The sequence below is a fragment of the Arachis stenosperma genome, chromosome 8 (assembly GCF_014773155.1).
Source record: "Arachis stenosperma cultivar V10309 chromosome 8, arast.V10309.gnm1.PFL2, whole genome shotgun sequence".
In the NCBI taxonomy this organism is placed as follows: domain Eukaryota; kingdom Viridiplantae; phylum Streptophyta; class Magnoliopsida; order Fabales; family Fabaceae; genus Arachis; species Arachis stenosperma.
The window spans coordinates 49,295,197-49,352,127 of record NC_080384.1 but is presented as its reverse complement, the minus strand read 5'-3'; the positions used below and the strand labels follow the sequence as shown (position 1 = coordinate 49,352,127).

Here is a 56,931-nt window from a genome sequence, read left to right as displayed (position 1 = left end):
ATTATTTTAAAGAAATTAAAATGCACCTTATTATTAGCTAATTCAATAAATATCATGGCTATATGGGTATGAATAAGGTAAGAGGGATATATATAAATGCAATGCATTATGTTATTTTATATATTCATATCCATTATATATATTAATTAATAAAATAAGAGTGTCAATATCCATTATTCTATAAAAATTATACTCTAACAACTATTTAAAAAAAATACATGTCAAATTCAATATATATAATAAAATAATAATAAGGATTTATATAACCAAAAAAAGTACACTATGTATATGATGAGTCATCTAAAACAACCAAAAGAGTACACATTAAACCATTATTATTTCTTTGAGAAACAAACAAAAAAGATCAAACTGGAAATTGATGAACGTTATCACACCCTTTCACTCTCTCTTCCACCCAATCAGATTTCCAACAAGAACCTCACAATTTGTCTTTAAAAATGGTCCAATGCAAACCCATCTATCTCACTCAACAATTTCTTATTCAAAACAAAAAACAATAACATTATTATTATTATTATTATTATTATTGCTATGGCTTCAAACAAAGTCATTGCCACCATTTTGGTGCTCTCTCTCTTAGCCTACTCAACACTCACTCATGCCAATTGCCCACCAAAAAAAGCAACTCCACCACCTTCGCCGCCGGTGACGCCGCCACCGTCACCAAAACCAACACCACCAACTCCGACTCCGTCACCAAAACCAACACCACCAACTCCGACTCCGTCGCCGAAACCAACACCACCAACTCCGTTGGAAGCAGCACTTTGCCTTTGCACTGCAATTAAGGCCAATGTGCTTGGAATCAACTTGAATGTGCCTATCACACTTGAATTGATCCTTAGTGCATGCCAAAAAACTGTCCCTCCTGGCTTCCAATGTCCTTAAATCATTAGTAGGTTTCGATTTTTTAGAAAAGGCAAAAATTTACGTACAGTTATCTTTACGTAAAGTTAATAGCTAAGAATTTTTAGTTGAAAAATTGCATCTAACGATTCTTAATTATCAATTTTAGGTGAAAATAACTGTACGTGAGTTTCTATCTTTAAAAATACTTGCATGTTTCTAGAAAACATTTAATTCAAATTTTAGAAACTTTCACAATCATGTCTTTTTTAAATATAATTTTTAGGTCATTTTCAAACATTACACTCACTCATCTTAAAATGTATGTGTTTTTGGATGTATTGAAAAATGGAGATATCTTGACATAATATACATATATTGTGTTTTTGATATATTAATTTTTTAGTATATCCAAAGAAATAAAAATGAAACTTATTTTAAGATGAGTGAAATAAATAAAAATAGATGATTGTGAATGTTTCTGAAGTATATCTTAAACGTGCTCTAGAAACATACAAAAATTTCTTCGGATATATATATTGTATGAGAAATTTTTTGTTAGATGCTAAATCTTATTTATGATGAAGTATCTAGCTAAGAATTTCTTCTGGAGTGTGGTTTAATTTGGTCTACTATTATGATTGATAATATTGTTGTTGCATTGCATGTGTTGTTCTTGTCATCATGTAATTGTTTTAAGTCGTTGTTTTGTATGTTGGAAAGTGTTGGTCAGTTGCCTTTGTTATTATTGGCGAGTCTCATCTGAACACTACTACTGTGTACCATAAATATATGTTGAGTGTATATTTTAATTTCCATCCTCATCAATCATTGTTTGATGCTATAGTACATAGAATTGCAATAGAATAAAATATCATGACAAATAATAATTATCAATTTAATTTTACAATTTTATTGATTATCAATATTTTGATAATGAATTACATTAATAAAAATTAATCATGCTACGTATATATAAAAAAATCAAATATTTATATAAAATATATGTTAAAATATAAAATATATATTAAAAATAAAATAAATAATATATAAATTTATATACAAATATATAATAATAGATTTAGTGATGATTTAATTTTAGCCTGTACATAGTATCTTTTAATAAAAGCATTATCAAAGGAAATGATGATAATTGAACACCAAATCATTAGATCTTACTTAAATAAAAGGAATAAGAATAATTTTGATCCCTAACGTAGTGACTGAAAATCGATTTTGTCTCTAATCTTTTTTTTTGTTTGAAAATAGTCTTCAATGTTTCAATTTGTTTTAAAATCGTTCTTCGGATGAAAATACCCTTCTCCCTTTATCCCAAAATCAACCAAACTTAACCACTACCACCACCATCACCAAAACAGAAGCCCACGTCCAACCAAAACCCACCACCACTACTACCAGTATCATCATGGTCATCATCATCATCAGAACTTTTTCTAAAATCAATCAAAATCAACTAAAAGTCCAAACTGAACAAGAATCCACCACCATTATCATCATCATCATCATCATCATCATCAGAACAACAAAACTCAAAACAGAACCCACCACCACCCCATCATCATCATCAACACCAGAACCCACCACTACCCCGACCTTAGAAAATCAGAACTAAAAAAATCAGAACAATCAAAACTCAGAACCATCAACAAAATTCAAAACTAAAATTCTTCCTCTTTTATTTTTGCTCTGCTTCTTCATCTTCTTCTAAAGAAATTCAAACAACATGCACTTTGAACAATAATCAATAAATTCAGCAACAAAATATTCTAAATTCAAGCCAAATCACAAAAAATTAAATTATAGATATTTCACAACAAATTTCACAAAAAAATTTAAAAATTCTACAAAAAATCCAGTTTACAGAAGCGGCGGGTGGTGAGGGCAAGGAGGAGGAGCAGTGGCAGATCACAGACGACAAGGCGGCGGTGCAATGGTGCGGCGTTATGGCGGTGCGGCTCCCTTCCCTCCCCCACCTCCTTTATTGCGCCCCCCGTTTTTCTCTCCTCCGATTCTCTGTATCTCTTTCTTTCCTTTCTTTTTTATTTATTTTATATTTATTTTATTTTATAATTTTTTTAAGGAGGAGTAGTTTGGTAATAAAAAAATAAAATTGGTAAAAAAGACGATTTTAAAATAAATTGAAATCTTATGGACCATTTTGTAGCGAAAAAAAGATCGAAAACAAAATCGATTTTCAACTTTTACGTTGGAAACCAAAATCATACTTATCCATAAATAAAATGTATAAGCGATAATCGTACGTTAATTAAATTTTGAATTTAATTGCATATGATGGACATATTTAGACTAAATAAAATTGGAGTAATTTTTTTAGATTTTGTTAATTTGTGTTTTAAGAATATATCTTAATATCATAAATAAATATTTTATTAAAAATCATTAAAAAATAATTTTTAAATATTTTTAATACATAAAATTTCCATTATTACACTCTTACGATGAGTTTTTAAGATAGAAGATAGCTATTATTTTTAACCAAGAAAAGAGATAAGTGTTAGGATATGATAGATAAAGTGGAACTTTCTAATTCTATTAACACTTTACAGATGAAAAAAAGAGAGTTAAATCAGACTCTTTTTTAGGCTGTAGAAAATATTTCACCAACACTTTGGGCTTCTTAAACTCTTTTGATATTAATATTAAAAAAAATGCTTACATCAAATTAGTTATTTTTTATTTTTTTTGTAAAATCGTATGCATGCTTAATTGCTTATGTATATTGATGAAAATTAAACATTAATTACATTATTGATGCTTAAAATGATGAGGAAAAATGAGTATGCGCCACTTCTAATCTACTAAATGACCCCCAAAATTTCATTATTAAAACACTTGCTTAAAGGGATAAAGTTTACGATAATATTAAATAAATAAAAAATCGATAAAATTTGTCTTATTTAATATTTATTAATTATTATAATAATTAATAAATATAATAATTAATAAATATTAAATAAAATAAATTTTAATTATTTTTATTTAATTTATTTTAATTATTAAATATTTTCGTAAAGCTTAATTTCATACGTTAGTTAAATGACCAAAATTTGATTTTCTTATTATGTAATATTTCTAAAGATATAATTACTAGCATGGATATTTTGATTTAAAAAACGTGTTTAAATATCATTCTTAATTAAAAGCATATTGGATTGAGTTAATACTCAAATTCGTCCCTGAAAGATACCTCGATCTCCATATTAGTCCCCGGATGATAAAGTTAATCAAAAGAGTCCCCGAAAGTTACACGAGTTAATCAGGTTCGTCCTTCTGTCAAATTGCTTGATGACATGGCTAACGTCTGCTCACGTGGCACGTTAACTGCCATGCTGGCAAAGAAGGAATACGACGCCGTTTTGATGGTTCGGCCAGATAGACATGAATCGGCGTCGTTTTGTGGAGATAGTGGATTCAAAACGTTTCAGAGTGGAATCACCCTCCTCCTAACTAGTATTCACCGTTGGCTCCAAATTGTTTCGTCTTCGTCAAGCCATGCCCTAACCCGTTCACGTTGCATTCGAACATCGCCATCCACGTTTGTCGTCGTGGTTGACGATCAAAGCGGAGCAGCTGTTGGTAATGAGAAGAGCGGTCATCAGCGGTTAGCAGCATTGATTGTGGAAGAAGCAAGCTTGACGTTAGAGGTAAGCAGTAAAGTTTTTTCCTTTTTTTTTGAAGTCAGTTTGTAGGCTGATGTCGTAGGGGTGTCGTTATGTATAACTGTGTCTGGTTAGGGGTAGGGGTTTCTGTGATTGTTGTTTAAGGTCAGAATGCATTGCTTTGAATGCCGTTGTGATGATATTGTGTTATTGTTGTTTGATGTTAATGGAGTTAGTTTTCGGTGTGCATGTTGTTTTGGGGTTAGGGTTTCTTATGTTATCATTGAGAATAGGCAGTTGCAATCTGTGTGGGCTAAGGGAGGTTTTCTTCTTTCTGCTTGTAGATGGAAGGTCCTCCGATGACCTTTGTGTTTCACCATGGGGGACTGTTAAGAAGAATGAGGAAGGAGATATGGTATACGAACCCGATAATACAGAGGTGCTGATGGGGGTTGAGGGAGACACGCTGACGTCTTTTGTAAGGGGTTATTATAGGGAGTTGGGTTACATTGAAGCTGGAAGTTGTTGGTGGAAAGATCCTGGAGTTCCTCTTGCATCAGGGTTGAGAAGCTTAGTGACAGACGCAGACTTGGTTGCCATGTGCAAGGATTGCAGGAGAAACCACAATATGATCAATATCTACTTGGAGCATTATATCTCAGCCTTATAGTAGAGGAGATTGAGGATGAAGTAGTGAATCAGCCTTGTATAGTAGAGGAGATTGAGGATGAAGTAGTGAATGTGGAAGCAGAAGGGTTTGAAACAGGGGAACTGCAGCTCCCACCTGTGAAGAAAAACAACAAGAATTGGTCCTCAGTCCCAGAAGCAAACCTCTCACCCCAACAGAACAACCTCACAGCCCAAGTCACAGCCTAATCCTACAATAAGCCCATATCTGAGCCCAATCAACCAAAGGTGAAGCCCATGTCTCAGCCCAATAAAGCAGCCCACCAACCCAACAAGACAACATCTCAGCCCAAGAAGACGCTGCAGCCCATGAAGCGTGTTCCTCAGGCAAAGAAGACCAGTTATCAGGCCAAATCAGTCCCACCTCAATCAAATTCGTCAGAGGCAGGCAGTAACTCACAAGGGGCAAAGGACAAACAAAATAGCATTGGCTTGCAGAGTCACAAGGTGTGGAAGACAAGTGAAGAAAGCTCCCCTCCAGGAAGATGACACTGACTCTCATGACTCTTATGAGAGTACTGAAGATGAACTATAGGCCTCCAAAGGTTGTAGGAGACAACCTCTATAGCAGTGAGAGTGATACTGACTCTGGGAAGGGAAAAAGAAGTGCAAAAAGGGACAGCAGGTCTGAAGTCAAGAAAAGCACAAGCCCCCTAAGAAAAGACTAGCTGATAAAGAGATAGACACTGATGATTCCAACTATGAGGGCTCTGAAGATGAAGAAAGTCTGAGTCTGGTATGTTAATTCCTTTAGGGTTAGTTGTTTGGGGTTTTTATTATGCAAATGTTAGCCTTTGTATGTGTTACAATTTTTTTGTTGCCAGATTTAGATGAAAGTGATGCTGCCTCAGATGCTGACTCCTGGCATTCAGAGGATTCTGATAAGGTGTTGGAGTCTGATGAAGAATCACCAGCTGTGTACCCACAGTTCAATGAAAAAAACAAAGTTTGGAGAGTTAAAATTCGAGGTCAGTATGGTATTTAAATCCAAGTCTGAATTCATGCAAGCAACTAGGGATTATACAATCCAGTGGGGTAGAAATATTCTATTTTCAAAAATGACAAAGTTAGAGTTAGGGCTGTCTGTAAGTCTGAAGATTGTCCCTGGGTAGTTTACTGTGCATGTAATAAGCAAGATGGTTCTTGGCAATTAAGACACTAGTAGATAGTCACACTTGTCCGAGAAGGAGAAAAAACAGAGCTGCAACCCAAACTGGACTCTAAGTAAACTAGTACCTAAGCTTAGAAAACACCCAACCATGAGCACCGCGAGGTTTACGATTGGTTTGTTAGAAAGTGCAACGTCTATCTGAAGCACATGCATTACAAGAGCCTTGAAAGCGGCTAGGAAAATAGTTGGGTGATGAGATAGCTCAATATGGGTTGGTGTGGGACTACGCGAATGAGTTGCTCACTAGTAACCCCGGATCCACAGTTCAAGTGTCTGTTATCCCATGCCTGAGAGTCCTCCCCTGTTTGATCGCTTTTATGTTTGCCTTGATGCCTGCAAGAGAGGTTTTAAGGCTGCTTGCAGGCCCTTAATCGGTCTGGATGGGGCGTTTCTCAAAACACTACATGGGGTCAGATTTTAACAGCTTGTGGGCAAGATGCTAACAATCACATAGTTGTGATTGCTTATGCCATAGTCAGTGTTGAAAACAAGGACAACTGGAAGTGGTTCCTTGAGTTACTGCACAGTGACCTGGGAGACTACAGGGAGAACAAATGGTGCTTCATTTCAGACATGCAGAAGGTGAGCATTGTTTTTGATTCAGATAAGACAATACTGGGACTATTTTGACTTGATCAATTAACATTGAGGGATCAATTTGATTTAATGAAGTTAGTGTAGGGACGAATTTGATGTTAACTTGTCGTGTCTGTTTTAACTTGCAGGGGTTAATACCAGCTGTTCAGGAAGTATTTCCCAGGGTACACCATCGATTCTGCGTCTGGCATTTATGGCGCAATTTCTCAAAGCAGTGGTCTAGTACTGAACTGAAGGATATGGTTTGGGAATGTGCTCGGTCTAGGACAACAGTTGAATTCAACAGAAACATGAACAAAGTGAAGCTAATAAATCAAAAAGCATGGGAATATCTCGACAAGTGGCCAAAAGATGCATGGACAAAGGCCCACTTCAGTGAACTGCCAAAGGTTGATAACATATGCAACAATGCTTGCGAGTCTTTCAATGCAAAAATCAAGCATGATAGGGGCAAGCCGATTCTGACATTAGCTGAGGAAGTAAGGAGAATCATCATGAAGAGTATTGTTGACAATCGGAAGAAGCTAGAGAATTATCAAGGGATTCTCCCCCCCGTTCAGCAGAGCAGACTTGAAGCCATGACAGCTTTGTCTAGCCACTGGGCTCCTCAATGGTCTGGTGATGAAAAAGAAGAACTGTATGAAGTTTATGGGTGGCCAACCAATATGGTGGTTGACCTGGGAAAGCATACATGCAGCTGTCGTTTTTGGCAACTAACAGGTAAATAATTCGAGATTTACTCAATAATTACTTTTATGCACGACTTTAAAATAATGATTGGTTTCTCTATGCAAGGGATGCCGTGTATGCATGCAATCTCAGCTATAGGATAAGAATGACAAGCGTGTTGAAGACTACTGTCACCATTGGTTGAAGATGGAAGCGTACAGGAAGACTTATTGCTTCAATGTGAATCCTGTGAAAGGTCAGGATCTGTGGGAAAAAACTCCACACCCAGCTCCCGTCCCACCACCATTTAAGGCAAAGCCTGGAAGACCAACGAAGAAGAGGAGAAGAGACAAAGAGGAACAACCACTGGTCAAAAACAAATGAAGAGGAAGTATAACCCTATCAGATGCATGTATTGCAGTGAGATAGGACACAACAAACGAAGCTGTGCAAAGAAGAAAGCTACCGAAGCTGAGGAGCATGCTAGGCAGCTGCAGCTGCAACTAGCTCTGGTTGCCCTGCTGCAGAAGGGGCTGCCCTGAAGCAACCACTGTCCCAGCTGAGCCTACTCCAGCTCCATCACCAACACAGACTCCGACAGTAATTGATATTAGCCAGTGTGACAGTATACCACCAACCCAGGAAACACAACAGATAATCTGCAATATGATTCATTTTAAACATTTTCATAAATCTCATTTCTTTACTAAGCTAAATCTAAATTGTACCATTAATTTGTTTAGGAACAAGTCGCTGTTAGGCCATCCAAGTTGAAGGTCATTAAAGGGAAAGCCAGAGTTCAGTCGTCTCCTAAAGCTACTGTAGCCGCACCAGTCGCTATCTCCGCTGAGACAATCAAGGGGACTAGTTCAGCTACTGCTAAAAAACTGGCCGACTTTATGACCTTCGTTCCTACTCCCGCCTTCAAGCCCCCAAGAAAGACTGATAAATGACTTTGATTAGAGTTACATTATCTACATTTTGGTCATCTATGTCACTGAAACTTGTACTCTGCCCTTTTATTTTGGTCTATTATGTATCCTCATGTAAAAGCTTATGACTTTGATGTGGTCTGTTTAGTTTGTTAAACCTTTTGTTGTTCAATGTGACATCTAGCCTTCTATGGCAACTCAAATATAATAGTACTTTGACTACTCAATGTTTAACACTACTTTCACTACTGATTATGTCCATTCCTTGGTACATGTTACTTTAATAGTCATTGAATTGGTTTGGAACCTTCAATCAGATTGTGTTGTTTACATATAAAAAAAACCAAATGAAACATCTATTTCATTCAATACATTCATCTCATTACATCTCAAGTGTTTGGAATTTGCTTTACTTGGGAACGACACAACAAACTACAAACAATCACATTAAGCACAACTACACACAACAGAAAAACTATCAACATTTTCAATGCTTTTACTTCAGCTTCCAAGCAGCCCAGTCCATGCCACCTTCAACCTCCATTCATCATAGTCACTATCAACCTGCAGCTCAGCCCCATAATCTTTCTTCGTCCACCTTGGCCCATCCCTTCATACTCATCATCCTCAACCCACTTAAAGTAGTTGCAGTGGCTGCCCTTCTGAAAATTCGGAAATCAGAAAAAAAAAAAATTAACATAATCCCAACACAAAACAACATCAAAAACCATTAACATCTGTCACACACTCACCCGTACCTTGGACATGCACGGAATAGTCTATCTGGGTTCCGCTGTCCCAGACTTTCTTATTGCAGCCTTCAACCCACAGAAACATGATTCCTCATGGGTTTCCTCCTGCTTCGCATTGAGGCGCTGGAACCATTACTGCCGTTCGAGAACACGACACACCTCCACCACGGCCTCCATTCCATTTCCGGCCTCCATCGTCGCCCAAAACCACTAATTCCAACACGAACCCAGGCATATGGCCATCTGATTGATGAAGGCGACCTATTTATCGTGGAATTTAGGATTAGGTTTCAAACACTTAGGGACTTATTTGAACTATTTTCTCAAACTCTCCTTGTCAGCAACAGCTCATGACACGTGGGCCTCTTCCACGTTGCAAGCTAACCACACACATCAGCAACAGTTAGCCAGGTCACCAACGGAATTAACGGAAGGACAAACGTGATTAACTCCTGTAACTTTCGGGGACTCTTTTGATTAACTTTATCATTCGGGGACTAATATGGAGATCGAGGTATCTTTCAGGGACGAATTTGAGTATTAACTCATATTGGATTTTATTTATTGCAGGAGCACAAAAAGTGGATATCACAAGCGCGCTGAACACACATGATGTGGCCCCACCATGCAAGTATATATAATGTTCGGTGATAGACTGATAGTATATATAAATAACGTTTTTTTAAATTAGTCTAATTAAATTGGCACAAATTAAAAAAAATGTGGGTATGTGTTATTATTTTTTTTATTATGTAATTTTTTTGTTAAAAAATATAAAAATTTATTAATATAATACATAAATTTTTAAATATAATATAAATTTATTGATACAGCATCAAATTTTTTATATAAAACACAAATATTTTTACATAATGTAAAAAATTTTATACATAATACATAAATTTTTGCTATAAATATATTTTATTAATTAGACAAGTCAATGTTATCAATATGTGCTCTTTAAAAAATTTTGTGTTGTGCGTCAAAATTTTTATATTATACATATTTTATTAATTGAGTGTCAATGTTCTTAATTAATATGTAATTCTTAAAAAAATTTTATATTATGCATTAAAATATCTATATAATACACCAAAATTTTTATGTTATATATCAATTTTTGTACTTTAATTTTTTGAACAATATAAAAGAAGAAGATAAAAAGATGACAAAAGTGATGATGATAATAAAGGAGAACAAGAAAGAAAAAAAATAAAAAATTAAAAATTAAAAAAGAGAAGATAATAATGAAAAAAGAAGTGCATAAAAAAGAAGAAAAAAACGATGACAATAATAATAAAAGAAGAGGAGGATGATTGGAGGAGGAGAAAGAAAAAAATATACATGTACTTATGAAAAGAATAAAGTGGACAAATAATTTGATTGGAGATTATTTGATTTAAAAAATATTTAGACACCTAATTTTATTATATAATATTATCATAAACTCTCATATTTTAGGTTAGATGAATATTAATAAAAAAATAATAATATTACATGACTAGCAAATATTATTATTTTTTATTAATATTTGCATAACAATAATTTATATTTATATTTATAGATATTTTATACACAATAAATATATAATTAACACTTATATTTATCATAATTTTACACATATAAATCAATATAATTTATATTCATAATTTTTAAAATTTATACACATAAATTAATATTTCTAGTGACAAAATAATAAAAAAATTCCAAAATTTATTGATCCCTAATAATTTCTCTTAATAGAAAGTAATGAAAATTAAAGTACTGTTATATGATGATGAGGGTTGGTTAAATTAATTATGAAGTTACACCATAGAGTTGTATAGTACCCTCATCACTTCACTTTCAGCGTCTATATATATCTTCGCTTCCTTCTCTCTCTCTCTCTCTTCCGAAACCAAAATTTCTCATCATCAATTCTTTGAAAGATCTTGTTCATGATCTTCCACAGCTTTCTTGAACTGTATGTATGTATTTATGTGTATAGTTCAAGAAAACTGTGAAAAATCAAGGGCATGATCTCTTCCTTCGTCCTTGTGTTCATAGCTAGCTGCTATATCAGATTGGTTTTCAGGTTCCACCTTGTGATTATTAATTCATGCTTTTAGTTTTTTATCTTCTGCACAACATACCCATATGCTTTCTTCTTTGTTTTTCCTTATTATTATTTTTATGAATTGAAAATGAGATATACATACATATAATATGTGTTTATTATTAGATATATAAACCTTTATAAATATTTCATTCGAAAGATACTAATAATTTTATAGGTGACTAAGAGCTTGATGGATTTATTATGTTAATGGTACGGTTTAGATTATATAAAATTATGTATATGGGACTTTTAAATGTGTTAATTACAAGTTCACATATATTAATATAAATATATGATGCGCAGGATGAATTATATATATTATCTGGTTCAATATAATAATTAGGTCATTCCCATATATTTTTTCCTACAAATTTTAAGTTTTGAATGTTTACTTTTAGAAAAAAATATATTACAAATTTACATCTAAAAATATATATTTCTTATGATTTTTTTTTTATAAATAGTAGTGCTAAGGACAGCAATTTAATAGTATGAGATTATTCATTTTTATTTTGTTAATTACATGTTGGCCAAAATTTAATAAAGTTGCTGGTCCTTAGACTTTTTCTATTATAAATATGGGATAACCTCTAACTAGATTTTTAATCGGATTTTAGAATTGAATTACTTATTACTCTTAATATTCTAATAATTAAAATAAAATTTGTAATCTTCTAAAATAGTTTATTTGATCTAGGTATATATAGGATCCATTTTTTATACATAAAATCAGTCACACTCAATATTCTAATAATTAAAGTAAAATTGAAATCTTATAAAATAGTTTATTCTTAATTATTATTATTAGATCTAGTTATAGTAGGATCCATTTTTGTATAAATAAATAAAATCACTGATCATCAATTCATGGAACTATAAATACACATTTGTTGATGGAGTCTCTTTTTGTCTTTTTCAGCATTGTTGGAAGCAAAAAAAGAAAACCAGAGGAGGCATGATGACACACACAAGTGAAAATTTATGAGCATGATGAATTGAAAGCCAAAGTGGAAGCATTGTTTTCAGTTTTCACCCCACATAGCTAAATAATAAGTAAATGGAATTGTACGTTTTCTTTTTCACTCATTACCAAACACATAAAAGCAACGTTAGAGTCAGAACTCATTAAAATCCTCTCTCTTTCACAATCAATGCAACAAGAACTGAAGTATATGGTTCATAAATAAAAGAGAATCGCTGTCTATATATGTTTTTCCCACTTTGTTTAAACAACCACCTATGGTTATAGGCCTTTCTAATTTGTAAAAAAAAAATTAATTATTTTATTAATCTCTATAATTTTATCAAATTTATAATTAAATTTTTATATTTTTTAATTAATTTCTTACGCTATTTTTAATTTTATAATTAAGTCATTCGAATTCTTAATATAAAAAATATTAGAGTTAATTAAATATTTGTTCTGCGAATTAAATGTATCCACAATTAAAAACTTAATTATATCTTTCATCATATATATTTTTTTTAAAATATTTCGTTAATTTTAATATTTTTATATAAAAAACTTAATTATAAAATAAAAAATGTAAGAACTCAATTAAAAAATATATAAGAATTTAATTGTAAATTTAATAAAACAATAAAGACCAACAGAATAATTAAACAAACAATTAAAGAATTTGTTACGTTACATATAAAAGTATCAATATTTTTTATTTTATCTAATTTTTATATTTTTAGTGAAAAAATATTTAATAATAACAATTATTTGGGACACACTACTGTGAAATTAAATTTATTTTGCATAAATTTTATTTTTGTGGTTGAGGACAATTACACGATGTGAACAATATCACTAATACCGTGAGATAATAACTTTTATGGTTTAAAAATAATTTTTATAATTTATATATTTACATTATAATTGACTTGAATGAGTTAAATTTGATTGATGCATGATAATGTAAGTTAAATTGTTGTACAATATCGATGAATCAATTTTCCCTTTTCGGTTTAAATTAGCATTTCAAGAAAAAGAGGTAAAGAAACTTGTGTATTTGTGTCTGGTCTTTTCTAAAAGGTTCTTGGAGATTATGTCCCTATAGTAAACAAAGTAAGTCAAGTTTTGCAACTCTTGGCTATATATATGTTGAACTAAGAATAAATTTCATGCCACTTTTGGAAACATCAGGAAAAGGCATTTCATACTATGTTATTCCTTAAATTAGTTAATGGAGTTTTGGTTCCTAATTCGGTGTTAAATTAAAAAATAGATATTAATTGTAGTAATTAATTTTATTCTAGTCATAAAAAAAAACTTATCCAACGCCAAATCAATTGCTATTAGTTATGAAGCATGAACACTTTTTTTATTTGTCGTGTTTTCGTATCGGACACATTTCAGACACGACACACTTCCATACTCGCTCGACACGCGTGTCTTTTATATCCAACCGTATCTTAATAAAAAGTAAAAAAATTTTCTCCAATCATTCTTGGGCACACCTAATAATACCATTATGTGTTAGCGTGTCCAATTTTATTCTTAATATGTATTATTGAAATAAGTTTAAAAATAGTATATATTGTTAATTATTAAAATAAAATATATTTTAAATACTTTATATAATTAAAAAATATATTAAAAATAATTAAAAAATTAATTTATATTTTAATATCAATAAAATACTAAAATATCATTACAATTTAACTAAAAAGTATTTTATGTTTTATATATACACTGTATCTTCGTGTCTTGTAAGAATTTTAAATTTGCGTATCTGCGTATTTTGTGTTGTGTCGTGTCTCCTGTCCGTATTCGTATTAATATCCATGCATCATAGGCTATTAGTGACCAATTTTATTAATCGGTAAAATTGGTAATGAAATTAGCGACCAACTATCTTTGATCCTATAAATCTTATATCAATCGCTAAATCAGTTGTTATTAACAACTAATTTTGTGTTGTTAATTGCTAAAATTAGTTGCTATTCTAATAATTTCTTGTATTGAATACTTTTTGTCACCATAAAAGTAATTAATATTTATATTCTCAACTATTTTTTTTAAGTCACACCCAAATTTTTTTGTATCTTAGGTGAGGTTATAGCAGCTTCTTAATTATATTAGAATTTGAATTTAGAACTATTAATTAAGGGGAAAAAGTAAGTATATGCAACTACTCTAACTTATCATCATCAGTTCTTTTTACTCAACTGATGATTAAAGAAAACTTTAGAATATCTGCTCAAAATAAAGTGAAATAAATTTGTGTGTGGTTTGAGCCAAAGATTTTAAAAAGTAATACCGGTTCTCATCTTTTTCTTTCTGTATTTATTTTAAATTTGAGTTAATACTATCAAATTCTTCATTCTTTTAATTAAAAATATTGGTCTCTAATTTTTTTTTTTTACCAAATTTACAAATGACTAATATCACAATTTATCCTAACAAAAATGAATTGATTACTTAAATGTATATTACATGGAAGATTTGTGCAACTAAAACTCTTGGAATTGATTGGTTATTAATTTGTTGCAAGGACATTCGATAGAGCAAAAGCTGATGAGATGATTCTTGTTTGTTGCTTTTAAAAGCTGATGGATGATGAATCTTTGGGGGGAGAATGAGAATCACTTAATTCTCCTTTTCGGCCACTAAATTATTCTTCCCAAAAAAGTGATCCATATTGAATTGCTGATAGTAGAAGGTGAACACCGACTATGGCAAAAGAGAAGCTTTATTAGAGAGAGTGTAGTCAAACTCTTGAGTGGATGGTGAATGTGAAATAAAGGGGATGTGACTCCATCTCCATGACTTCAAGTTTTCATTTTCGATCCCATTGATCCCAATCAAAACCCTTCTGTGTTGGTGTTGGTCCACAAAACATCATAAACAGAATTAAATGTATTAAAAAATAGACGTTAAATTAGTTATTAGTATAAAATATATATTAAAATATGACATATACGTTAAAGATAAATTAAATAATACATAAATTTATATAAATAAATTTTGATTAATTGATGACTAATTTTCTATGAACACATAATATTTTTAAATAGCATTATTGTAAATTATTATTTCGTTGTGGGTTTTGTTTAGGTTTAATTATTTTCTGTTTAGGTTTAGGTTTTGATGAAGCTGCCGCAGCATCGGCACGGACTGCGGGTTTCTACTGCGTCTGAACAGGGTGAGGGAAAATGATAGCGTTTTGCTGGTTCTCCAGCGACGATAACAAGTTGTGGGGCGGATGTCGAAAATGAGATTATGGTGGGATTGAGAGTAACCGTACGTAGTATAAATATGTTTAATTGCTAATTCTAATTCTTTAAATTTTAAAATTTGATATTAATTAATTAAGGTTTAATTACTCTGGAGGTCCTTATAGTTTCACCGAATTTTCAATTAGGTCCCTATACTTTTTTTTTTCTTTTCAATTGGGTCCCTATACATTATTTTTTTTTTCAATTTAGTCATTGTTAACGTTAAACGTTAAAAAAATGTTAGTAAATTGTGAAATTACTTGTATACCCCTAGGGACTTAATTGAAAAGAAAAAAGTATAGGAACCTAATTGAAAATTTAGAAAAATTATGAATATTCAATAAAAGATATTCCTATAATCCCTTTTATTTTATCACTATCATTCTTTTTCTTATTTATATACAAATTGTACCAAAAATACCTTCTCTTTATTTTTTTAACCTTCAAAATACCTTATCTTATGAATATACAAAAAAAAGTAATGAATAAAATGAAACATAAATAGTAGTAATAAGTATAATATAAAATTTAATTTCCATCACTCAAGTATTTATTATGACCAACATAATGAAAAAAACCTGCATATAGCATATAGTAACAAGAACCATTGATAGAATAATAACTAAAATTGTTTAAAAAACTGAGTTCTGTATAGTTTCTCAAACAAGAGAACCAATTTGACTGACAAAAAATTCAAACAAGTATATTGAATAAATGAATTTTTCTTATGGTAACAAGAACCATTAGAAAGAAATCCTTAAAGGCTGCTTGCTCTAGCATAAACAGATATTTCATCTCCCTTGGATATGATCTTTGCCATTGCAACTGATGCCAAGTGACGCACAGACTGTCGAGCACCAAAAGTGAGCAATGAATACAATGCATCCTCACAAAGTCTTTGCCACAACAAAATATTTTTCTAGAAGATATGATAAATTGTAACATCAAAAAACACACTGAGATTTTTAATAGAAACACAAATCAACAACAACAAATAAGACTAAGACCATCAACTATTAGACTAAGACCATCAACTATTCCAAAAAAGGCATTTGCTACATCAGTTCTGGCTTTATTACCATATTCAACAGCTCTTTCCTTTGCTTTATGAAGCTCCAGAACTAAACTCAATGCAAGAATCAAGAATTTTACATATTTGGTATCCTGTCCTTGATTCAAAATATTAGCACCACTGCTTTGAAGAAACTGCAAAATATATGCAACGGATCTACTATTAAACTCATATCAGAGAATTGATGCAGAAATACCAGTCAGTGCAGTGCAGCAATAAATTTAAAATATGATGCTTCCAGTATTAAGAGTTCTTTTTTATTTGTATTATTTATTTATTTACTTTTTATGAAAGAATAATACATCAAATGAAGAGAAAAATAATACAAGCAGCAACACACATTGCTCATTACTACAAAAGTTTTGCCTCTTTTCTACTCCACAAAACCAGTAAACATGGTTAAGAAAAATTAATTGAAGCTTGCATAGCAGACTCAATAAAGGGATCAATGAGTAATCCACTAATCCTAGCTCAAATTGGGGACGTAAAGAATCACATAACATGATATAAAATCAGATATTAAGGCATGAAGTAACAAAAAATATTTATCATGAGAAGCTTCACGTCTTCAATGGTTAGTGTTACTTCAAGATTTGTCATAAACTTGCCACCATGATGTATATCTATGGTGAAATCTGAGTCGCCCATCACTACAGGTATTAAAAACAGAAACATAATCCATTTAAAAAAACATCATCACAGCCACAACAATCAACATTCAAGAATAAACACAATTTATCATTAGCAAAATTAATTTATATTTCAATTCTCCCTTTAACAAAATCCATGCACAGAGATATCCATATTGTAAACCCTAAATCAACCATTATCAAAACAATCCAAAAATCAATCCCAGAAATAGATATTCAACCAATGTCATTTTTATAAAAAAAAAATAGCATACACATCAACTTTTAAAACTAACAAAAGAAGCTTTTTTTCCTGACTTGTTTTCAGAGAGAACGTTCGAGTGTAGGGAGATGGAGCAGACGCACAATGCGGGGACGGGAGGCCAGGCGCTACGAGGCTCCGATCGATATGGCGCAGCGACGGTGATGGGCTTCACAGCGACGGACGACGACGAAAAACGCGCTGACCACCTCCGAACGGAACAGAGTAGAGCAGACCAGTTCACAGGGAAGGTGGCGACAGACGGCAAACCACCAAGTGTTCCTTGCAGAAGCCCCCAGCGACGGATGTTGACGACGGTCTGAAAGAGGGGAAGCAGAGGACGACTTAATCGCGTTCTCCACAGAGAACCTTAGGGTTTCTTTTTTTACTTGTAATAAACTGCAAGGGGTGATTTGGGTATTTTGGAATAATGCATGTTTCTTCAGCTATCCACACCAACCAAATTTAAAGAATATTCGTTTTTTTATCAAGAATATTCTGTTAACTTTAACGTTATACACACAGTAGGGACTTAATTGAAAAAAAAATTTCACGTATAGGGATCCAATTGAAAAGAAAAAAAGTATAGGGACCTGATTGAAAATTCAGTGAAACTATAGAGACATGCAAAATAATTAAACCATTAATTAACTAAGAATCTGAATTTTAATTTTAATTTGACCCCTTTCTTTTAATCCATTGTTTGTGTTGTTTAACATCATCATTGTTTTTTTATACTTTTTAAAATAAGTTAATTCAAAATTGATCTATTAAAATTATTTAAAAATATTCATCCTGACATTTATCTAAATATTTTATAATAAGGTATGTAATTAACTAAAAATCCTAATGTTAACCTTTTCATGGTTCAATGCAACACTCTCATGTTAGTAATCATGCTGCTTTATACGAAACAAAGAAAATAAATTCAATATTTAATAATTATTTATACATTTAAATAGATGTTTGACCCTGTATATATCCTCATTAGCAATAGCTTGATCCAACAGAATTTCATTGATTAAAAACTGCAACCTCAAGAAACAAGGAATCGTTTCAAATTGATAAAAGATTGAGTTGAGCTGGATTTATCTTTGGGACAAGAAAAAAAATCTTCTAAAATAATTTTGAATAATACTACTCATCTAAATCTTTTTTTTAATTAAGTCTAATTAAATTAATCTAACATAATAAAAATAAGTTATGATTAATATTATTACAAGTCTTATTATTTAATTTAATTTATAAAAAGACTTGAATGTATAGTATTATTCAATAATTAAATGCTTAAACTAATAAAATCAGTATTTAATCCATTTTAAATTTATAATTTTTATCATCTATAAATCTTACTACTTTTATTCAAAGATAATTAAATTATTATTTTCTTATTTTACCTTTTTTTTTTCACTTTGGAGATGAATAATGCATATTCAGAATGGACCCACCAGATTCCCGGTTTGGTTATTTGGTTTGTACTGAATTGGGCCTACTGCTTTGTTTTCAAATTTTTGTACTAAGTTGGGCCTATGGTCCACCCCAGGCCCGTTGCCCCGATCACGGAGTGGGAAAAAAAAAAAGAAATAATAAAAAAAGAAAGAGGTAAAAAAGCGAAAAAGACAGAAGGTGTGAGCTTCGTAGCTTCGGTAATCGCCATCGTCCCTGAGAAAGATTGAGTGCAATTACTGAAGAAGACAGTTAGGTGTGTGGCTCTCTCCATTGTTTTTTCCACTTTCATTCATTCTCATCTTCTCATACCTCCAAAACCAAAAACCCACTATTGACATTTCAGAGACACATTTTCCATCTGAGTTGTTCCTTTCTCATTGGACCCGCCACGTGTCCACTCCCAACATATAACACACCGTACCCCTCACTGCGCTCGCGGCGTCTCTTAGCCGCGCTGCCGCTTCTCCTCTTAACGTGCGCCACTATTGTCACCGCTTCCCGATCCGATCATCCAAACCCTAGTTTCAATCCCGATTTCGCGTTGTTGTTCTGATTGCGAGATTCGATTCTGATTCTGATGCCGATTTCAGCTGGGAATAGCCGTTGAATACTGAATTCTGATTGTTATGGTGATATGATCTTGGAATTTTTGAGAGAGAGAGCGAATTTTAGGTGAGGAAACGAAGAGGAAGATGATGCAGAGACGGAGTCCTCCGAAACATAGGCACGATGGGACTTCGCCGCTGCCTCTCGGCATGGATTGGAGTCCCGCTCCTCGAAAATGGGTTGGCTTTTTAGTTTCCCTGCTTAATAATTCTAACCTTTTTATTCACGCAATTGTGCAAGTTTTATCCCTTTTCTTATTTTTTATGTCGGCGAGTTCGATCAACTTCATCAGTTAAAATAGGGAGTTTAAAGATTTCGAGGTTCAGTGGTTTTGGATTGATTGATGCGGAAAGCTTGCGCGTGATCGTTGAAACTGTATCTATTCTCTTAGCATCGATGAGTGTGACTTTGTGAGTGCTTTTAGGGTGTGGAATTGTAGAAATCACTTCATTGATCAATTGGAATGCCATCTGATTTGAGCAAAGAATCTTCATTTTTAATCACATTCAGTGTCTATTGATACCGTTACTGGAGTCAATTAGTACCTCACCACAACACTGGACTCAGTTCAGTTATCTTGGAAGTGTTTTGTTGAAAATAGTGTGTTGACCCTTCCTTTTATAGTCAGCATGTGGGCTTGCAGCGAATGGCAAAACAAAGCTATTGATTTGTGCTTTTTTCATCTCTCTGAGGAAGATACATATTCAATTTATCTAATATTTTGAAAATCTAAAGTAGTCATATAAACAAGATCAGTGGTGGCTCTCTCATTTTCATTTTTCTCCCATTAATTTTTAGTTTCATTTTTGCAAGGAATTCTCTTCAACTTTATTTGTCATTTCAGATACATTTGTTCTGTGTTGTATATTCTGCCATTATTGGCTAATTTATCTCCATTTACCATTTTCCAATTTTTGTTATATGCTTCCTATCTTCTTGGCTTTTATTACATGAAGAAATTGGAATCCTTTGTAAAGTTTCTTCTTTATTATTTTGGTGTTGGCTACTTTCTAATTCAGAAACCCTATTACACAGAATGGGCGAGATACAGTATGGCCACACAATCATCGTACTGGTTGGAGTTACTGTGTCACAATACCTTCCTGGGTTTTCCTTCCGAAATCAAAGAATTCAGATCCTATAGTGGTAAAGTTGATAAATAACTTGTTTTTAATTCATGGTCAGATTTATTTATTATTTGTACGACCTTTCAGCTTTGTATTAGTAAGGACTAAAAGTATATGAGCTTTTTTTGAATTTTGATGCAATTGGAAATCATCATTTACTCCTATCTTATTCCTTATATGGTCGGTCTTAAATATTTCTAGGTGTACTAAGACTATATTATTGAATGGGTGAGAGATGAAATGGGGAACAAATCCTACTTTTTGCACATGTAATAAGAGAAGTATAATATTACATGAGTTAGTTCACACTAATACTAAATGTCAAACTAAACTATATTGTTTGACCAACATGGGAGTTGGGAACTTCTTGTATAATGGTATTAATATTACAGGATACTCTCAATTTCAAATACATAACCAGTGTGAAATTTTTTATTGTTCTTTTTTCTAATTATTGTGCATAATATTACCACCTTAAGCATGCAGTGGGAGTCTTCTTATAATGTTTCCATAATTATTTTAAGAATAATACATTCATGCCAATATGGCAGCATTTGTCTTTATAGTCATATATCAATGGGATCTTAAGAATACCCTTGTGCTTTACTTGTTAATCCCTACCAAATAAACCTGCTACCTGATGGTTCCTTCTGCCGTTATTATAACAAATAGTACTTAATATGTCAAAACTAATGGGATGAGTAGTAGCAAACTAGCAGCACTATGCTTATGCTGTCAATGGCCGATGGGTTGGATTAATTGAGAAATAATAAAGTGGATCTCCTCCTTCATAGGCATTTTATTCAGCTCATTCAAATGTTTAAATTGGAATAACATTATTCTAAACAGAGCAGAACAAATGAATGTGAAGGAGGAATACTTAAAACACTAACTGAGGTGTCTAAGCTTTAATTTATAGCTTGTCCATATTCCGATGTAGTATTTTTGTCTGTTAATTTTTAACATTATTAAGGGACAGTTCTACAGGGTGCAAGTTGGCATTCAGTCACCAGACGGCATTACAACACTGCATGTAGTACTTAGAAGGTTCAATGATTTTCTAAAGTTGTTTGCCGATGTAAGTTTGTGCTTTACAATTGCATCTTAATTGTCTTGTCATGTAATTACTTCAGCTGTAGTATGGCAACCGAATCGATTAATATGTTATGTGTTGTTAGTGGTGTTCTTGTATTTTTTCATAAACTAGTGGCTCTGAAATTTAATAGTGAAGACACATACGAAAGAATGAGACATTTTTTTGGGGGGGGGGGGGGTGTCCACCTGCTGTTCCCATCTAAACAGTTTGTTAAAATGCAAAAGGCATTAGTAATGAACTATGATGCACCGGAGAAGCATTTTTTATTTCTTTTTATTAAAACACAGTTGGACACGAAAGACACCCGTTGGACGAGTGTCGAGTGAGTGGCGTGTCCGAAATGCGTCCAACATGTAGACACTGCAACTCAGCGAAGTGTTCATGCTTCATAAGTAATGAATGAACATCCCTTGATGAATAGACAAGTTGCTGGCCTATTGAGGGATGCCAATTGAAAGAGTAGTTAGCACATGGTATTTAGATTCAACCTTGTATATCTATCCAAACTAAAATGCTATTAGAGAATTGATTTCCGTAATTTCAAAGTTGGAGCCAAACCAAATCTGAAGGAATATTGATGCCTACTTTTTGATTGGCAAAAGAGATATTGATGGGAAATTTTGAAAAAAAAAAATGTGTGTGCTTGCAACGTCACATCAGAACATGAGGGAAGCCATCTTTTTTGTACCGATGGTAGATATGAGGAAGAAACCTAGAGACCTAGAAATTTTGCATGTGTGCGCATGCTGTATGATAGAAAGCTAGATCAAGATTGTGCATCTTTTTTGTTACTGATGTGTACAATATTTTTCCACATGCTGTCTTTTTAGGTTAAAAAGGAGTTTCCCAGGAAAAATATCCCTCCAGCACCACCCAAGGGACTCATGCGATTGAAAAGCCGGGCTTTGTTGGAAGAGGTTGGAAATGCCTTAAACTTACTATAGTAACAGTTCTTTGTCACCATGGATCTGCATAGAGCATCTTGCTTGAATTTTCTTTCAATTTAGTCTATTTGATATAATAAGATGTCTTGAGAATATATGCCTGGATGTGTGGCAACTAAAGATTAGTAGTGTGTCCTTCTTTATATCTGCATGCCTTGTCTCTTAAAATGGAATCTATTAATTTTTTTACCAAAAAGATTGAAATATGCTTAATAATTATTAATTAAAGAGCATTATTCTTATCTGGACTTTTGTTCTGAATAGTGGATGATTCTGAGTTGGTGGACTTTTCTCTTAAAGATAACAGCAGGAAGTGTCCTATTTTTTTGTGTATGACTGCAGCCGCAATAATTTTCCTCATGCGTTTCCATCTAAATTTTGTTTTTACCCGACATTCAACAAATATTTGAATTGGATAAAGTATACTTTGGGGGATTATGGAGCATACAATACATAGGTGAAAGTTACTCCATTCCATTTACTCCTTATTTAGATTGAAGTGTATAAGTTGCAAATCATTTCAGAAGAATTATCTAAAATACTCATTGAATGCATTTCTTTTTTTTTTTTTTTTTGTATATGTAATGTTGAATAATTGAATCTTAAACTTGGGGTTTTCTATTTTCTTTTGAGTTATCTACAATGCTATGAACAATAGGCAGGTAGCTCCATCTAAAATTAGATGGATTCTAATTTAAATTGGGTTGAGCGAGCTACCTTGCAGTTGTAGACAGTTATATGTGAATGAAAGAGTCAAATCAGTACAATATATTTTTACATACTACTTTTCCTACAGAGAAAGTCCTCATTGGAGGAGTGGATCACCAAACTTTTGTCTGACATTGATATATCAAGGTGCGCTGCGGTGGCATCATTTCTTGAACTAGAAGCTGCTGCTAGATCCTGTATGTGATTGTCTTCTACATTTATTGTGCCTCGTTCATGTATTGGTTTTATCTCAAGTGTTTTTTTTTCATTTGTACCTGAATTTCCCCTCAGCTTTCCAAGATGCAAGCCAGCAGAGCTCTGAATCAGATCCTGATTCCAATAACAGAGCTTATTCAGTTCAATCACCTCCCCATTCAAGCCTATCATTTGCTGCTGGAAGTTCATCTATTGCCTCTGATTATGGTAGTGATACAGCATATGAGCCATCTGAACTAGGAACTCCAAGAATTGGACGGGATGACAATTCTGAAGGCGGCACAGATGATCTAACAGTAGATGAAGAGATCACAAATCCAATGGAAAAGCTTATGAAATACGGTATATCAAATATTGATGAGGGTTTGTTCATGGGTCAGACTATTCTAGAGCAATTGGAAGGCCTTCCTAGGCATAAAGTAAATGCCAGACATGTCAATTATGTTACAGAGAAGGAAAAGAATAATGGTAATTCTTATAATGCTTCACATTTAGCTAACAATTCTATGGAGCTTTTCTCTGAGACTGAGCATGCTACTGTTATCAATCACACTCGCAAGCTTTCATCTGAGAGTATTGGGAGTGATGGTAGCTCAATACGAGGTAGTGATATGTCTAATTCTGGAATTCGAAATTCATCTGGTGATGGTTCTCATGACGTTCCTGGAGGTGCTATGGTTTCAAGACCAACAGATATTATGGGCCGTGCACAATCACAGTCTTCTGGTGATGGTCAAATAGTCCTTCCACTAGATCAACGCAATAAATTGAACAGGATTCTTTTAACTATGCAGCGAAGGCTAGTCAGTGCAAAAACTGATATGGAGGACCTTATAGTCAGATTAAATCAAGAGATAGCTGCAAAGGATTTCCTCACAACGAAGGTAAATTTTGTTAAAATCTGTGTATTGATTCAACTCTTGCGTTCACATGCAATTACTGATTGGATCTGTTCAGGTCAAGGATTTGGAAGTAGAACTTGAAACCACCAAACAGAAAAGTAAGGAGAACTTGCAGCAGGCTATTCTGATTGAGAGGGAAAGGTTTACGCAAATGCAGTGGGATATGGAGGAACTCCGGCGGAAGTCACTCGAAATGGAGATGAAACTGAAGTCCGAATCGGTATGATATTTGGGTTTGCTCTACATTTATCAAACGTTTTCTTTCTAGGAAACTGATCTTGATAATGACTAATGGTGAGATACAGGGTGGAAATTCAAGTGAGAATTTATCAAAGGATGCAGTTGTTCAGCAGAAAGATGTACTGTTGCAGAATTTAAATGCTGCTAAAGAGCAGCTGGAAATTTTGTCAAAACAGTATGGGGAGCTAGAAGTAAAATCAAAAGCAGATGTTAAGATTCTGGTTAAAGAGGTCAAATCTCTACGGAATACCCAAAAGGAGTTGAAGAAGGAGCTTAGTGAGTCAGTAAAGGAAAAGTGTGAAACTGAGGTAGGTTATCAACCTGTAAATGGTTACATCTATCTGGATGTTCTTCCGTGCTTCAAATCTTTTCATTTGTGTTTGCTTACAACTAAACTAATAGAAATCTTATTTTCAAAAACATATCTATATTTTTTACTACACAACAAAATTCTTTGTCTGCTCTAGAATTTCCTTTCCTTGTATTTTGAATTTATTATCATGCACTTATTAAATTTCCTTCCTTTCCAAGCTTTTACATAAATATCTACTTGACATATAATGCTTTGCTTGTGTTGCATTTGTGTATTTAGAAACTTATTCAACAAGAAAGAGAGAGGAGGGAGCAGACAGAAACTGCTTGGCGAGAGCTGCTGCAAAAATCCCGGCTTCTTTTCAACCAGCTTCAAGAGTGCGATGTCAATCTTCCTAGCGAAGATGAAGATAGGGCAACAATCAAGAGTTCATCATCAAGTGAGACTTTTAATCAGTTAGCAGCATCTGATGGCCAAATTGACTTCCTAATACGAGAGGTACAAGATATATTTTTATCTGTGATTTACTGTTTCTACCAATTAAGTAGTTTTACCGTTCATTGTAACCATTTTTATATTCAATCTCTTGTATCCTGCTACTCAACATGGTTACATAATCTCCATTCAAATTTCAGGTAGAAAACTTAGGAAAGGACTACGGAAGTGGTGCTTCTAGTGTAGATAAAACCAATAAAATTAAAGATGGTATACTCTGTGATGATGAAGTGAGAAAGATCATTGCAGATTTGTTCATGGACAATGTTAGATTGAGAAAACAGACAAACCGCATTACAAGGCAAGCTTTCAAATTGGACATGAAAGAAAATGATGCTTCTCCTACGGAAAATGTAACAAGTATTTAGGAATATTTATGGAGTGGCAGTATATATTTTTCTTCCTTTTTCCACTTATCCCTGTGGATGATCACTTGCTATTCCTATTAGGTGACTTGATCCAATACTGAATGAAGTAGCCCCCTCATGTATTTTCCACTTGTACCAGTTCTTACCTTGCACAGATATACGAGCTTTTTTTCTTTGCACCACTTTATTTATTTACTAGAAAGAAACTTTAAATAATAAAAATCTGGAACTCATCAAAGGTAAAAACTGTCTGCTCTTGGCTGAGAGGAATGCTCTCCATGTCTTACAAAGCAATATTTTTTGACCCATAAGAGATTCTAGTTCTATACCCATTATAAATAGGTTTTTATATAACTTATTTGCTCTTTTTCACAATATTAAAATAGTAACTCTTTGCCATAATTTATTTCTATACTCATTTAAATGTGATTGTATTTAATTTGTTTGCTTTTTTCACAATATTAAACTAGTGAGTTGTTACTAAAATTCACTCCTACATTCGGTAAATTTTGTTTTTTTTTTATCGTTTTTTCAATTATATACAAATGAAATATTTACTATGATCTCTCTTGAACCGTTTAAGATTTTTAATTCTTTACTTTTTTGTATTTATTTTTGGCGTTTGATCGATAAACTAGGGGAGGAAGATGAGGCTTTCAATTGACAACTTGATGCCAGAAAATTACATTGCTTCATTAATGCTTGATCCAAACTGTTAGCCATACATAATTGCCTAACATGTACAGAGAGAGAGAGAGAGAGATTTTCAGGATGATCATTTGAGGGGGAAGAGCATAATGATCAGTGATCACATTATGGCCTCTGATTACTCAGCCAAAGGAAGAATCAACTTCACATCTGCATGAAATGAAAGTAAACTTATCAGTTATCAAGAAGATAAATAATAAAATGTAGTGATATTGAATTTTTTTTTTTTTTTACTTTTTATCGTGGATATTGAATTTTGGATAGTAATAGTAACATAAAGTTGGAAAACGAATTTATGTTATCCAAGTCATTACTTGATCCGATATTGACATGTCACATACTCACATTAGCCATTGTTTTCTTGACTACTTTTACCTTCTTATCCACCCCAACCTTGATGTGACACGCAATCGAATGACTTGGTATTTACGCATGTACTACCTCTGTTTCAAAAATCAATGTCGCGTTCAACTAATTTAAGAAAAATCATTATGTTTGGACACAAATTGTGTCTGTCCAAATAATTGAAACAGAGGAAGTAAATAGTAAATAGTAAAAACTGTCTCATGAATCAAGAGTTGACACATAGGAAAAGATCTAAAGTTTCAAAACTGTTGAAGATCATGGTTTATCTTTTTTTTTTAATTAAATTTGTCGATATTTGATTGGAATGAGGGAAAGATTCTCATCCAAGAATACTAATAAGAAACAACACAGTTATTTTTCATAGTTGTTTTTGTTTTAATGAGTAAAGCAACTATATTGTGGCCCCAACAATGGCCCTTGGTAGAAATCAGTAGTAAACAGAAACAAACCAAGTAATGTGTCTTTTTCTTGATTTCTATGTTGCCAAGTAAAAAGGGCACTAGTAATTCTGGAAGCAATTGCCATAAAAAGGTGCCAATAAGACTCCAAAGGCTTTAGAAAAAAATAAAAGGTGTTTGAAATCTTTCAGACACAAAGCATGGAGCAGAATGAATGGAATCATTCCAAAGCCAACCATTCTTGGTGGAAAAAGTTGCGAGTACCTGGAACATTTATCTACTTCACGTGGCTCAACGAGGACGTAGAGTGGTTTTCCAATAAGCCTACAGTGTCCCTGAAACACAAAGCCATAATTTACTTTTCAGCTCAATGATTTCAAGAAATATCAAATTAAAATGAAAAAGAGTTACAAATATTATATGTTAATGGGGTGTTTAATGTTATATTTTACAAACCATGGGAATACCAAGTGTATTTTCACCTAAATATCTTGATCTTTAGATGCCTAGAATCTAGTTGGTTCCAAGAATAATTGTAACATTTATGAATTTCATTTTTGTTTGATAAATTGAGTCTTTTGGATTACCAGTAACAAGATAGAACTTAGAAAAGCTTAGCAATTATTACCTTAACATCCGGCACACCGATCACACAAGCACATTCCACTACTTCAGCACCAGAACGTTCTACAAAATAAAAAGTTTCCATGAACCATGTCCTTGAGACAACATAAATCGGAGTAATTATATATATGTTGTCGAAGTGGCCGGAAAAAGAAGCCAAAGCAGGGAAACCCTGAAAGCAAAAGAAAAAGCCTGCAAAAATCACCTAGAAGTCTTATTGCTGCCGAGAGAGTTCCACCTGTGGCCACCAAGTCATCGATAACTATGGCTCGTTCACCCGGCTGGACAGCACCAACATGTAACTCCAAACAATCAGTTCCGTATTCTAGAGAATACTTTTCTGATATTACTTCGCCTAAATGTGAAGAATGTTAAAGTCTAGTCATAATGTGAAGGCAAAATACATACATAACTCGAAAGGCTGAAGAGTAAGGTTATCAAATTCGCAAGTTCGCCTAAATTCGTGGCAGTTAGGTGAACTTTAACTACAAAACTCAACTCGTAAGCTCATAAAAAAGTTTACTTTAAACTAGTAAGCTAGATTTGGGGACTTGAACTAATTTAACTCGTAAGAGAACAAGCTAACTAGAGACTTCAATAAAGTTTGAAGAGTAAATTGATCTTAAGTGATGTAACACACACTAGTAAAAGTAAACAAGTAATCGCGACGGTTTAGTATTTGACCTGTCGGGTTGAAGGATACCGTGGAAAAAAAAAAAAAAAGTAAACAAGTAATAAACAACACAATTAGAGACAGATTTTCACTGAGGAGAACCCAATTCAATTCCACAAAGAAAGTGACATATAGATTGTGCCGTCACGTTGTTTTGGTCATAGTTAGGTACAATGTCACGTTCGAACAAACAGAGACTTGGTAGCAAAAAAATTTCAAAGCCATAACTAAAACATGGCAGAAAATTTTGCAATTTTGCGGCTCTTTAAGGGAATTCAATGAATGCTCCACAAGCAATAACCACCACTCAATTTCAATTATATTAGTTAAAACTTGCATTAAAAAAATCGGAAATATTTGATAACAAAAAAAATTATCCAAAAACAGTCATAACTTACCTTATTTAACATTTATTAATTATTGCGACAATTAATCAAATACTAAATAAGACAAGTTCTGGCTTTTTTTTTTGTCTCCCTAGCATTACTGAAAAAAAATCAAGAATGAGCCTAGAACACGCATTAAATGTGCTCAACAAACATCCAAAATCTTTCTCAACATAGAAACAGAGTTAATACCTGGCAGCTTCCTTGGTTTGCGTAAAGGAACAAATTTTGCACCAATCCCCAATGCAATTGAGGGACCAAACAAGAATCCCCTAGCTTCCACTCCTACACAAGCAATATCATTTAAAGTAAAAAAAATATATATTAAGCAAAATGGGAATATAATATTGGTGATTTATGACATACAAACAAACCACCACCCATCTAAGTGGTTAAGTATGAATTCATTTTAGAGCAGAAGAAGGATCCAATTCAGCTGACTCATCAATGCTTAGAATGACAATAACAACAAAAGATTCTGAGTCTGAACTTGTTTTCTGTAAGAGATTATTACAAACAAGAACTATACGTGGCTCCAATGTCACCATATTTATTATATTTATAAATCATAAATAAAAAATGAAAATCACACACCAGGGTGAAATTTTGTAAGATATATTGTTCTACTACAAAAATGATTTGTGCATACCAAAAATCAGCCACCATTGTAAAATTGTTGAAATACAAAATTCACATTAAAAATAAGTTAAACAAATTCATGGTGACATTCTCATTCTCACTACAATAAAAAACTCTAAGAAATTCTCTCACCAAAAATAGTTTCAGCTCCACCCTACTGCACCCACGTGACACTGCCAACTTGTTTCGCAAAAAATAAAAAAAGAAAAAGAAAAAAAGAAGAAGCATGTACCCCTGTTTTCATTCCTTACCCAAAATTAAAATAAATAAATAGATATTAAGCTCTACCATGACAATGGAAACAAAACCAAAAGTAACAACGACGATCAAATGGTGATGAAGACGAGGGATGTGGAAAAAACATGTTTTTATTCATTTTTTTCTTTTTTTCTTTTTTTTTTTTTGTTTTAAGAAAAAAAAGGTAGTAGTTGAGTGAGAAGAAGCAGAGGTTACCGGCAACAACGGAAATGTGCATGTCTCTGTAACGATCGACAAAAATGTCGACCGTGTCCTTAAACGCCTTGTGATCCAACAACAATGTCGTTATGTCCTGAAACATTATTCCTGCAAATTGCAAAATAATATTAATCATAATAAATAATAATAATAATCTCATTCGCTTTATTCTTCTTATTATTCTTCTTACTATTATTTAAAAATGAAACAGCGCAATATATAAGAAGCATAGAATATTATGAAACCAGACAGCCACAGCTGCAGATCTGTTCCATGAAGAAGGTTCAAAAATTAAAGAAACCGCAACAGAAAAAAAAAATATTTTTTCTTTTTTATTTATTCTAAAAAATGAAAATAAAGACGTTATAAGAAAAAAAAAAAGAAAAGAAAAGGAAACCTTGCTTGGGGAAGTGAGGAACGACTCTGATGGCTTGAGAAATGGCTTGAAGCCTTGGGTCACCCTTGAGGCCATTCTCTTCAGCGAACATTTTCTTTTGTGTGTGGCAGCTTGGATGAGTAGTGTGTTGACTGTTGACTCTTGTTGTGTTGTTTCGGTAAAAACCAAGGTGCTTTTTTTATAGTGTTTCCCTCCGAAAGTGTTGCAGAGAAAGAGAAAGAAAGAGAAGGGGTTTGGTTGGTTTGAGTTTAAAGTGTGGATACTTTGTTTCAGGCTTATTTATTATGCTTTCTCATCTCTCACTCCAACTCACTCACCACTCACCATAAGACTACACAATTTCCTTCTTTTTTTTGTTTGGGACAATAGATTGAACAACTTTTAATTTTAAGTATTCTAATAAATTAGACAACTCCCAATTTTAAGTATATAATATATTCACATACTTTTCACATATTTTATCATTTTTTTTTCAATTACAATTTTTAGAATTTAAACACTAAACCTTTAAGATGGAGAAGAAGAAATATGTCATGTGAGCTATTTATTGGTCCTTCTCCTTTTTAAGAACTTAAATTGGACGCATATACCAAAAAAAATTGGGATTTTAGGGAGAATGATATTTGAAAAAATAAAATTTTTACCTAATCTATTATTGTTAATTTAACAAAAATATTATATGTATGATAAACATTAAATATTTTATATTGATGATTCATTTTTCATACACACTTAGCATAATTGTTAATTCAATTAGGATTTTTTTAATATATTCTTTAATTAAATTAGTTTTTTAAAGATTTTAAATTAATTACGCATCTAAATTGTTTGAGCCCCAATATTACGCAAATACATTGTTTCCAAATTTAATACGCAAATGCATTGTTTCACTATTTTATGTAAACCGCTACTGGCAGTAGCGGTTTATAGGTGTGCATAAACCGCTACTACCTGCCGCGGTTTACGTGTGTGTGTGAGTGTAAATCGCTGCTGGCAGCAGCGGTTTACGTGCGTGTGTGTGTGAGTGTAAACCGCTACAGCCAGTAGCGGTTTACATGTGATGGGCTGAATGGGGCTGCCTATATAAACCATAGAGGGGCCAAATGTGGAGAGGTAGAGTGTTATTCACAAATGGAGGGGGATGATAGTTTTGTGGCTCTGGTTCACTGCTATGGAAAAATTCAAAAGAGCAAAAGGCATGGTGTAAAATTCACAGACAGAGAACCGCTTAGTGTTTTTATCCGATCGTCGAATACGTTGGCAGAGATTAAGCAAAGCATATTACGGAAGCTCGGTACGTGTGGGACGAAGTGGGTAAAAAAATTATTTTACAAGATTCCTATTGATGTTGTCTCAACTGGTGTGAGATATGAGACATTCGTGATCGGGTCGGATGAAGACTTGCAGGTCTTGTTTCACTGCAGGCGTAGTTTTCCGGAGGTGAGGGTAACTGAGCTGTTTGCGAAGTTGGAAGATGGTGTGGATAGCTCTGGGGCATCGGCACCTAATCCTCAGTCGACCCCAGCTGGTGGTGCATCAACATCGATGCCTGTGGTAGCAGTAGCAGTTCCGAATGCGGAGCCCGAACGTGCTGGGGCTGTTCATGCATATGTTGGTCCTATTGTTCCTGATTTTGAATGCCATGCTGGACCGGATCGAGTTAAGAATGCACTGTTTGATGATGATTCGGATGAGGAGCCTGTCGATATTGGTGGGGACAGTGATGATGATATTCCTAGAGGTGGACGTTCAGCCCATGGAGGTTCCGGTTCTGCAACACAGGAGTACCCTCCCCACCTCTCTTCTTTGAACTTGGAAGTCATCGGCCAACAGCAGAATGCTGATGCAACATTCGATGGGCAGGGGATGCATGATGGGACATCTATGACTGAATTTCAGATTGGCCAATCCTTCTAGAGTAAAGAGGAAGCCGTGTTGAGTGTAAAAGATTACAGTATTCGGCGTGGAGTTGAGTACAAGGTTATGGAGTCCGACAATCTGAAATACCAAGGGAGATGCAAGGAGTTTGGAAACGGGTGCACGTGGTTGATTCGGATAGTCATGCGGAAAAGGAAGAGCACATGGGAAGTTAGGAGGTACAACGGTCCGCACACGTGTATGGCCACATCGATATCAAGCGACCACAAGCAACTTGATTATCATGTCATCTGTGCGAGAATCTATCCTTAAACAAATTCCCATATCTAACCGTATACGAATACCTTAAACCATCAACAAATTCTCCTATATAGTATTAAAAAAAATTCCCTAGTCACGATAGGGAAAATAACAACACACATACTTTACTAAATAACATTCCCAGAAGTTTTAAAATATTGTAAAGCTTTAAAATTTAAAACTTCATATCATACAAATATCCTAAACAAACTATAATAATCCGCTTACGTCAACTATCCATTTCCCTAAACGAAACCAACACCATGTAGCATAACATTCATTGAAGGGATTTGAAATTCAGGTAACTAGGCATATTTATAACTTACCAAGAAAAACTCAAAATACTAAACCAAAATCAGTGAACTAACATCCTAGCATGCGAAGCCTAATTTCAAACTAGAGGGAATAATCTATAAATTCTAATTCGTCTACCTAACCTACCATTTTTCTGACTAACATATGCAAAGCCTGGAAAAAAATAAATGTTAACTAACCTCGTCACCAATAGAACCGGCAATATGCGCAACACCGTTCAGTCGGTACAGGGTCCTGTCTGCCATGATAACTCGTCAGAAGTCGCCGCTTAGAAACCTCGGGCCCGCTCACAACTTGCTCTGACCTCTCTCTAGAATTTTCTCTCTCTAAAAAACTCCACAAACCATCTAAATGCATAATCCGCGGCTACAACCATGGTTTATATAGGCAAAGCATCACACGTAAATCGCTACTGCCAGTAGCGGTTTACACTCACACACACGTAAACCGCGGCAGGTAGTAGCGGTTTATGCACACCTATAAACCGCTACTGCCAGTAGCGGTTTACATAAAATAGTGAAACAATGCATTTGCATATTGAATTTGGAAACAATGTATTTGCGTAATATTGAGGCTCAAACAATTTAGATGCGTAAATTGCCCTAGTTTCCTCATACTCAATTAAGAGGTTGCGGGTTCAAGTCTTCTATTTTTATAAAAAAAAATTATTAATCGCATTAGTTCTTTTATACTTTTCCTTTTATAAATTTTCGCGATCTCTTAAGTAAGTATGAGGAGACTATGCTATTTGAGTTATATCTTATTAGCAAAAAAATATATATATATAATATAGAAAGAGTTGTAAGTGTACCGAAAATATCGGTGTTTCAATTATTTTAACCATTGATCTAAATTATAAAAAATATATATAATATATATTAATTAAAATTAACAGTTTAAAATAACTGAAATATCGGTGTTCCTGATACATTTAAAATTTTTCCTATAGTATAATTAATTGGGTCTTACTCTAGTATACCACTAAAAGAATTTTGTTATGATATTTATATTTTTATAAGGGTATCATTCCATCGTTGATTTATTTGACTTTTTTCACTTATGTACACTAACTAAAACAATTATTATTTTGATTAAAAATATAAATTATAAACATATAAAGATAAAAATATTTTTTATATCAACTATGATTGGTATATACAATAAAAAATTAATCATCAAATCAATTATTCATATAAAATATATATTCAAATATAAAATACATATTAAAAATAAGATATATATTTATATATATATAATAATATATTTAGTAATTAATTTTTATGTATACATACTATTTTTATTTTCTTTTAACTCTTAATTTTTTTCAACTTCTATCAATATCCTCTCTTCAATTAATATCTCTAACAATAGCAAGAGTATTCTGGAGAATTTCTTATGTATTTTGGGAGTAAAAATGAATGTTTTTGTTTTATATCATTCATTTTTTCTATCTCAATCATGTGAGCTAATTTGAAGTTAAGTTTCTCTTATTACTTTTTAAAAATTTAAAATAAAAAAATAATAAATTTATAATACTAATATAAAAGATAATTAATAAATCAGAACAAAAATTTGACTTGTTCACCCGAACTTATAAAAATTTTTCGTGTGTAATCTATCACCTTCACTCCAACAACTAACATTTATCTCCCCAAGGTAGCGTTTGGTGGAGAGACAGAGACGGAAAGACTGATACTGAGAGACAGAGACTAAGAGACAGGGATTGAAATAAATCTCAGTATTCTGTTTGGTATAAAATGAGAGACAGAAATTGAAACAAGAATGAAACTCTAATTTAATTTGCACAAAAGGTAAAATTGGAATTAATTAATTGAAATGAAAGTATTTTAGGTATAAAATGTTATTAAAGTTTCAGTTTCCATCTCTAAAAATTTCAGTCTCCTGTGTCCTTACTTTTTAGAGGTACTGAAATACTAAAATTTTAGAGACAGAGACAGAAATTTTAGTACCAGTCTCTGAACTAATAAACACGATACTGAGTCTCAGTCTCTCAATTTCTGTTTCAGTACCTCAAAACAAACGCTACCCAAGAGTTTGAGGCAGAAAGAGCCAAGCCAAGCCAAGGGAAGAGAAGGGTAGGAAAATAGGAGTGGCAGAGCACATTAGGTTTTAGGTTTGAAAATTTTGAAAAAAATATATTGTAATATTGTGATAATAATATAATATTGAAATTTTTAAAAATATATAGGAGCAAAACCTAAGAAAAAAAAATAGTAACTCACAGATTATCTTATCTCAATGTCTCGACTCTAAAATTGTACAAAGAGTTTATCTCAATTTCAATGTCTTCTTTTGACTTTTTTTTTCTTTATCGTTGACACTGACTAACTGTTAATTCAATCACCTTTGGTTAGTCTTGCAAAGAGAAGGGGAAGAAAAAAAGCACTTATTACTTATTAGTTATTAGCAAAGCTTTACGTCACGACAAAAGACTTTTTTTCCTTTTAAGTATTAATTTTACGGTTGTCACAACTCACAAAACTAGGATATTGAAGAGGCTGTTTTTTTTTTAAGACGGAAGAATAATGTGTATAATATTTTGTGATGATAATTTAGTATTTTTTTAAATATAGATGTTATTTTTTAATTCAATTAATAAATTTAAGAGTTGGATTTAAAAAACAGTAAATTAATTAAAAAAATTTGACCATCAGATTTCAGGAAAGTAGAAATTATTATTGTAATAAAGTAAAATAATGCAAATATGATATAATATATAGTTATTAGTTTATATTTTTAAGTGTTATAATATTTATGTAGTTGTTTGATACATGACAGAGTACAATGACTTCGTTTGATTCATGTAGTTAATCCCATTTAGTGGGACAAGGCTTTGTTGTTGTTGTTGTTATAATATTCAATTTAATTTTTTATATTTTGATTTAATTTATTTGATTAATAGATTAAATTTTATGTTAGTGGACTTGAGTATTTTTTTAACCTAATATGAGAGACATAAATACTTCATATGTTATTGTAATCATCAAAAATACGAAATTAGATTAATAAAAAAATCTCTTAAATTTTTGTGATAAAATCATAATATAATCGTATGAACAAATGAGGAAAAAAAGTGAGTTTTTTTTATTATATAAGAAAATTAATTAGAAAGTAGTATAATTTTTTTTTATTCAATTTGCAACTTATCTCAAACAATATGAACAAAAGAGGTCAAGTAAATTGACTAAATTTCTTTTTTATTGAATAAAAATTAATAATAGAGTAATTTTTTTATTCAGTTTTAATCTATTTTTTATTTTATTTATTATATTTTAATATCATCCTCTCAATTTTAATTTTGTTGTTATCCATGATATTTTTTAATATGGTAACTCAATGATCAATCTATCATAGGTCTGAATTCTATTTGAGAAATTATTATTAGCCAACATAGTACTACATGTGCAAGACGATATTTAAACTTTTGATACTTGTCTAAGTGAACTAGTAAATTAACGGAAATGTTTTATAATAAAAAAATTTAATAAAAATATCAAAAATTTATCTTATTTAATATTTATTTAATTATTAAAATAATTAATAAATATTAAATAAGATGCCAATGAGTTATAATTCAAATAGTATAGTGCCATAGTCTCTTCGTACCAACATACTCATCCAAGAAATTGTAAATTCAAGTTTCCTATTTTTAATAAAAAAAAACTAAATAAAATAAATTTTAACTATTTTTTAATCTCTTTAGCGTTACTCTATCACCACTAAACCAATCTTCTCAATTTCAATTTCTAAACTAAAATGGAGTTACTCACTAGGAAAAAACTAAAATGGAGTTAGAGGAGGATGGGAAGGACACACACGCGCTAGAAGAAGAGAGTGGTGCAGCCATTTTTATTGGATTGGTGAGGAGTGAGGACCCATGAGACGTAAGTGTTAGAGAGAAGCACTGTTCACGCGCACGCCAATGTGTAACATGATAACCTTATAATTAATACCTTTACACCATCTATCACATCCCTTAGATTACAATATCCTCTCCTTCCCTTTCCCTTTTCCTCTTTCTCCAAATCGTTACACACATTTTTTCTTACCCACACTATCTTTTTAAGGCAATTTATTTTAGTAAGGATTTTGTTAGCTAAATAATAATTTTTATAAACAATGTCAAATGAATTTTAAAATTGATCCAACAAAATAAAAAAAATATTCTACCTTTTAAATTACTTCTTAAACTTTAATATTAAGATAACTATATACATACTTAGTAAATTGAACATCTAATTATTATTAACTTTGCATGAGTAAATTAAATCAAAAGAAATAACCATCTAATTAAAAATAACAAACATAATCATCTGCGTACCTATTGAATTGAACATCCGACGTATCTATTATTCACATTATTTAGTATTCTCATTATCTACATATACTTTTCATTTTAATAAATCAAATCCATTTCAATATTACGCAGATCCCCAAACTGAAAAAGACTACCTGAATGTCCCAAGTTGCATTTCTATATAAATAAAATTTAATAAATTCGATTTACTCAAATACGTACTAAATCGAACTCATAGAATTCGAATTACATGCAAATAGATTTGACGTATAAATCTAAGCTAATGACTTCGAATTAAACAACCATACTAAATCGAATTAGTATGTATGGCACTAAATCGACTCTAATGGCTTCGTTTTACCTAAAAGGATGCGTATAATATAAATCGAATAGAATGAATTTGATTCATTAGCATATATAAATCGAACCCTTTTAATTCGATTTAGTATGGCTGTTTAATTCAAAATCATTAGCTTCGATTTATACGTCAAATCCATTTACATAAAATTCGAATCCCATGGGTTCGATATAGTACGAATTTAGGTAAATCGAATTTATTAAATTCTATTTATATAGAAATGCAACTTAGGACATTCAGGTCGTCTTTTTCAGTTTGGAGATTTGCGTAATATTAAAATGATGTTGGTTTATTAAAGTAAAATAAATTCGATTTATATAGAAATGCAATTTGGAACATTCAGGTAGCATTTGGTGGAGAGACAGAAACGGAAAGACTGAGACTGAGAGACAGAAATTAAGAGACAGAGATTGAAATAAGTCTCAGTATTTTGTTTGGTGCAAAATAAGACACAAAAATTGAAACAAGAATAAAACTCTAATTTAATTTGCACAAAGGATAAAATTGGAATTAATTAATTAAAATGAGGGTATTTTAGGTATAAAATGTTATTAAAGTTTCAGTTTTCATCTCTAAAAATTGTAGTCCTCTGTGTCCCCTACTTTTTTGAGGTACTGAAATTTTGAAGAAAAAGATAAAAATTTTAGTACCAGTCTCTAAACCAACAAACATGATACTAAAATCTTTAGTCTATGTCTCAGTACCTCAAAACAAACGCTACCTTAGATACCCTTTTTCAGTTTAAGAATTTGCGTAATATTAAAATGCTATTGGTTTATTATTAAAGTAAATTGCCCTAATTTTTAACTTCACAAATCAAACGTTATTCCGTTTGAGTTTTATTTAAAGATTTATTATTGAAAGAATTTAAACCCATAATACTTAAGCAAACACTGAATTGACTACTCGATTAATCTAAATTGATTATAATTCAATATGCATTTATAAAAACTCCAATAATCTTTTTAATAAAAATATTAGAACTTTAGTAATCAATAAAAATTCTTTTTTGTCAATGAATTATAACTCAAATGGCATAGTTTCTCCATATTCATTTAAGAAGTTCCGCGTTCCAATCTCTCTATCTTCTGTAAAAAAAAAAATCTTTTTTTTAATAATAAATCATTATTTTAGTTATTCAAAAGATTTATTTTAGATAACATTATACTAAAAAATAAAATTGATATCATACTCCCAAAAAATATTATATTTAATACATTTTGTCTAATAGATTTAATTTTCCAAAATAATTAATAATATGATTTTATCAAAACAAAAACTTTTTGGAAAAAACAAAAAGTAGTGACTTACTCAATTCTTCTATCCCTTTTTCCCATCTCCCATAGCCTATCATTCTCATTTCCCCCTCTCTTTTTCCCATCCAATAAATCCAAACACAAGCTCACAACCATGTCATAGCTGTCGTTAGCTTTCTTCTTTTTCTTTTTTTAAAGAATATATATATATTAATTTAATACATCAAAAAGTAGAATTTATGAAAAAATTATTATAATAATATATTCAATTCGCTAAGTAAATACATAATCTAGCTTGGATCATTATTTTAACTGCAAGTGGATTATTGCTTTGGGTACTTAATTGTGACATTCTATGTGCTGGTGCTGTAATCTAGATAGATAGAAAGTGGAATGAAAAATGAAGTAAAAAGAAAATTAAATATGGAATCAGAATATTTTGTGAAGAGAGAAGTTGTGGAAGTAAAAGAGTTCTTTGCTTTTAAATTATTTGATAAAACCTACAACTAAAAATTTAGATTTAAACTGTTTGAATAATGTATGTAAAGTATATACACTCGTAATAAATCAAATGAAGCGATGAGTAAGAGAGTTATACAATGATTAAAATTAACAAAAATAGAGAAAATGACACTTTTCTCTGTAAATTGTCAAATGATATTTCTCTTCCTCTGTTTATAAATGTAAATTTTTTATTGCAAAATTAAAATACCATATACTCTAGCTTAATTGGATAAAATATCCTTAAATAATCATTATAATTGTATATATAAATTATTAATAATTTTTTAATTGATTCAAATAATAATAATAACAATATAAAATGTATATTTATTATTAATGTACTAACTTTATTTATTTTTAATATTTTATAACACAATAGAAAATATTTATTTTAAAATTTTTATATATTTTTTATTAATAATGATAAATATTAAAAATAAATAAAATTTATTATATTAATAATAAATATATATAGTTTATCTATTATTATTTAAATTAAGCAAATAATTATTATTAATTTATATATAATTATAATAAATATTGAAGGATATTTTAGTTAAATAGACTAAAAATATATTATTTTAATTTTATAAGAAAAAAGTTATATTTTATAAATAAATGAGAGAAAAGTATTCTATTTAGACGTTTGACATTTTTTTAAAAAAGGAGTGTCATTTTTTAGTAAAATAGTCACTTATAGGTCATTTAGTAAAATTCAATCACATTAAAAGATTTAAAAGACATCAAACATAACCAAAACAAATTATTATGGTATGTTGATTTTCAACCTTGTATTGTATGGCAGAACCTCCCTAATAAATAGGTTACCATCTTAGAGTTTTGATTTTGATCGAGATTGAAAATTTTTTCAAATAAAAAAATAAAAAAGGTGTGTTAGACTAAAGTCCAAACAACTTATCCATTTAAATAAATCAACGGCTAAGATAATGACAAATCAACAGAGACAAAATCCAGCAAGAAAAACCACCACAACGATTCATGGGACCCTTCTTCAGTTTCTATCTTGATCTTCTGCCAACACCATCAAAGAATCTAACATCAACATTGGAGCTCAAAATATTATCCATGAGAGATGGTACTCTGAAAGCAATCGTGACAAGAAATTCCAATCGATGTTTGGAACAAGTGTGTCCTATTAAAAATAATTAATTTTCTTCAGGGTATTGGACTCATCCTACAAGGAATGGTTCTTGCAAGTTGCAACAATGGTTGCTTCATTAGATGATTTGGACTTGAGGATTACTCTAGATAAAGGGGAAAAAAAAAAGGAAGTGTATATATTATTTCAATTGAATATTTATTTTTGTTTTGAAAAAGATTTATAGATATTCTCTTATTGGAAATAAGTGATTGATAAATTATTTTTGTGAAAAAATACGATGTTAAAACGACTCATGAAACAATATAATCTAAATTAATTTAAAAAAATAACAAAAAAATTATTACCTTTTTTTGGATAAATCAATTAAATTAGTCCTTTTAAATATATTATTAAAGTAAAGTATTATTTTTGTTCTAAAATAAGTTTTATTTATATCCCTAATATTTGTAAAACTGATTTAATATTATCCTACTATTAATTACACATCACGAATTTTAGCTGAAGTTTTAAAATTTTTTTCTTAAAGTTAAAATACAAAAGTCTTAGACAGAACTAATGATCTATTTCAGATAATAACTCATTAAAAATTAAAACTAATCAATACAATATTTACATCATTCACTTTTTTAAGGATATATATACTTAAACCTTAACACAAATAATGGGTACAATACTAAAATCGAACACATTTAAATGAGATCTAATTGAGAATAGATATATTCAAGTGAAAATAATTGAAAAATATAATCTGATATGTTAGTATAATTGATAATAGAATAACATTAAGCTACTCTTAACATTAGAGATACAAATATGATTTACCCTAAATATTAGAAATAAAAATAATAATTTATTCTATATTATTTACAGCACAATCATTTATAAATATTAAATTATAATTTATTAATTAAAAAATCATTTAAACGTTATATTATTTTTGAAAAATCTAGTATTAACTAATAAATTATTATATAAATAAATAATATTCAAATTTTTAACATTTATTTAAACGGCCGAAAACTGAATACTTGACTCGTTCAAGTTGTTTGTAAACATTGTATTATTGGTTTGGAATAAGAATGCAAGTGATAGTAATCCATAGATTGATACAAAGTAATTATACTAGTGTTGATGATGGATGTGATTGACTTAGATCTTCTTAGGATCGGTGACCCCACTTTAATTTGAGTGCATGATTTTGCATATCAATTATGATGAATTGCTATTAAATTTTCTATATCTTAGGTGTGGACCGTACTATAAACATATACCTATATGATGAGCTTTTCTCCCTTATGCGGAAAGAGGCACCTTCCTATTCCACCTAACCCCAACCAAATCTTTTAAACTTTCACATTTTTTTACACTTTATGGCTAATCATAACCTGACATATACTACCCCCACTCTTTGTTTAATTTAAAGTATTCATCAAAATACCTTAACAGCCTAACAATAAAGATCCTTTCAAAATCTAAAATATTAACCATTTTCTTTACTAGTACCTTTTTTGGACTTTAGCAGTCGCAAGTTGATTTTAAAAATACCTAGTACAGATAACGATCTAAATGGAGATCTTCGACACTTGCATTTTGCCATATCAAGATGAGATTTTTCATATTTTCTTTTTCATGGTGCAATTATCAAGTTTTGCCACTAATATATGATTAGTTACAGTGGAAGATATATATATTTTCTTCTTTTTGTTAGTTATTTTATAAATGAGTTTTGGAGATAGGAAAAAAAATCATGATTTTATTTATATTAGATTAGTTTTTTTTAACAAAAAAATTCAATACAATAAAGTGAAATAAAAGAAATAAACAAAAAACAAACAAACAACATAAATAACAAAATAATTTATTCCATTGTCATTTTTAGCATCATGATCAACTATAAAAAGAATTCACAACATTTCACTTTTTGTAGCTTTAGAATGAGTTATTGATAATTTTCTCTATATCTGCTTTTCTAATTTGTTCTCAAATATCTTTTTATAGTTTCATTCTTTTTCTTTTAGACATTTTAGATAATTATAAAAAAACTCACCAACTATTTCTTGCACACCTTTTTTTTATTTTAAATTTTTGTTTAACTCTCAAAATATTTTTTAATGTGTTTAAAAAGGATCATTATTTACCAAAATCAGATAATTATGTGCAGTGACAGAACCAAAAATTTTATATAAGGGATCAAAATTAAATATAAAGTAAATTAAAATATATAAAAAGTGAACAAATTATAATTTATAATATATATGTCAAGTCAATAATTATATTATATAAAATAAAGTTACATTGAGCAACATATTTTAAAGTTTTAGTATTTCTAGATTTTTTTGATAATGTTTTATATAACTAAAATACTCGATTATCATAACTGAAGTGAATTTTAAAATATTTTTTTATATATATAACTATATAATTTGATTTGTATTTTATCTTTGTTTAAAATATCTTATTTTTATAATTTTCATATCTACAAATAAAACACATTCAGTAGTTGTTGTGATATGTAGAAAAAAATTTAATTTTTTTATAGAAAATACATAAGAAACATGAAAACATAAAAATTTATCAAGAATAACAAATAATTTTAATTTATTTAGATCATCTTAATTTTTAAATAGATTGATTTATTATTTTTATTTAGTTTATATTTATTATAAGCTTATTATATATTCAAACATAATACATTTTATTTTATATTTTATTTATTTATTTATTATTTTAAACACTATTTATTATTAATATATTGTAATACACATGATACATAATGAGTTATTTAAACATATTTTTTTATGTATAATATATTAATATATACTAATTAACTAACTAACTATATATATATATATATATATATATATATATATATATAATTTTGATTTTAAAAAGTTGGAGAGACCCTGGCCACTGTAAGCTCCCATATAGATCCGCTACTAACCATAAGCATCATATTTGTCAAGTAAATTCACAATAAAAAAATAAATAATAAATATATTATTACAATTTAATTATTATATATTTGTGTATATTTATAAATATTATTTTATATATTTTTAATAAAATAATTCATTACCAAAACATAGTTAAGCTTTTCATGAATACTATAAATCAAAATGACAAATTCAATTTAAAATTGTGTTGGCTTTTGTTTTTAATTTATGTTCATTCTTCATAGGCTTTTTTTATATACTCTTTTATATGTATTTTAATTATAAATATAAATCTAGTTTAATTATATTATTTATAAACTTTGATTATAAATATAAATCAAATAGTATTTAGTCACCAAAAAAAATATTTTTAAAGGTTGCATTGATTATGTTGTCTATAAGTTTTGAAGATTTTATAGGTGTTGAGAAATGGAGAAGTTTGAATAAAATACTCTTTTAAAATTAAAATATGTAATAGAGCAAGTAGGAGATTTTTTCGGTTTAGTCTCTTGCAATATATAGTAGAAGATAAAATAAAAAAGAGTATAGAAAAGACAAAATAATGTATCCTGATTTAATTTCGAAGTGTAATGAAATTTACATTAAATTTTTACCACAATAATAATAAAATTTCACTACATTCAATTCAAGATTACAATTATTACAAATGTCAAAACCAAGAACAAGACAAAACAAATTGAACCAAATTAATTTTATCCAAGACAAATAAAACAACAATTTCAAGTTGGTGTAAGACCAATCAAAAACGCCAAGAACAAATAAAATCAAAATGACAAATTCAATCTAAAATTGGGTTGGCTTTTCTTTCTAGTTTATGTATTTTTATTCATAGACTTTTTTAAATAATCTTTCATATAATCATAAGCCTTTTCTCTCTACTAGAAAGACTCAAACAATTAAATATCTCAAGATGAAGAAGAAAACACTCAATGTGTTGTGTGTTGTTTTTTGGAACTTTTTCTTTAGATAGCTTCCAAATTGATTCTTTTTCTTATATCAAAATCTTAGCTTTTTTCTGATCGTTATAGCAAATTATTCTCCATAAAAACTTGATATTTTTCTTTCTTTGGGAAACAACATAAATTTTTATATTCCCATTATATCTTATCTTTGATAGTTGATTATTTTTAAACATAATCAAATTAATGCTTCATTATTCGCACTAGTTGTTTGTTGTCCAATTTCTCTCATAATTATCATGATTGTTTTCTTTTTTATTTGACAATATTAATTCTTTCATATATTTCTTTTAATGATTGATTCTTTTCAAATAGAATCAAATCACCATACATATTAATATCAAGCCTCAAACTTTATAACATAAATAATCACACCATAAATTAGAATCAATTCTTAATTATTAATCAACTAAATATTTATCATCATAATAAAAGTAAATAATCATTTCTAACCATGAAAGATTCGAGTGCAGACAAAACTGACCATAAAAAATTAAAACTAAAGTTATACCTATATAAAATACATTTTGTTTGACAAAAATGACCAATCTTTAAATTTTTGTTAATAATTCGTAAATATCTCGCCTCTTTCTTCTTTCTTTTTCTTCCATAATCACCACTATTTATGTTACTTCACAAATCCTAATTTCTCTTTTCATCAATTAGAATGCCAATCTAAATTTCAATCTCAATTTTTTCTACTAATTTTTCAATTTCTCTCAACCACTATTCCACCAATATTCTCTTTTTCGAATTCGATTCAAAACCTCAAGTGATCGATCTTGAATCCAACCTCCAAACACCCAAGATTCTTCCTCAAAATAATGTCCAAATCGAGACAAGGAAGGCAAAACAAAGGAGAAGAGAGAGAAAAGAGCGTTAGTAGTTAAGTTGTTCTATCTCTCACTCTCACTCTTATTGTCTCACACTAACTCTCATTACTCATAACACTCTCTCTTCATTCATTCATTCATTCATTCATTCATATTTTCACTACTTCACACAAAAAGTGTCGGTGGGAGTAGCATTATGCCACCAACATGAGTATGTACGGTAGGGACTCCTGGGGAGGTCCGCTGGAGATCAATGCCACTGACTCCACCACTGACGATGACCGCACCCGCAACCTACAGACCTTGATAGAGCGGCGCTTTTGCGTCCACTCGACGAGACTTAGCAGAGCTGGCACCTCGGCCCTAGCGAGCAGAAGAAGTACGTCAATCTCGGTTGCATCATTGTTAGCCGCAAGCGTGCAAGATCTTCATTTGGACCGTCAGAAGTCACTTGTTTTCTATCTTTCTTGTTGGCTTCGTTACTCTCATCGTCAAAGCTATGCCACGTCATCACCATAAGCATCCTCCTCCTGATAATTATACCCTTGAGCTTCATAAGGCTTTTATGTTCTTCAACGCTAAAAAATGTCAGCGTTTGTTTCATTGTGCTTTGTTTTTGTTTTGTTTTGTCTTGTTAGTCTCGATTTAGGAATTATTTCAAGATTGGCATTTTGATTGATAAAAAGAAAAATTAGGGGTTGTGGAGTAGTAAAAGTGGTGGTTATGAAAGGAAAATAAAAAGAAAGAAGAAAGAAGAGGAGTATTTACGGAATTATTTACGAAAAGTCATCAAGGAGTGGTAGCCACCGGAGATGGATCTGATTGTTTGACTTGTCAGTCATCAGATAACCCCCAATTAACAACATAATGCAGCACCTAATGTACTGTTGGAGGGTGGCTAGATCATCCGTAGCGGGCATCTGCCAGAGTTAGTCCCCAAGCCATGTTAGCTTGAGGGAGAAATTCTCCTTCCTCTGCGCTCGCTGCTGCTGTACCACAAGAGGCCTGGCACCAAGTAAGCGCTCCACCAACGCCCAGGTCTCCATCCCATACCATGTGTGGAAATCACGGAAACACCCATCTACTGGCTCTCCATGCATGCGCCCGTAATCTGAGGTGGTATGTGACGTTCTGTAGAGTGATGGTGCACTCACCCCATTGCAGATGAAAAGTGGGCGTCTCGAGACGCCAGAATGCAGTGATCAGGGAGTTGTCAAATATGAAATCCCTGAGAGGCACCATGTCACCGAAGTCAACCTCCCTCAAATAGGCGACAATGGCGTCCGAAGGACAAGTGTATGACTCATTTGCCTAAGGAGAAGCAACCGAGGCCTCTGATAAAAAATAAAAACTTGAATAAGAAGTCTATAAAGTTATAAAGTTAACAAAGTTAACACCAAAAAACACTCCCAATTAACATTCACATAAGAAATTAACTTACATAAAAATATTTACTTAATAAATTAACTTAAATAAAAATATTTACTTAATTAATTAATAATTTTATTAATGCACATGTACTTAATAAATAACTTAATTTAAATAAAAAATCAGAATAAATAATTAATAACCAAAATACTACACAATTAGTTAATTAATATCTAAATTAATAAATAAGTAGAAATAAATTTGACAAATGAGTATACACATTTATTTAATAAGTTAACTTAAATAAATATATTTACTTAATTAATTAATAACCTTATTAGTAAACATGTACTTAACAAATAACTTAATTTAAATAAAAAATCATACTAAATAATTAATAACCAAAATACCACAAAATTAATAAACATCAAGTTAATAAATAAACATAAATAACGATATTTAAAATTTAATCACTCAACATCTACCTAACAACTTACTCTAAATAAAAACAAAATGAATAATATTTATTTAAAAATTTAATTTAACTAATATCTAAAGCAAATCCTATCAATCTTACCCTTCCTAACAATACTTTTATCTAACTAATATGTCTTGTACACTAACTCAATAAAAATATCCTAATTATGACTTCACTCATACATGATTGAACATAAACACAAAGGACAACATTCACTAACCTTGAAGTCGGTTGCTTCTGCGATGTGTCATGTCGCATTCAGGCAATTGATGTCTAGATCATTTGCATCTGTGCGTGTCATGCTCGCCTAGTAGGTCGATAATATGGTCAGAAGAGGGTAAAAGTTAGAGAAAATTTGAAGAAATAGGTGAAAAACAACTCCAAATCATGCTGTAAACAAATTGTATATATAGGTCACGTTTAGTCTTACGTCATTGCACGTAAACCTGTAAACGAGATAAGACATGAACGAGATATATATATGTATAATATTATTTCATTTACACTGTAAATGAGATAAGAGATAAAGTACATTTTCATAAAATTACTACAAATGACATATTTTGATTATTTATTTAAAAAAAATCTGGATGTATCTTAGTGTTTTTTTTAATAAGAGAGATTTGTATTTTTTTTCCATTAAAAATCATACCAGATATTTGTTCATAAAAAATTATAGACATGGAATAAATTATATTTCATATAGATTTTTAGTAGGATATAATATTATTTTAATTTTCAAAATTTAATTTGAAAACCAAAATAATCTTTAATATTTTTTATTGTAAAGAAAAATCCCTAACGTTACACAAAATTTTAAAAATAGTCATTCCTTTAAGAAAAATTGATTTTTGGACAAAATTATTCCTTTGATAGTTGCAAAAAAAAAAAAAAATTAAATTAATTAAAAAGAAATTTGAAATGAAAAAAAAAGCAGACACACAATGGGAGTTAAAGGTTGCTGTTGTGTGAGATAATATTTAATTTGGTTTTTAAATTTATACGTAAGTCTTAATTTAGTTTTTAAACTTTATGAACATAACTCACATTAGTCTCTAAAATAATTTTTGGCACATAAATATTAACAGAGTGATGATATGAATGGCTAAATGCCATGTTAGACTCTTTAAAATATGGACATCTTAGTTTTGGCGTTCAAATAACTAAAAAATTATCATAAATGATGTTTATTAAAAAAAGACATAATTTTAAGGAGTCCAATATGATAATGTTAATGTTCTAAACATTTGTATGATGGAAATTGAAATTGTCTGAAAAATTAATGTGAATCATATTTGTAAAATTTGAAGACTAAATAAAAAAAATTAAAATTTTAAAAACTAAATTAAAATTTATATACAAGTTCAGGGACTAAATTGAATATTAACTCTATAAAATTTCTAACGTTGAAAAATAATTATTTTTAACTGAGCATAGTATCTGTCAAAATTTGTGGAATATAGTTTTAAAAGCAAATGCAATTTTCATTGATGTGCGGAAGTTGTTCAAGTATTAAGAAGCATTATTAGTGCTCACAAGATAATGCTCAACTAAGAAGCTCTTTTATATGTTAGATTTGTGACGATTAAAGTGTGTGTTTGTATATGAAATATAATAATGAGTTGGTCATATAATGTGAATCATTGGGGAAGTCCACGTTAGAAACTGTGGACTTTTCTTCTTTCTTTTTCCTTTTTTAACAGAATCATCCATATCTTCTTTTCTTTTCTTTTTCGTATCTTCCAAAATTATGGAATTTGACGGGAAGAATTAAAGAATAACAATTATTTTGTACTCAAACTAGTTATTCTCTCGAACATTGGATAACCTAAAAACCATTCCTAATTTTATTTCTTTTTTCCTTCTCAACATATAATTTTCATATTGGTCCCGTCCAATTTAAAGCTCTAGCTCTGCTCCGGGCTTCCTGCACAGCCCATTTTGTGTTTGTCCAAGAAAGTTCTAGAATTTTTTTTGTAATTGCCGATCTCACTTCAGTGTGCTTTGTTGAGGTTTAAGTCATGTAGCTCTTAGGTATAAATAGGCTTAACTACATACTTCACAAATCAATGAAATACATAAAGCATCACAATATTCTGTTCTATTTTGTTTGCCTTAGCATCACTTTTATTGCAGAATTTGCATATCTGCAACTTAATTCACAAGTGCTACAGTCTCACACTTTACAATGGACCAACTTTCTATTACACTGGCACAAAACTTGGGTTTGATTTGTATTTATATTTTTCAGTTTTCTTTTTTAAAGGAGCTTTAATATTTAAGATTTTGTAGAAAAAAATAATTATAATAGATAAATTATGCCATTTGAGTTATAATTTGTTGGCTTACTAAATACAAACATTTTAATTAGATTGATGAGAAATGTTAGAAAATCAATACTATGTCAACCTTCGGTAGTGCAGAATAAAAAATTTTATAATAGAAAGGCTAAATTAAACATAAAATAAATTAAAATATAACATAATATAATAAAAAAAAATTAACAAAATATAGTTTATAATATATATGTTAAATTAATAATTATATTATATAAAAGTTAATATTTAATTACATACTTTAAGATTTTAGTATTTTTAAGGTTTAATTATTCTGCAAATCTCTATAATTTCACCAAATTTTTAATTAAGTCCTTATATTTTTTTTTTCTTTTCAATTAGGTTCCTATACGTTAATTTTTTTTAATTTAAATTTTACCGTGACAAAAATATTTAAAATAACAGAATATTTTATTAAAAAAAACGAATATTCTCTTTTTTAGGATAAAAAACTTCGTTCAAAACACTCTTATATTTCAAAAATAAAAAAACTCTTTTTATTTGACCTCTCTCACCGCCCCACCTCTCCGTCTCTCGGGCCTGATTTTGCTGTCTCACGTCTACTCCGCTTCCGTTTCAGACAGAAGTTAGGACTAAATTGAATGCAGAGACTTGAATACCATGGGATTGGCCTTAAACTTAATTTTTTCTTTGTCTAGTTCTCCCTTAATTCATTTCTAAGATTTTTTTCACTGTGTATAAAAAGAAAATTGGACTATTTTAATCTATAAATGGACTAGCTTATTTTTTTGTTTTAGTCCAATTCATATTAATTACAACTTTATTACATATTTAATTATTCATATATTTATACTCTTTTATTTATTTTTTGAAAAAAACGCTACTTGCTAGTTGTTAGTTCTTACTAATATATATTGCAATACATAATATAATTTTTACAAGGCTTAATTTGGTAAAATTTTTATTTTTTAAAAATAACTTATAAAAATTAATTTTTAAAAGATGATTTTTTAAAAGTTGTAGCATTTATATTTAGTAAATTAAATAAAAAAATAGCTTTCAATAAACACAAACAATATCAATTACATTTAGTAAAATAACTTTTAAAATTAAAAAATACTATAATAGGTATAAATATAAACATTAAATTTAAAAATGAGTTAACATATAAGGTTATATTAGACATTCAAATTTTGAAAAGTACAAGCCAACTTTAAAAAGTTCTATCTTAGATACTTTCAAAAGTACTTCGATCTTTTAAAAACTGCAAATACAAGCACATGGTCTTTTTAATTTACCAAACACAAAATAAAAAATTTGAAATTTTAAAAAACACAAGCACTTCTCTTCGAAAAACTTTACTAAACTAAGTCTTAATTAAATTTAGACTTGACTTTTAATAGTTTACTGTATTTATTTAAAGATTTGAATTCGGTCTTAGATTAATTCGAAATAAATCGAATTAAATCAGGTTTATTTATTATGTAATTGATGTATATAATTTTGTAAAGAATTATATAAAAAATTAATAAAACTTATTTTTAAAAATTAAATAATATTTTTACTAAAATAAATTATATAGTAAAACTGATGTCATCATATAATATAAAAGTATAATATTTTATTATTAATTTTATGATAATATATATACATATTAGTTATATAACATGATTTTGAATTAGGTCAGATGCACTTAAAATATGATTCGAATTTAATATATTGGGTAAAAAACTGAAATGAGCCAAGGAGAGCTCAAATTTACCTAAATCAGCCAAATGAAAAATCAATACATGAATCAACCAGGACGAATTTGTATATAATTCGAATCAATATGATTCGATTTTGATTTGAACGTAATTCGAATTGATATGATTCGAATTACTAGGAACGCCCAAAATCAATGAAGTTCGAAACAACTTGTTTCGAATTACAACTATAGAATTCGAATTAAGTTAATTCGAATTACTAGGAGAAGCCCATGTTAGAGGAGTTCGAATCAATTGGATTCGAATTAGGTGAAAACGGGCTTGCATAGTAATTCGAATCAAGTTGATTCGAATTACTAGGGAATCGGCTATAAAAGGAGTTCGTGCCAAGTTCATTCGAATCACTTTCTCATTCTCCAACCCCACCAAATCCCAGAGAAAAAGACCAACGTTCAGTACGAGCTTGACCAGAGCGGCTGTTTCTGTCGATGGGGGACGATCCGGGAAGGCTTTATCGTCTGGATGGAGTAGCTCATATCGCCGGTGTTATCAACGACGAGGTTAGTGGTTTATGAAAGCGGTTTATGATAATGGTATTTGTTAATGGTTTTTTAGAATGGTTTATGTTACTGTTAGTGGTTTAGGATAGTGGTTTAGGAAAGTAGTGTAGGGTAATAGTTTTTGTGGATGGTTTTTGTCAATGGTTTTTGTTAATGGTTTTGTTTTAGCGGTTTATTGTAAATGGTTTTTGGATAGTGGTTTAGGAAATTAGTGTAGGGTAGTGGTATTTGTTGATGGTTTTTGTTAATGATTTTGTTTTAGCGGTTTATTGTTGATGGTTTTTGTTAATGGTATTTGGTAATGGTTTATTGTTGATGGTTTTTGTTAATGGTTTTTGTGAATGGTTTTGTTTTAGCGGTTTATTGTTAATGGTTTTAGTTGATGGTTTTTGTTAATGGTTTAGATTAATAGTTTTTGTTAATGGTTTATTGTTGATGGTTTTGTTAATGGTTTTTGTGAATGGTTTTCTTTTAGCGGTTTATTGTTAATGGTTTTTGTTAATGGTTTTTCTTAACGGTTTATTGTTGATGTTCTTTGTTTATTGTTTTGTGTTAATGGTTTTGTTTAGCGGTTTATTGTTAACGGTTTTTGTTAATGGTTTTTCTTATGTTAGTGGTTTGTGCATCTGTTCTAATTATGCGTTTTATGTAATGGGCAGCCTCGTCGTTGCATATCCATTGTCAGGCGGCAACAGGGGATGCGTCTTGATGAGAGGTATGTCCCGTACTTGCAGATGGCGGGACTTTACCATCTTGCGAGACTCAACGACAGATGGTTCCGACTAGACGAGCCCCTAGTCAGCGCATTCGTCGAGAGGTGGCGGCCTGAGACGCACACCTTCCACATGCCGTTCGGAGAGTGCACTATCACGCTTCAGGACGTCGCATACCAGCTGGGGTTGCCAGTCGACGGAGATTATGTTAGTGGTTGCCTTACGGACTTCCACATTTACATTGAGGGTGGGAGACCTGCTTGGCAGTGGTTCCACGAGTTGCTCGGTGTTTTACCGCCGGAGAACCAGGTGCAGAAATTCGCAGTCAACTGCACCTGGTTTCAGGAGACATTCGGGGAGTGTCCAGATGGGGCAGATGAGGAGACGGTTAGGCGATTTGCCCGGGCGTACATCATGATGTTACTGGGTACGCAGCTGTTTGCCGACAAGTCCGACAATCGTATACACATCAGATGGCTACCATATGTTGCTCGGCTTGAGGAGATGGGTCGCTATAGTTGGGCGTCGGCGGCACTAGCATGGCTGTACAGGTGCATGTGCCGAGTCGCCAACAGACATGTGGTTAAGTTAGCTGGCCCGTTACAGTTATTACAGTCGTGGATTTTCTGGCGGTTTCCTACACTTAGACCATCTGGGTATGATGAGATCAGCTGGCCCCTTGCATCGAGGTACCGTTATGTTTTGTAGGCCTGAACCCAAAGTGTGCGGCCGTGGCATTTTGGAGCACCTTGATGTTCACACCTGCATCAGCCCTAACCATCGGCATAACGAAGGTGGATATGACATGGTAGTCCAGACTCCTATGGTCGCTGGAGATGGAGCTGGCAAGACATGTATGCGGTCCGTTGTATCACTTCACTTCCCAGATACCCTTCCGCTGTCGGAGACTCAACCGAATTAGCCATGTGCACCCATTCCCAAACTCAGAACACTTTCCCACATACCTGCGATAGTCAGACTCAACGACCTTGTACTGGACCCCTCGACGGATACTGTACGTCTTCACACTCAACAGCGCCTCATCTTTATCTTGAAATTGTTGGCCAACCTGGAACTCGTTCATACCGGCAGACCCCTCGGTATCTCTAGCACCAAATCCTGAGGCCTGCAGATCATTGTCGTCTTGCCGCATGGCATCCAGGTCCAATGAGGAAAAATGGGGTGGATATTGCTGTGTGCCAGAACTAGATCCACCTATAGCCCTTGTCGGAACAGTATCTCCAACATCATCGCCGCTTTCATCACCGATGAAATCCGGCTCCACGTCATCGTCATCTGGATCATCAAACAAACCGTCACCAACACCAGCCGGTGTGGGACAATGTACCTCGGTGGGAATATGTTCCCCATACCGAACCTCATCTCCAACATTGCCGCTCAGATCAACAGCAAACGAAGGGGACGCAACAGGCTGCATCGGTGGCTCATACACAGGAGCAGAGGATGAAGCAACAGCAGGTCTCGAGCTCGAGCCGGCAACCGCGGCTATAGTAGTGGCATTCCGGTTCGAACCACCCGAGCTAGATACCACATCAACCAACTTAGCCAACAGCTCCGGTGTCCTTACCTCGGGAAACTGCCTACGAGAAAGAAACATAACCTGCAAGTCCTCGTCACTACCGATTGTGAAACAATCAAACTTCACGGTGTCATGGAGCACCGCTGTAGGAATGCGGTAGAAAAACTTCTTCACCCTTTTAACGCCTTCAAGACCCAGCTTCTCCAGCACAGAGCTAACAAGTGCATCGTAGGTGGTTGTCGGCGTCACGATAATACATAGGGGATCCTTATCAGTGAACTTAACGCCGGACCGAGTTTTTCTCTTAATGGACCCTCTGTAATGTACCAGAACTAGGAAACTCTCCTCACTAGCCATCTCCCCTCTTTGTTGAGAGCAACATGAGTTCACACCTTATATATATAGCCCTGGCCCGCACTATATATATATAATTCGAATCTATATGTTTCGAATTATCTAATGTCACAACCTAACCTAGTAATTCGAATCAACTTGATTCGAATTACTAAACAATGTGCCTTCATAGTAATTCGAATTAACTTAATTCGAATTCTATAGTTGTAATTCGAAACAAGTTGTTTCGAACTTCATTGATTTTGGGCGTTCCTAGTAATTCGAATCATATCAATTCGAATTACGTTCAAATCAAAATCGAATCATATTGATTCGAATTATATACAAATTCGTCCTGGTTGATTCATATATTGATTTTTCATTTGGCTGATTTAGGTAAATTTGAGCTCTCTTTGGCTCATTTCAATTTTTTACCCTAAAAAATATATCAAATAAAAATAATAAATTCGAACCCAACAAAATGAAACTTCAGATGGAACTAAATTTTAAACATCTTTAGTCGAAAATGTAAACTCATATTAATAGATAATTTTACCTTTTTATTCTATGTTATTTAATTATCTTCGTAACAGAAATTATGATCTGGAATATATATATAACTAATTAAGTAATTGATTAATAGGGGCGTTGACCTGGAATATTACCGGGAGGTTCATAGTTACATCTAATGAGAATGCCTGAAAAATTGTGGCACGTGACTCCAGCGCAGCCTAAATGAGTAGATCGCTTCCAAACAAGTTGAGTATAGGCATGGCATTCACCACCAACACATGAGTTAGTTACATGGTCGTAGTTTCCTTCCTGAAGGGCCCATTTGACCACAGCATGTGCTCCTACAAAAGTGTCATTGCCCCAATTACGTGCAATGTTCCAACCTATGCCGCTGCTAATTGAAGGTTTTCTTGCTAAGCAGTCCATACTGTGTGCGTTCACGAAATTGCGAGCATGTTTTTCTAGTTGTCGGTCCCACTTCAGCGCTGGAGACCCAACATGTTCACGTATAACGTTGTGATTTTTAAGATAGTGCTTTGGAGAACTTAGTCTTTCTAATGAACAACACAGTGGAACTATACTCACAAAACTTACAAACAACGCTAACCTTTTCATTTCTTTTTTCTTTATCTTGTTCCAGGATGATTTCGAAAATAAAGGTGACTCTTTTTTGTTGGATTATTATTGTTTTAATGAGGATTAATTGGGATATATATGACAATTGGCAATTTAATAAATGCCAGTTGTCATTTGATGGACTTCAATATGTACATATTTATTTGTTTGTTAGAGGATCTAGAAGGAAAAAAGTGTGTTAATTGTTGAAGCAGCTCAATGTGCCTTGGCTCGTTTAGAACTTGAGGGGTCAAAAAGCCTTGTGAACGGTTACATAATTTTATTTATGTATATACTATTAAAATCAATTATTATGTATTTACATACAATATATATATATCATTTAATTTATTTTTAATTTATATCTTATATGTGTTTTAATATATATTTTATATTGATTGCTGATTTTGATATATATCTCGTATAAGAGAGAGAGAAAAAGAGAGAATTGATATAGAATTTTATTTATTATTTGATTTTAATTAAGGACTCAATATTTTAGTACCTAAGATCAATTATTTTTTTTTTTATTTCTTATTTTTTTTGTGCCTGCCAACTCCACAATATCACTACTCGCCGGCATTAACTTGACAAAAATTTAAAAATTGGTTAAACATTCAAAGTTAAAGAATGTTTGCTTTAGCCTACAATACTATAAGATAATAGATCTAAATTAAAGGGGAAAAAAAAACTTTACAAACACTGAAAGAAAGGTCTATGACTTTGAGCAGGTCTTGAAGGAAGAGATGATAATTCACGTATTGCTTATTCTTTTTGGTGCGTTATCATTCATTCATTAAAAACAAAAATATGGTTCTGGAATTGAGGAAAGGATACTAGTTATCACATAAAAAGATAAAGAGAATAAATAATAGAAAAAAATTTGAGAATAATCCGACCATCTAAACCAAAAATTATCGAGAGGATACATGGTTTCAATTTCTATAAATTATAAATAGAAAATTAAAAAAATCACATAAGACATATGAAGTGATAATATTCAGATAATACTAGAGAGATAATAATCTAAAATAGTAATTGTTACGTCATAATTGGAAATCAGAGGATCGGACTTATAAGGTTGGCCCGATTGTATGAGGAGAGAAGCCCTTTGCTTTAGCTCTCGTTCGGGACTTTCGTCCGACTTGTGTGTATGAGTGAATGGAGAGTGGTGCTTGCAAAGACACTCCAATGCTTAAGTAAGCGAGGGTCTAAGCAAATTTATAGATAATGGGAACTTAGAGATACTTGAAAGATGTCAGTATACTTATAGTAGTGAACCCATAACCACTGTT

The 56,931-nt window shown here is 31.4% G+C and overlaps 4 protein-coding genes and 2 long non-coding RNA genes across 8 annotated transcripts; 3 read left to right on the top strand and 3 right to left on the bottom strand.

Annotated features, from left to right (window-relative positions):
- Positions 1-465: 465 nt before the first annotated feature.
- Positions 466-1,695, top strand: LOC130944151 (lipid transfer protein EARLI 1-like). Its single transcript, XM_057872333.1, has one exon. It carries the CDS (start codon positions 553-555, stop codon positions 907-909), a length of 357 nt encoding a protein of 118 aa, XP_057728316.1. The 5' UTR covers positions 466-552; the 3' UTR covers positions 910-1,695.
- A 14,553-nt stretch (positions 1,696-16,248) lies between these two features.
- On the bottom strand, positions 16,249-18,006 carry LOC130944046 (uncharacterized). Its single transcript, XR_009071953.1, has 2 exons — positions 17,661-18,006; positions 16,249-16,847 (listed from the first exon to the last, which is right to left on the bottom strand). It is a non-coding gene; the product is annotated as an uncharacterized LOC130944046 (long non-coding RNA).
- A 1,237-nt stretch (positions 18,007-19,243) lies between these two features.
- On the top strand, positions 19,244-26,255 carry LOC130944081 (PX domain-containing protein EREL1-like). 2 transcript variants are annotated; one of them, XM_057872224.1, is made up of 10 exons: positions 19,244-19,838; positions 20,695-20,805; positions 21,766-21,864; positions 22,713-22,799; positions 23,623-23,731; positions 23,826-24,634; positions 24,708-24,872; positions 24,958-25,200; positions 25,485-25,703; positions 25,841-26,255. In XM_057872224.1, the coding sequence occupies exons 1-10, from the start codon at positions 19,746-19,748 to the stop codon at positions 26,066-26,068; spliced, it is 2,163 nt and encodes a 720-aa protein (XP_057728207.1). In that variant the 5' UTR covers positions 19,244-19,745; the 3' UTR covers positions 26,069-26,255. The 2 variants fall into 2 exon arrangements, with proteins under 2 accessions (XP_057728207.1, XP_057728208.1); XM_057872225.1 differs by lacking the exon at positions 19,244-19,838 and having other exon boundaries at positions 21,774-21,864.
- A 436-nt stretch (positions 26,256-26,691) lies between these two features.
- On the bottom strand, positions 26,692-31,031 carry LOC130944082 (adenine phosphoribosyltransferase 5-like). Of its 2 annotated transcripts, XM_057872226.1 has the most exons (8): positions 30,716-31,031; positions 30,316-30,426; positions 29,416-29,508; positions 28,370-28,519; positions 28,169-28,227; positions 27,805-27,875; positions 27,122-27,219; positions 26,692-26,926 (listed from the first exon to the last, which is right to left on the bottom strand). In XM_057872226.1, exons 1-7 carry the CDS (start codon positions 30,804-30,806, stop codon positions 27,156-27,158), a joined length of 639 nt encoding a protein of 212 aa, XP_057728209.1. In that variant the 5' UTR covers positions 30,807-31,031; the 3' UTR covers positions 26,692-26,926; positions 27,122-27,155. The 2 variants fall into 2 exon arrangements, with proteins under 2 accessions (XP_057728209.1, XP_057728210.1); XM_057872227.1 differs by lacking the exon at positions 27,122-27,219 and having other exon boundaries at positions 26,698-26,926; positions 30,716-31,024.
- Positions 31,032-31,846: 815 nt separating this feature from the next.
- Positions 31,847-32,632, top strand: LOC130946130 (uncharacterized). Its single transcript, XM_057874811.1, has one exon. The coding sequence runs from the start codon at positions 31,847-31,849 to the stop codon at positions 32,630-32,632; it is 786 nt and encodes a 261-aa protein (XP_057730794.1).
- A 12,801-nt stretch (positions 32,633-45,433) lies between these two features.
- LOC130945169 (uncharacterized) lies at positions 45,434-55,679 on the bottom strand. Its single transcript, XR_009072194.1, has 3 exons — positions 55,174-55,679; positions 47,580-47,666; positions 45,434-46,847 (listed from the first exon to the last, which is right to left on the bottom strand). It is a non-coding gene; the product is annotated as an uncharacterized LOC130945169 (long non-coding RNA).
- Between the last annotated feature and the right edge of the window lie 1,252 nt (positions 55,680-56,931).

What these genes read in the sequence shown, in the direction of transcription:
- LOC130944151 (XM_057872333.1), top strand. Translation starts at nt 553, where the DNA reads ATGGCTTCAAACAAAGTCATTGCCACCATTTTGGTGCTCTCTCTCTTA.
- LOC130944081 (XM_057872224.1), top strand. Translation starts at nt 19,746, where the DNA reads ATGATGCAGAGACGGAGTCCTCCGAAACATAGGCACGATGGGACTTCG. An exon ending in GTCCCGCTCCTCGAAAATGG is followed by an intron (nt 19,839 to 20,694) that starts GTTGGCTTTTTA and finishes CCTATTACACAG; the next exon opens with AATGGGCGAGATACAGTATG. An exon ending in AGGATTTCCTCACAACGAAG is followed by an intron (nt 24,635 to 24,707) that starts GTAAATTTTGTT and finishes GGATCTGTTCAG; the next exon opens with GTCAAGGATTTGGAAGTAGA.
- LOC130944082 (XM_057872226.1), bottom strand. Translation starts at nt 30,806, where the DNA reads ATGTTCGCTGAAGAGAATGGCCTCAAGGGTGACCCAAGGCTTCAAGCC. An exon ending in CAAACCAAGGAAGCTGCCAG is followed by an intron (nt 28,520 to 29,415) that starts GTATTAACTCTG and finishes CTTCACATTTAG; the next exon opens with GCGAAGTAATATCAGAAAAG. An exon ending in GGCAGCAATAAGACTTCTAG is followed by an intron (nt 28,228 to 28,369) that starts GTGATTTTTGCA and finishes TTTATTTTGTAG; the next exon opens with AACGTTCTGGTGCTGAAGTA.
- LOC130946130 (XM_057874811.1), top strand. Translation starts at nt 31,847, where the DNA reads ATGGAGGGGGATGATAGTTTTGTGGCTCTGGTTCACTGCTATGGAAAA.